Genomic DNA, 55673 nt, shown 5'->3' on the forward strand with positions numbered 1-55673 from the left:
CTAGCGTATTATTAGTTCTAATACTTCTTATTGCCAATCTGAGTTACGTGCGTGATTACGGGTGCTAACAATACTTACACATACGATTGCAGGTGGCAGGTGTTGACGTGTCTTTGCTAAATATAAAATAACATTATAGGCCAGTTTAATTGCAACATTGTAACGTATCCGCTGCAATAATTCAGCAATATTCAATATACAATGATAAAGATCACATACTTACTGTTATCATTTTAACTACAAGATTGCTAGTGCATTTATCAGGGCTTATTGCCACAATTGGACCCTATAGTATCATACCTCAACACTCCATGGTTACTATTTTATTTTTAACAACCCAGCAAAATGTGCCTGCTGTAAAATATTTACATATATGAAACAGAGACTCTTGATGGTACTTTATATATAAACCGCAGTGCCTTGTGTTTATTAATGATACAAGCATCACTATGCAATCTTAGCAATCATACTATTTGTATCTGGCAATTTATTTATGTGATTGAATCCATAACTTTTTACCATAAGCCTGTTGTTTGGCTAATTGCATACCGTGTTGCTGTAAATTGTGGTCCACATATATTTGCAAAGTATGCAGATTTAATAGACACTAAGGCCTAGATTTAGAGTTGGGCGGTAGCCGTCAAAACCAGCGTTAGAGGCTCCTAACGCTGGTTTTTACCGCCCGCTGGTATTTGGAGTCAGTCAGGAAAGGGTCTAACGCTCACTTTCCAGCCGCGACTTTTCCATACCGCAGATCCCCTTACGTCAATTGCGTATCCTATCTTTTCAATGGGATCTTCCTAATGCCGGTATTTAGAGTCGTGGCTGAAGTGAGCGTTAGAAATCTAACGACAAAACTCCAGCCGCAGAAAAAAGTCAGTAGTTAAGAGCTTTCTGGGCTAATGCCGGTTTATAAAGCTCTTAACTACTGTGCTCTAAAGTACACTAACACCCATAAACTACCTATGTAACCCTAAACGGAGGCCCCCCCCACATCGCCGCCACTCTATTAATTTTTTTTAACCCCTAATCTGCCGATCGCACGCCGATGCCACCTACGTTATCCCTATGAACCCCTAATCTGCTGCCCCTAACACCGCCGACCCCTATATTATATTTATTAACCCCTAATATGCCGCCCCCAACGTCGCCGCTACCTACCTATACTTATTAACCCCTAATCTGCCGACCGGACCGCGCCACTATTATAATAAAGTTATTAACCCCTAATCCGCCTCACTCCCGCCTCAATAACCCTATAATAAATAGTATTAACCCCTAACATCGCCGACACCTAACTTCAAGTATTAACCCCTAATCTGCCGATCGGAGCTCACCGCTACTCTAATAAATTTTTTAACCCCTAAAGCTAATTCTAACCCTAACCCTAACACCCCCCTAAGTTAAATATAATTTTATTCTAACAAAATAAATTAACTCTTATTAAATAACTTATTCCTATTTAAAGCTAAATACTTACCTGTAAAATAAACCCTAATATAGCTACAATATAAATTATAATTATATTGTAGCTATTTTAGGATTAATATTTATTTTACAGGCAACTTTGTATTTATTTTAACCAGGTACAATAGCTATTAAATAGTTAATAACTATTTAATAGTTACCTAGTTAAAATAATTACAAAATTACCTGTAAAATAAATCCTAACCTAAGTTACAATTAAACCTAACACTAAACTATCAATAAATTAATTAAATAAACTACCTACAATTATCTACAATTAAACCTAACACTACACTATCAATAAATTAATTAAATACAATACCTACAAATAAATACAATTAAATAAACTAACTAAAGTACAAAAAATAAAAAAGAACTAAGTTACAAAAAATAAAAAAATATTTACAAACATTAGAAAAAAATTACAACAATTTTAAACTAATTACACCTACTCTAAGCCCCCTAATAAAATAACAAAGACCCCCAAAATAAAAAAAAATGCGCTACCCTATTCTAAATTACAAAAGTTCTTTTACCTTGCCATTCCTTGCCCCAAAGAATTCAGCTCTTTTGCCTGGAAAAAAAAAACATACAATACCCCCCCCACATTACAACCCACCACCCACATACCCCTAATCTAACCCAAACCCCCCTTAAATAAACCTAACACTAAGCCCCTGAAGATCTCCCTACCTTGTCTTCACCATGCCAGGTTCACCGATCGGTCCAGAAGAGGGTCCGAAGTCTTGATCCAAACCAAGCGGGGGGCTGAAGAGTGACGTCCATCCTCGGGCTGAAGTCTGGATCCAAGCGGCGGCTGAAGAAATCCATCATCGGGATCAGCCAATCAGATTGAGCTCGCATTCTATTGGCTGATCGGAACAGCCAATAGAATGCGAGCTCAATCTGATTGGCTGATCGGATCAGCCAATCGGATTGAACTTGAATCTGATTGGCTGATTCCATCAGCCAATCAGAATTTTCCTATCTTAATTCCGATTGGCTGATAGAATCATATCAGCCAATCGGAATTCGACGGACGCCATCTTGGATGACGTCATTTAAAGGAACCGTCATTCGGCGAGTAGGCGTCGGTAGAAGAGGATGTTCCGCGTCGGCTGGAAGATGATGGCTCCGGAAGAAAGAAGATTGAAGATGCTGCTTCATAGAAGACTTCATCCCGATGATGGATTTCTTCAGCCGCCGCTTGGATCCAGACTTCAGCCCGAGGATGGACGTCACTCTTCAGCCCCCCGCTTGGGCTTGGATCAAGACTTCGGACCCTCTTCTGGACCGATCGGTGAACCTGGCATGGTGAAGACAAGGTAGGGAGATCTTCAGGGGCTTAGTGTTAGGTTTATTTAAGGGGGGTTTGGGTTAGATTAGGGGTATGTGGGTGGTGGGTTGTAATGTGGGGGGGGGGGGTATTGTATGTTTTTTTTTTACAGGCAAAAGAGCTGAATTCTTTGGGGCATGCCCCGCAAAGGGCCCTTTTAAGGGCTGGTAAGGTAAAAGAGCTTTGAACTTTTGTAATTTAGAATAGGGTAGGGCATTTTTTTATTTTGGGGGTCTTTGTTATTTTATTAGGGGGCTTAGAGTAGGTGTAATTAGTTTAAAATTGTTGTAATATTTTTCTAATGTTTGTAAATATTTTTTTTATTTTTTGTAACTTAGTTCTTTTTTATTTTTTGTACTTTAGTTAGTTTATTTAATTGTATTTATTTGTAGGAATTGTATTTAATTTATTTATTGATAGTGTAGTGTTAGGTTTAATTGTAGATAATTGTAGGTATTTTATTTAATTAATTTATTGATAGTGTAGTGTTAGGTTTAATTGTAACTTATGTTAGGATTTATTTTACAGGTCATTTTGTAATTATTTTAACTAGGTAACTATTAAATAGTTCTTAACTATTTAATAGCTATTGTACCTGGTTAAAATAATTACAAAGTTGCCTGTAAAATAAATATTAATCCTAAAATAGCTACAATATAATTATAATTTATATTGTAGCTATATTAGGGTTTATTTTACAGGTAAGTATTTAGATTTAAATAGGAATAATTTATTTAATAAGAGTTAATTTATTTTGTTAGATTTAAATTATATTTAATTTAGGGGGGTGTTAGGGTTAAAGTTAGACTTAGCTTTAGGGGTTAATACATTTATTAGAGTAGCGGTGAGCTCCTGTCGGCAGATTACGGGTTAATACTTGAAGTTAGGTGTCGGCAATGTTAGGGAGGGCAGATTAGGGGTTAATACTATTTATTATAGGGTTATTGAGGCGGGAGTGAGGCGGATTAGGGGTTAATACATTTATTATAGTAGCGCTCAGGTCCGGTCGGCAGATCAGGGGTTAATAAGTTCAGTTAGGTGGAGGCGACGTTGGGGGCGTCATATTAGGGGTTAATAAATATAATATAGGGGTCGGCGATGTTAGGGCAGCAGATTAGGGGTACATAGGGATAATGTAGGTGGCGGGGGTGTACGGAGCGGCAGATTAGGGGTTAAAAATAATATGCAGGGGTCAGCGATAGCGGGGGCGGCAGATTAGGGGTTAATAAGTGTAAGGTTAGGGGTGTTTAGACTCGGGGTACATGTTAGAGTGTTAGGTGCAGATGTAGGAAGTGTTTCCCCATAGGAAACAATGGGGCTGCGTTAGGAGCTGAACGAGGCTTTTTTGCAGGTGTTAGGTTTTTTTTCAGCTCAAACAGCTCCATTGTTTTCTATGGGGGAATCGTGCACGAGCACGTTTTTTAAGCTGGCCGCGTCCGTAAGCACCGCTGGTATCAAGAGTTGCAGTGGCGTTAAATTATGCTCTACGCTCCCTTTTTGGAGCCTAACGCACTGAAAACCCAGCCATTCTGTGAACTCTAACAGAATACTTACCACATTTAGCTAAATTGTGTCAACAACACTTGATATTTGACACCAAGGGGTCAATTTATCAAGCTCTGTACGGAGCTTGATGCCCCGTGTTTCTAAAGACCGCTGTTTCATAATCTGTCCGTCTCCTCTGAGGCTACATCATATCATGTCCGTCCGCACTTTAAAAAATTTACCCCATGATATTTATATCCGACTGCTATACTTTATATATGTGTTTATTGTCATAATTAACAGTGTCTAGAATCTTACACACAATCACACACATATTGCAAGCGTAGTTACAGCTATATTAGTCACCACTGCTGTATGCTTGATTACGGACTACTCATAGTCTGGTTTCTATCAGTAATATATCCTATATTATTGCTTTAGTAGTAGTGATTTTATTTTACTATTAGGACTGTGGTAATAGCTATCACAGAGGTCTCCAGTTTCAGATATTGGTTTTAATAATCCCCCATTTTAAATATTCCAATAAATTGAATAAACTTGCACCAAACACTTCTCAAACACATTTATTTGCTTTCTTGAGGAATAAGAGCATGCTATAAGTGTATTCCTTTTGCAATCAGTAGCCATTTAAATGAAACTGATTATGATCACATGACACACATATTACATACCCAGTATACATGTAGGTTATAGTAGCCATTTAAATGAAACTGATTATGATCACATGACACACATATTACATACCCAGTATACATGTAGGTTATAGTAGCCATTTAAATTAAACTGATTATGATCACATGACACACATATTACATACCCAGTATACATGTAGGTTATAGTAGCCATTTAAATGAAACTGATTATGATCACATGACACACATATTACGTACCCAGTATACATGTAGGTTATAGTAGCCATTTAAATTAAACTGATTATGATCACATGGCACACATATTACATACCCAGTATACATGTAGGCTATAGTAGCCATTTAAATTAAACTGATTATGATCACATGACATACATATTACATACCCATTATACATGTAGGTTATAGTAGCCATTTAAATGAAACTGATTATGATCACAAATGTACTAGTTACTGATATTAGGCCTGATTACAAATGGAGCGCAAAATGAGAGCGAGCTTCCGTATGCTCCAATGGGAGCCTCGTTCAAATGCCGTGAGACACAGCATGAGAGCGACGGCAGCAAATTTAATTTTTTTTTTTTAATAATTTTTTATTGAGATATTTATCCATTACAAATAATAGAAGAACAAATGTCCAACAACAGACAAGAAAAGAAGATAAAATAGTACATGTATTATATATGGTGAGCCTGTAAATAAAGTAGAGATCCATGCGACAGTCCATATTAGGATATATTACAGAACTTAAATGTATCCTGGACATTTATACTTAGTCAGCTGTCAGCTTTCTGAGTGCCGCAACAAGATCAGCACAAAGATAAAATATTACATAACCAAATGGATCACATGAATTAAGAGACATCTTTCAGGCGTAATAACAGCTTTGTAGAACTACACACAAGGACTAACTCAAAGGCTTCCTAATCAAGCTCACTGTAACAGTTATAATTATTCTATATAAAATTTCTACATTAAACTCTATGGACATATTTAGATATCTCTTTTTGGTGTAAAGAAATAACAAGATTATGTGGTAACTACTGAGGTGGCCTCTTGTGGACCAAATGAATCACTTAAAACCATAACTAATGGTAGCTACATGTAAGCCACTCTTGGGCTTCGTGGCATAATTTATTAATTGAGCGTAAAATGATGTTTATATTGCGGCTGCTTTTGTGAAGAATATACAGAGTAAAATTAAAAAACATTTGGCAACCATTACTATTATAAGGAGGGGGGAGGGGTAGTGCAGCGGGCAAGAGCCGCTCAAAATAGAGTGGGGAAAGGGAAGGGGGGGGGCCTAATAAACCAATATAGTAGCGCAGTGCCGTGAGTGATTATATATCATGATATAAGTATATGTGGGTGATTTCAAGAGAGGATAATCCTCTGTCTCCATGGTTATGGGAAAAACCTATACAGGATATTTATCAGATTAAAATTAATACAGGACCGCTAATACAAGCAAGTCTGATCATAAAGGCAGCCAGTTTATATAGGATATATGAAAGAGCAATGGGTACTAGCTGGGTGGTCCTGGATGACAAGTCTCTAGATGGGCTGGATTTCCTGACAACCAAAGGGTTAAGGAAAAGAAAAACTATCACCAAACCACATAGTTATTTATAGACAGTCTGAAGCTGTATATTCCAGGACTAGTATAGCAGACTGTAGTGTCATCATTATCATATGTATTGTAGAGTGATATAGGTGCACAAAACTTTTAAAGCAGGAATGATTTCTAATCCCTATATGAGTGACCTTGAACCAATAGCTGGTGTATCATGCATGGTGGTTATAATATCTAAGAAGAGGTTGGTATCAGCAGAAAACAATAAAAAAAAACTCCCATTAACCTATGCCATGGGTAAACACTGCTTGAAGTTAAAAATAGTGCTGCATTTAAGGAAATCTCCCCTGAGCTGTAGTATACATATACAAGGGATATTAGATTTAGCAGAAATGTAGAGAGAGAGTCCTCACATATACTTGAAGTAGAGAGATAGATGCAATGGGGAGCTGCACTATACTTGCTTGAAATTAACAAGTTGGTAACTATAGTGTTAGTTAGGGAAAACTCGCCATAGCTCATGTTATTGGACTTGAATGCGTGCCATTTACAACAAACACAAATGCGTGTATATATGGGACAAACATTTTAACATCACAGGATCAAAAAACATATGATAGTATGCACAGCTTGTTTGCTACTCAGAATATACCTATTATAACACATAGCATTAGCAGATCGTATTGATTAGATCTTGAGAATAAAGGGAGAAGGTATGCAAACTAAACATGTTAACTGAAAATATATAGAACACCAAGCCCCTATGTAATGTGTCTTTTGATAGCGCTCTAGCCAAAGGTACAGAGGTACCTCTCTATTCTGAATCTCGAAGACAAGTTTTTTAACTAGCCAATGCCATAGGGCAGCATAGTTAAAACAAATTTTGTATCTGCAGTCCATATAATGTCTCCTGTAGAAAATTGAAAGGACAATGAGCTGTGATCATCTTTTGAGGACTCCTTGTTAGCTTTTCTTAAGTTGCGGTCCAAACTGATAGACCATAAAGTAGGCAGTGAGCCGCAGTTAGCATCTTATACCAGATTGAAGGCTTTTCTTGATCTGTGCCCCGCACTGTCAGAGCATAGTGTAGAGCTGGTCTCCCTATTAAGCTTACCATCCGGAACATCTGAGTAGGAGCCAGAGATCGTGGGAGTTATATCAGATTTTGGGTTAGCATTCTGGTTTAGCTCGCAATTTGGTTTGGACCTGGTGTCCCTCAGTGATTGGCCACATCACCGGAGGGTCATATATCAGCTTCTCAGAGTCCATCGAACAACCCCGACCGGTTCCAGGCACTGATATACCTCCTGTGCGCCTCTCAGACAAGTTCCGTGCAGTGGCACTAACTCGCTGCTCTTCTGAAAGAGCTAGTTCCTCCAAATCTCCTGCTGGAAGCTCTTCTCCCTCAGAGACATCTCGCAATCTATAGGAGGTTTGTACATGTGGGCATTCAGTTTCTCCTGCAGAAGTAGGACTCCGCTCGTCTCTGAGGATTTTCGTGAGAGTATTAAAGTGACTCTCCATCTTGTTGGCCAGAAGTTGTAGCAAGGCTTCCATGGTAGTCTCCATCATGGGGTAGAATTAAATACGCTATTTGCGAAATAAATACTTTGCTCACTTGTAACTGAGCTCCACGCGGTCCTTAAGATGGCTGCTCTCTAGACAGGCAGCGTGTAAACAGCGGGTAGAAAAAGAATGTTCCGGGCATTAATTTGAAGTCCTCTCTTCTCCACTGGACCCTATGACACTGGTCTCCAGATCGCTAGTCACAATGTAGTAATAGTTTGGGCAATACTGAGCGGTCTAATTATTAATTATAAATAGCATAAGAGCAGAGCTCTTTCAGTGTACGACCGCTCAGACGCCCAGCTTGCTCCGCCCCCAAATATTTATATGTTTATATACATACAGTATATATTATTTGTTATAAGTGTATACACATATTGACACAAAACATATATGTATATAAGCATACACATATATTTACAGGGAACACACAGTTCCCATAGACCGCAGTGTACAGCCACTTTTCAGTGCCGTTTTTTCTAACACTTCACAGCCGCTGACTTTAGCCCCCAAACACTGCTAAGTGCAATTTTTTTAAAAGAAAACTAACGCTTAAATTTAGGGATATTTGATGGACATTTATAAAATTAGGGAGGGGAAAAAGGATTCGCAGTCTTCAAGATGAATAAAATACTTTATTTGAACAAAAGTTAAAAACATATAGGACGCATCCAAGAGAAACAAATAAGCGGGAATGCCTAGACTGACATGTTTCAGCAGTTATGTTGTAATCATAGTCTGGAGAGGCAGTGCAGGATGCATGTTTAAAAATCATACAAAAACTGCTGATAGGTTAATTGATTAAAACCAACAAAACCGCCCCCTATAATGTTATACCTAAACACAAGCTCTGATCTCTGTGCCCCATATAATAGCAGAATAAATGTTACTAAACTTAATGTGAATAAACAATATGTATATAAATATATATGAATACATAAAGAGATAAGTATGTACAGATGTATATATAGATGCAACAGCACAGAAGTACATTGGAGAAACATGAAGCACAAAATGAATTAATAAATAAATATATTGCAAGAAAACATACTTGCTAAGATTGATGTGCCTACAGACTTATATAGATACAGACTTCTATCAAATGTGTGCAAATGAAGATATATATAGTAATAAGTGGATCTCAGGTTATAGAATCTAAAGCTATTCATGTAATATAACTGAAAAACTAAAGCTAGATTATAGACGGAGCTCATTGCCAAAAGTTAATTAAATCATTTCTAGAGTTTAAACCTAGAGGTATTCTAGTCCTGAGCTGAAATATCCAGAACACCTCTCGCTTTGCTAGTAAAGCATAAATGTCCCCTCCTCTTTTGGGTACAGAGACTTTTTCAATAGCCACCCACCTAAAGGTATTAAGTTTTGATTTGTGTTGGGTAGCAAAATGCTGAACTAAGGGAGTAGCAGACCTACCCCTAGTAATGGTAGAGATGTGTTCCCTAATGCGTGAGTTGATGTCTCTTGACGCAAGGCCTATATACTGCAAATTTCACTCGACACAAGTGATAAGATAAATAACGTATGTACTAGTGCAGTTAAGTTTTTATATCGTAAGATAGGCCATTTACCGCAGAGGTAAAAGTATTGATAATCTGAACAAATTCACACGACTTTCATTTCCTATGTCCACACCTGTACATGCCCCTATGGGTAAGCCATGAACTTCCTGTACTATCCAGTGCTTTAAGCTGAGTAGGTGAAAGTAAAGATCCAAGAGTATGGCATCTCCCGTTGGAGCACCATACATCTTTTTGTAGTGTATCTTTTAAATGGTCATCTGTTACCAAAAGGGAAAATTGTTTCTTAACAATGCTACAAATTTTAGACTACTGGGCACTCTAAGTAGTGACAAAAATGACTCCTTCAAAGTTATTACTCTTAATCTTGTTATCTTGTAACAACCTACCTCTGGGGATTAATTATATATATATATATATATATATATACTTTCTCTCTTTTAGTCTCTGTTCCAAATTCAAGGCCTCACGCACATAGTCATCCTCTCTACTGCAGTTTCTTTTGGGATGACAACTATTAGCGTGAAGTAATCCATTGTCAGATATAGGTTTACGAAAGACCATGGTGTCTATGTTACCATTGTCATTACCCACCAGACATAAGTCTAGAAAACTAATACTCTCAGAATAACAATCGAAAGCGAACTTTAGGCCCACATCATTTCGATTAAGCCATTTAACAAATAGATTAATGGTTAATGTCATCAGATGAACCAGACCAGATGAACAAGAGGTCATCAATATAACGCTTGTAAAAGCGTATATGAGACCTATAAGGATTAATATCTCCAAAGATGTGGGTAAGCTCCCACCAGTCAAGATATAAATTGGCGTAGGAGGGGGCAAATGTAGCCCCCATAGCTGTCCCATATCTTTGGAGATAGTAAGTACCCTCAAAATAGAAAAAAATTGTGAGTAAGTAAAAAAATTCAAGACTCGAATAACAAATTCCTGAAACTCAACAGTGAAATCTGTGTAAAAAGCCAGAAAGAATCTAATAGCTTCAATTCCCTTATCATGAGGGATCGAAGAATATAAAGATACTGCGTCAATGGTGACCCATGTATAGGTTAAATCCCAGGTAACCTTCTTGATTAGATTAAGGATATGTTTAGTATCCCTGTTATAAGAGGGTAACATGGCACCAATAGGTTGCAACAATGAATCAAGCAATTGAGACAGTCTCTCTAGTAGAGAGTCCACTCCACTCACAATAGGTCTACCTTGAATGTTAGTTAACGACATATGGACTTTTGGGAACTAGTGGAACATGGGTATCTTGGGATATTTTACATCTAAGTACTGAACCGTATGTTCATCTAAATGCCCATGCTCCAAACCATTGTCCAAGATGTCAATCAGTTCTCTATTATATTGTAAGGTAGGATTATTATCTAGAATTTGATAATCATGTGTGTTATGGAGCTGTCGTAAAGCCTCAGAGACATAGTCCGTCCGATCTATAGCTACGTCTATAATCTGTACATTGCTTTCTGTTCCAAATATAAACTGAATTAGACAAATAATCCGTTTTAAATTTCATATGTTTATTCTCCATGATTAGCTGCTTGCCACGTGCAACTGAATCATAGAGGATGGTGTCAAATTTAGCAAATTCTGGATCATGACTACGTTTATTAAGTTCTAATTGTAAAATGTCAATTTTCTTTTTCATAGAATTTAGATGAAGTGTTCTATACTGTACAAGTAAAAGCATTAGCTTAGAAGCACATTCTGACAAGACTTCATTCCAGGAATTAATAAACTCAAGATCACCAGGATCAACTTCAAAAGTAGGACATTTGTAAATTCTTAATCCTCTAGGGATCATTTTCGCAGACATATAACGTTCAAAAGTCAAAATGTCCCATTGAGCTTTCCTTTCCTTGAATAATAAGTTCTCCTTAGAGTCAAAGAGATTACTTAATGATTAAAGTCCTTTATCATCAGAAAAAATCTTGTCACAGTCCATGGTGGGATTTATGCGTGCATCTGCAGGCATAAGGGAAAATAACTGTTTAGTAGGAGCATCCATGTTAGTATATATTACTATCCCCACAGTGAGCCAGGCAAATGATTGCAATGAGAATATAGGATATTACCAGCAGATATCCATAAATCAATAGAAAGTCAAGTATAGTATTCTCATGCAAATAAATTATGCAGACTGTATAAAGAGGCACTTTACTACATGTAACGAGTCTTAGAAGCGAATCACTCATATAACAACCCCAGAGTAAATATCACATCAAAAAAATAAATAAAAACAGCGTTATTGCTGTGTAGTACCTGATAAAGCCATAATAGTCCTGTCCTTAGTGAAAATGCGGGAGCTGCACACAGTACTTGCCAGTACAAAGACCCTCTTCGCTCCACAAGGGCTAAGAAAGAACTCAGCCAGCCTCCAGAAAGGTGTCTCGACTGTAGCCTCCTATCGCTCCACAGGAACTCCAATGGCCAGGAAGGATTACGTTACTCTTGACTCGTAGCAGCAGGGGAGGAGTGAATATGCTAGCCCGATGCCTGGCAAAACACCCAGGGGGATGAAGCGGTATCCAAACTGGTATTGAAATGCAGAGAGGGGAAAAAGGATCCGCAGTCTTCAAGATGAATAAAATACTTAAAAAGATATGTTGAAAAGATATAGGACGCATCCAAGAGAAACAAATAAGCGGGAATGCCTAGACTGACATGTTTCAGTGGTTACGTTGTAATCATAGTCTGGAGAGGCAGGGCAGGATGCATGTTTAAAAATCATACAAAAACTGCTGATAGGTTAATTGATTAAAACCAACAAAACCGCCCCCTATAATGTTATACCTAAACACAAGCTCTGATCTCTGTGCCCCATATAATAACAGAATAAATGTTACTAAACTTAATGTGAATAAACAATATGTATATAAATATATATATGAATACATAAAGAGATAAGTATGTACAGATATATATATATATATATAGATGCAACTGCACAGAAGTACATTGGAGAAACATGAAGCACAAAATGAATTAATAAATATAGTGCAAGAAAACATACTTGCTAAGATTGATGTGCCTACAGACTTATATAGATACAGACTTCTATCAAATGTGTGCAAATGAAGATATATATAGTAATAAGTGGATCTCAGGTTATAGAATCTAAAGCTATTGATGTAATATAACTGAAAAACTAAAGCTAGATTATAGACGGAGCTCATTGCTAAAAGTTAATTAAATAATTTCTAGAGTTTAAACCTAGAGGTATTCTAGTCCTGAGCTGAAATATCCAGAACACCTCTCGTTTAGCTAGTAAAGCATCAACGTCCCCTCCTCTTTTGGGTACAGAGACTTTTTCAATAGCCACCCACCTAAAGGTATTAAGTTTTGATTCGTGTTGGGTAGCAAAATGCTGAACTAAGGGAGTAGTAGACCTACCCCTAGTAATGGTAGAGATGTGTTCCCTAATGCGTGAGTTGATGTCTCTTGACGTTAAGCCTATATACTGCAAATTTCACTCAACACAAGTGATAAGATAAATAACGTATGTACTAGTGCAGTTAAGACAAGTGTTTATATCGTAGGACAGGCCATTTACCGCAGAGGTAAAAGTATTGATAATCTGAACAAATTCACACGGCTTACATTTCTGATGTCTATACCTGTACATGCCCCTATGGGTAAGCCATGAACTTCCTGTACTATCCAGTGCTTTAAGCTGAGTAGGTGAAAGTAAAGATCCAAGAGTATGGCATCTCCCATAGGAGCACCATGCATCTTTTTGTACTGTATCTTTTAAATGGTCATCTGCTACCAAAAGGGAAAAGTGTTTCTTAACAATGCTACAAATTTTAGACTACTGGGCACTCTAAGTAGTGACAAAATTGACTCCTTCAAAGTTATTACTCTTAATCTTGTTATCTTGTAACAACCTACCTCTGGGGATTAATTTAACTTTATTTTTCGCTTCATTAATGTGGCAAGAGGTATACTTTCTCTCTTTTAGTCTCTTCCCATAGGGGCATGTACAGGTGTGGACATAGGAAATGTAAGCCATGTGAATTTGTTCAGATTACCAATACTTTTACCTCTGCGGTAAATGGCCTGTCCTACGATATAAAAACTTGTCTTAATTGCACTAGTACATACGTTATTTATCTTATCTTTTGTGTCAAGTGTAATTTGCAGTATATAGGCCTTACGTCCAGAGACATTAACTCATGCATTAAGCAACCCATCTCTACCATTACTAGGGGTAGGTCTACTACTCCCTTAGTTCAGCATTTTGCTACCCAACACGATTCAAAACGTAATACCTTTAGGTGGGTGGCTATTGAAAAAGTCTCTGTACACAAAAGAGGAGGGGACATTGATGCTTTACTAGCTAAGCGAGAGGTGTTCTGGATATTTCAGCTCAGGACTAGAATACCTCTAGGTTTAAACTATAGAAATGATTTAATCAACTTTTGGGAATGAGCTCCGTCTATAATCTAGCTTTAGTTTTTTAGTTATATTACATCAATAGCTTTAGATTCTATAACCTGAGATCCACTTATTACTATATATATCTTCATTTGCACACATTTGATAGAAGTCTGTATCTATATAAGTCTGTAGGCACATCAATCTTAGCAAGTATGTTTTCTTGCAATATATTTATTAATTAATTTTGTGCTTCATGTTTCTCCAATGTACTTCTGTGCTGTTGCATCTATATATACACATCTGTACATACTTATCTCTTTATGTATTCATATATATATTTATATACTGTTATGGTATAACCCGGATATCAAGGGTTAATACCAGATGAAAGATGCCCTGAATACGGAATCAGCAACACACGACCCCAGTTAATTCCCCCCAAACATGAGAGCAAGCTCCATCTTGAGGGTAAAACAGAATGTGTTTTATTGAGGGCTATATGTCCAGTATTTATGCAGGTCTCCCACCTGGTTGACACTCCCCAGCAACAGCTGCACAGGAAGAAGATAGTACATTAGATAGAGGGAAGACGCCCTTTTACAGGATACAAAAGGATTGAATTACTTAACCAAATAAACAATTAAACACAAGAAAACAAGGGAGTCCTTCCTGACACCTGGCAGTCTGATTAAACAATGTGAACGCTTATAACTTAAACTTTATTACAGTAAACAATAGCTGATGCCAGGAAACCTGTTTTCAGAAAATAGTTTCTCAAAGCTGAACAAAGTTAACCCTTCAAGTCCTGACAGAGGGGTATGTCACATATACATATTGTTTATTCACATTAAGTTTAGTAACATTTAGTCTGTTATTATATGGGGCACAGAGATCAGAGCTTGTGTTTAGGTATAACATTATAGGGGGCGGTTTTGTTGGTTTTAATCAATTAACCTATCAGCAGTTTTTGTATGATTTTTAAACATGCATCCTGCCCTGCCTCTCCAGACTATGATTACAACGTAACCACTGAAACATGTCAGTCTAGGCATGCCCCTTATTTGTTTCTCTTGGATGCGTCCTATATCTTTTTAACGTACCTTTTAAGTATTTTATTCATCTTGAAGACTGCGGATCCTTTCCCCCCTCTCTGCATTTCAATACCAGTTTGGATACTGCTTCATCCCCCTGGGTGTTTTGCCAGGCATCGGGCTAGCATATTCACTCCTCCCCTGCTGCTACGAGTCAAGAATGACATCATCCTTCTGTGTACTGTGTGCAGCTCCCGCAGAAAAAAGTCAGCCACTTGTAATGGCTTATTATTTATTGCGCACCAGCAAACGGGCAAATTAGCACCCCCCTTGTAATCTAGCCCATTGTGTCTCGTTAAATAAAATCAGTTTCCCCTCAGTAATTCCTCTGGTATATAACATGTACAATGCTAAGCATCTATTGCTATAAGAAAAGGATTATCCACCTGATGTGCACATTAAATATATCTCCCAGATGTCAATCATTTGAGACAGATGTTCTAGTTTATACAATTCTCTAACACTCTATTAGATAAAGGCTCCTTTAGTCTCTAAATATAACATACAACTCCTAACACTGGCATATTAACAAACAACACTGGGGGTGCTTTGGTGGTGAATGTTTCTATAAACTGGCCAGTATGAGGGTAGAGTTGTATATTCCTGTGTGGTGTTTGGATTCTATCACATTGATATGAGAGAAACTGAGGTGCACATATATAGACACAAAGAACAGCAGCAGAGTACTTCCAATATGGAGATTTTGTAACTGGGATTTAGAAAGTATTATTAACAACAGGATCCTTTGTTGACTCTTCTGTTTAAAGAGTTTGTCTTCCTTAGGATAATTCTTAAAAGGTTTTCACACAGTGCATATAAAGTTTGTTTTGTGAGTAAATATTTGGTGTTTTGTGATACCTGACTGACATGGGATACCCTTTTCCACTTTATAAATATGTGAAAGGTTTTTCTCCTGTGTGAATCCTTTCATGAGTTTTCAGATTACTTTTTACTGTAAATTCTTTTCCACACTCTGTACATGTGAAAGGTTTTTCTCCTGTGTGAATCCTTTCATGAGTTTTTAGATCAGTCTTTTGTGTAAAACATTTCCCACACTCTGTACATGTGAAAGGCTTTTCTCCTGTGTGAATCCTTTCATGAGTTTTTAGATCACTCTTTTGTCTAAAACATTTTCCACACTCTGTACATGTGAAAGCTTTTTCTCCTGTGTGAATCCTTGCATGACTATTCAGATGACTCTTTTGTAGAAAACTTTTTCCACACTCTGTACATGTAAAAGGTTTTTCTCCTGTGTGAATCCTTTCATGAGTTTTCATATTACTTTTTACTGTAAATTCTTTTCCACACTCTGTACATGTGAAAGGTTTTTCTCCTGTGTGAATCCTTTCATGAGTTTTTAGATCAGTCTTTTGTGTAAAACATTTCCCACACTCTGTACATGTGAAAGGCTTTTCTCCTGTGTGAATCCTTTCATGAGTTTCTAGATCACTCTTTTGTCTAAAACTTTTTCCACACTCTGTACATGTTAAAGCTTTTTCTCCTGTGTGAATCCTTTCATGAGTTTTCAGATTACACTTTAGTGTAAAACATTTTCCACACTTTGTACATGTGAATGGCTTTTCTCCTGTGTGACTCCTTACATGAGTTTTCAGATTACGCGTGTTTGTAAAACGTTTTCCACATTTTGTACAGGTTAAAGGTTTCTCCACTGTGTGGGTCTTTTCCTGAGATATAAGCTTTGCCTTGGATGTGAAACATCTCCCACACTCATTACATGTGAAAGGTTTCTCCCCTGTGTGGGTCTTTCTGTGATACATAAGGCTTCCTTTAGATGTTAAACATCTCCCACATTCTGTAAATGTGTGAGGTTTCTCCTTTGTATTAATCATTTGGCTAAACATAAGACTTTTCTCTTCTTTAAACTCAGTAACTGTGTGTGGTTTATCCTCGGGGATAATAATTTCACTAGATAAGGCATCAATGTTGTCCTCTTGTTTGATGACTAAATTACTATCTGTACATAATGATTTCTGCCCAGTTCCTGGCAATTCACCATGTTCTTTAAATATCTGCTGTGATTTCCCCAATGTTTGTGAATAGTCATTTGTGTCTAAGACGTTTGGAGTTTGTGGTATCATTCTGATGCTTCCTTTAGTGAAGGATGGATATGAACTATTCAAGTGATTGTCTACATAAAAGGAAAAGGAATAAAGAAAATAAATAATGTTTATTCTTTATAATGGAATCTATCTTAATACAAGAATCATAGAAACATAGAATTTGACGGTAGATAAGAACCAAAAAGGCCCATCAAGTCTACCCATACTACTTTTTCCTTAGGATAGCCTTTTGCATGTCCCAGGCATTTTTAAATTCCTTTACAGTCTTTGTGTTTAACACCTCAAATGGAAGTTTATTCCATGAATCCACCACCCTTTCTGTAAAAAAATGCTTCTCCTGAATCTGCTACCCTCTAACTTTAGATTGTGAGCCCTTGTTTTGGCATTTATTTTTGTGTGAAGAATGCTTTCAGCTTCTATTTTATTAAGTCCCTTCATATATTTGAAGGTTTCTATCATGTCACCTCTTTCCTTTCTATCCTCTAACCTATACATATTTAGATCATAGAGTCTTTCTTTGTACGTTTTATATTTTAGACCATGTACCATTTTAGTAGCCCTCCTTTGGACAGCTTCTAGTTTATTTATATCTTTCTGAAGATATGGTCTCCAGAACTGTACACAGTATTCCATATTTGGTCTAACTAATGATCTGTAAAGTGGCATAAGAACCTTGCTATTTCTGCTACTAAAACCTCTTCCAATGTAACCAAGCATTTGACTGGCCTTGCTGGCTTCTTTAATTACAGTCAGTAATGTACCATTGAGACTATAATTGGCCTTTGGGTTTTTGGATCCTATATGCATACTTTTGTTCTTGGTAATATTAAATTTCAGATCCCATTTATTTGACCAGTCCTCTAGTTTATTAATATCACAGTTCATTTGATCAACTCCTCCTGGAACATCTACCCTGTTACAAATTTTTGTATCATCAGCAAACAAGCAAACCTTTCCCTTAAGCCCACTTCCAATATCACTTATGAACATGTTAAACAAAACAGGCCCGAGAACTGACCCTTGGGGAACACCACTAGTAACTGATGCCTCATTTGAATGTACTCCATTAATTGAAAATCTCTGTTGTCTATCTTTAAGCCAGCATTCTACCCACTTAACAATCTTAGCATCTATTCCAAGGCAATACATCATATTATTTATTTACAATCCATAAAAATGGCTTCTGTTTTGTGTTTATTTTTAAATTGATTATCCTGTAAATTACAAATAAAAACAACAAAAGACAAATAATGTAAATATTTCTATATCATAATAAACTAAACCACTGATTACTGCTGAAAACAAGTTATAGGGCCCCATTAAACAAGGTGCAGATGGATAATGTTCTCAGCCAGGGAACAAGTACATCTGTATTCTGGGCAAGAGAGGTGGCATCCACCATCCTCATTTAACATTACAAAAGTAACTGCAGATACAGCCCTGCCCGGCTCATGCTCAGCCAGTGGGGTAAGAATATGATAGGGCCAACTTATTAAATGTCGGACGGACATGATCCTCTGTAGCGGACATGTCCACCCGACATTACTAAATGCCGACAGCATACGCTATCTGTATTTATCATTGCACAACTATTTCTGGTGAAATGCTTGTGCAATGCTGTCCCTGCACGTCGCGGCCATTCGGCCGCTAGCGAGGGGGGTCTTATGACCGCTGCTTTTTAACTCCTGAATCCAGGAAGCCAGAAGGCTCGCATGGAATAAGCAGCATTGACTGATAATAAATCGGCCCAAGGTCTTAATCATCACAGACTAATAATTATTGTGAGATGTTTTGAAAGGCTAAGGAGCAGTGATCTTATGATGAATTTTAGCTTTGGGCTGTGGTTGTTTGATTTATATAATCAGTCAAAACGTTATTACTATTAATAATACTCACTGTTAAATTAAGCACATAAATTGGTTGCGGTTATGGGGTGGGGAACACTCACTGGAGGAGTTGTGGGTGTTCCACACATGGGAAAAAGGTAGGCAAAAGTGTAGTTAAGGGAGTTCCATGAGCTGGGTCAGGGCAGGGGGAGGTAGAGTTGCAGGTGTTTTGAGAGAAGGTGTTGACATGAATGTTTTTAAAAGATGCAGATACAAATATAATACATACAGAGAGAAGCGCACTCACAGGAATGAACAACTAGCTTCATACCATTGTTAGCCTGTTCTATGGCAATTTACCACCTGGGTGCAGCTTCTTTTAGCCCAGTAATGCTTTTCACAGAGTAAAATTTTCATGTAGTATATCAGTCCAGCAGCAACCCCAGACGATCTTTTCGGCCTTCATTGGGCCTCGTCAGTGAGGTGTAGCCATATTCCTCTAAGCACACTGAGCCAGGAGTCCATATCTGGTTTCCCCTTTTGCCCTTAGGGAGACTAAATACATACAGAGAGAAGCATTTCGGCCTTCATTGGACTTCGTCATTGAGGTGTAGCCAGATTCCTCTGAGCACACTGAGAAAAGAGTCCACATCTGGGGTTGCTGTGTTCCTTGGTTAGAGAGGAATTGCCTGGTATTTCGGAGCTGGACTGACCGTTAGGCCAGATCAGACTGATATACTACAGGAAAGTTCTACTTTGTGAAAATCAATACTGGTTTAATGTCACACCACTTTGTCTCAGCGGCGGCCCCGCACTCTCCACCCACGGCCGTTGCCATGGTTGCGGCAGTTGTTGTGGCATGCGGGCATGACATCATCGCCATTTACCTGTCTGCTATCCTTGGTGTGAACCTGCGCTTATGTAAGTACCTCTTTACTTATTATACCTTGCCCAAGTAAAGGTTGTCTTGTGCTCCCTGGGTGCTATGTTTTATTGCTCTGTTTGCTAATGCTGATTGCCTTACTGTTGCTGAACTCTGCCTGTCTGTGAACACCCTACTGATTAACCCCTGAACTGCTGATTGCCTTACAGTTGCTGAACTCTGCCTGTTTGTGGCCACTCTGATTAACCCCTGAACTGCTGATTGCCTTACTGTTGATAAACTCTGCCTGTCTGTGACCACTCTACTGATTAACCCCTGAACTGCTGATTGCCTTACTGTTTCTGAACTCGGCCTGTCTGTGACCACTCTACTGATTTAACCCCTGAACTGCTTATGTAAGTACCTCCTCACTTCCTATAACTTGCCCAAGTATAGGTTGTCTTATGCTCCCTGGGTGCTATGTTTTATTGCTTTGTTTGCTAATGCTAAATACCTTATTGTTGCTGAACTCTGCTTTTCTCTGACCACTATACTGATTAACCCCTGAACTGCTGGATTGCCTTATTGTTGCCGAACTCTGCTTGTCTCTGACCACTCTACTGATTAACCCCTGAATTGCTGATTCCTTGAATTGCCTGTCTGTTGCCGGACTTTGCCTTTGGTTCCCTGAAGGATTGGACTGTCTACTTGGTGCCTTCCTCAACCTTTCTGGGACCACTTACCTGCTTTCTCATCTCTACAGTGAGTATTGGATTGCATCCTCATTTATTTATTTCTTCTTATTTTCTGGGATATTTCCTTATCTTGCCACTGGGATAAGAAGACTACTGGCCAGGATGGGTCTGATAGGGAAATATCCCATGATCATTACAGCTAAAAGATGATTCCCCCAGGTGGTAAATTGCCATAGAACAGGCTAACAATGGTATTGAGTTAGTTGTTCATTCCTGTAAGTGCGCTTCTCTCTGTATGCATTTATTCTCCATAAGAAAAAAAGGGGAAAACAGACGTGGACTCCTTGCTCAGTGTGCTTAGAGGAATATGGCTGTACCTCACTGACGAGGCCCAATGAAGGCTGAAACGATTGCCTGGGGTTGATGTGTTCCTTGTTCAGAGAGGAATTGCCTGGTATTTTTTTTTTTTTTTAATTAATTTTTATTCGATTTTAGAATGGAAGGTAACACTTGGGGACACACAGGACCCCTGCTCAAACATACACAAACAAAAGGATCGGACACGCAGGTCCGGTTACAATAGCTGTCAAAACATTGATACACCATAAGTAAATTGCAAAGATTTGTGGTGAAAATAATTCACCAAGATTGAACCCTGGTGTGGGCTCTGAATATGGGAGGGGGGGCCCAGGTGGTACTTATAAATTAAATTTAATGCTCCAGAGATCAAGCCAGAATAAGTTGCAGTAATATATATTAATTGATTTGTCCATATAGGTTGAGGAGCAGATAACAAAAAATTTCAAGAGACAAGTGGGATGTACATTGTGCCTAGCACACACTGAATCCAGCACTAATTGCACCTAGCACTCTTTGCACCTGGCAAACGCTGTACGTAACACTCATTGTAATTGGCACACACCGTACCCAGCACCCGCGGTACCTAGCACCCATTGCACCTAGCGCACATTGCACCTGGCGCACATTGCACCTGGCGCACATTGCACCTGGCACACATTGTACCCGGCACACACTGTACCCGGCACACACTGTACCCGGCACACACTGTACCCGGCACACACTGTACCCGGCACACACTGTACCCGGCACACACTGTACCCAGCACACACTGTACCCAGCACACACTGTACCCAGCACACATTGCACCCAGCACACATTGTGCCCAGCTCACACTATACCTAGCACACGCCGTACCCAGCACCCCCCTTGCCTAGCACACGCGGTACCTAGCACACGTTGAACCTAGCACACATGGTACCTAGCACACATGGTACCTAGCACACATGGCACCTAGCACACACGAGACCTAGCACACACGAGACCTAGCACACATGATACCCAGCTCACGCTATTCTTGGCACATGCCGTACCCAGCACCCGCCTTACCGAGCACACGTGGTACCTTATGCACATTGAACCTAGCGCACTCTGTACCTAGCACACGCCGTACCTAGCACACGTCGTGTCCAGCACACACTGTACCTAGCAAGCATTGTACCTAGCACACATGGTACCTAGCACCCACTGTACCTAGCTTGCGCTATACCTGGCACACGCCGTACCCATTGCCTGGTATTTTGGTGCTGGACTGACCGTAATAGGCGAGATCAAACTGATATACTACAGGAAGGGTCTACTCTGTGAAAAGCATTACTGGGCTAAAAGAAACTGCACCCTGGTGGTAAATCACCATAGAACAGGCTAACAATGGTATTGAGCTGGTTGTTTATTCCTGTGAGTGTGCTTCTCTCTGTATGGATATAAATATAATAGTTTATATTTGTTTAATGAGTGATTTATTCTATATTCACAGTAATTAAAGTCAGCATAATATCTACTTTACTCACCTAACACATATGAGTTCATGCTGATAACAGGCTCCAATGTCTGTGCTCAGGAAGAAGGTTCCCTTATTCACTCCAGTTACATCAATACCTGATATCTCTCAGTGCTCTGGCCGTGTCTGTAAAAAGTATATTAAACGGTTTAGAGAGATAATAATAAATAATGGTTCTGATTAACTGTACGTATGGTATAATTAAAGGCACGCATAACAATTCATGTAATACAGATCAGCTGTTTAGGTTATTACATATGTGCTATTGATTCAGCACAAGCATTTAGTACAGTTAGCGCTGTGGGTGTTATAATTACATTGCATGTGATACAGATCAGCTGATTAGGTTATTACATATGTGCTATTGATTCAGCACAAGCATTTAGTACAGTTAGCTCTGTGAGTGTTATAATTACATTGCATGTGATACAGATCAGCTGATTAGGTTATTACATATGTGCTATTGATTCAGCACAAGCATTTAGTACAGTTAGCGCTGTGGGTGTTATAATTACATTGCATGTGATACAGATCAGCTGTTTAGGTTATTACATATGTGCTATTGACTCAGCACAAGCATTTAGTACAGTTAGCTCTGTGAGTGTTATAATTACATTGCATGTGATACAGATCAGCTGTTTAGGTTATTACATATGTGCTATTGATTCAGCACAAGCATTTAGTACAGTTAGCGCTGTGGGTGTTATAATTACATTGCATGTGATACAGATCAGCTGATTAGGTTATTACATATGTGCTATTGATTCAGCACAAGCATTTAGTACAGTTAGCTCTGTGAGTTATAATTACCCCTTAAATATTGATCTTTCCAGAACGTTACGCTATAAGCTCAGTTGTAGACAATCTATTTATGAGTGGGACAAAGCACAACCTTACAAATATATTATAATCATTTTCCCCCCATTATTTATATCAAAGAGCAGCACTTACACAAATGTTAAATAAGAGTTGTTTATATGTAAGTTAAATCTAATACTACAGTATTGATATTGTACTTCCTACAGATCCTCACTGTCAGACATTTTGTATTTACTAAAAATAAAATGTGTAACAAAAACCACACACAAATAGTGATAATAATACAGAGCAATATGCAGGAATATAACCAAAGTGACAAGAGTCTTTAATGGAGACAGAACCACAAATACAAATAGTTCATACGATGTTCCTCAGAAGGAAGAGAAAGAAACACATCATAGCATAATACTGTGTAATCTTCACTCCCCAGATGGAAGGCAGACCCAGAATACTCACATTAGTTAGAGCTTCAACAGCACAAGGTAATCAGCTCTATTGTGCAGACCCCAGGCAGACTGGATACAGACAAATGCTTAAAGCAAATGTACAATTTATTAAAAACAAAAGACAAACCTCTTGTAGATCACTAAGGGTAACAGGTACAAACATACACAGATACTATGTGTGTGATAGTCCGTTGTTACAGACCGCATGAAACCTCTTGTAGATCACTAAGGGTAACCGGTACAAACATACACAGATACTATGTGTGTGATAGTCCGTTGTTACAGACCGCATGAAACCTCTTGTAGATCACTAAGGGTAACCGGTACAGACATACACAGATACTATGTGTGTGATAGTCCGTTGTTACAGACCGCATGAAACCTCTTGTAGATCACTAAGGGTAACCGGTACAAACATACACAGATACTATGTGTGTGATAGTCCGTTGTTACAGACCGCATGAAACCTCTTGTAGATCACTAAGGGTAACCGGTACAGACATACACAGATACTATGTGTGTGATAGTCCGTTGTTACAGACCGCATGAAACCTCTTGTAGATCACTAAGGGTAACCGGTACAAACATACACAGATACTATGTGTGTGATAGTCCGTTGTTACAGACCGCATGAAACCTTTTGTAGATCACTAAGGGTAACCGGTACAAACATACACAGATACTATGTGTGTGATAGTCCGTTGTTACAGACCGCATGAAACCTCTTGTAGATCACTAAGGGTAACAGGTACAAACATACACAGATACTATGTGTGTGATAGTCCGTTGTTACAGACCGCATGAAACCTCTTGTAGATCACTAAGGGTAACCGGTACAAACATACACAGATAATATGTGTGTGACAGTCCGTTGTTACAGACCGCATGAAACCTCTTGTAGATCACTAAGGGTAACAGGTACAAACATACACAGATACTATGTGTGTGATAGTCTATTGTTACAGACCGCATGAAACCTCTTGTAGATCACTAAGGGTAACCGGTACAAACATACACAGATACTATGTGTGTGATAGTCCGTTGTTACAGACCGCATGAAACCTCTTGTAGATCACTAAGGGTAACCGGTACAAACATACACAGATACTATGTGTGTGATAGTCCGTTGTTACAGACCGCATGAAACCTCTTGTAGATCACTAAGGGTAACCGGTACAAACATACATAGATACTATGTGTGTGATAGTCCGTTGTTACAGACCGCATGAAACCTCTTGTAGATCACTAAGGGTAACAGGTACAAACATACACAGATACTATGTGTGTGATAGTCCGTTGTTACAGACCGCATGAAACCTCTTGTAGATCACTAAGGGTAACAGGTACAAACATACACAGATACTATGTGTGTGATAGTCCGTTGTTACAGACCGCATGAAACCTCTTGTAGATCACTAAGGGTAACAGGTACAAACATACACAGATACTATGTGTGTGATAGTCCGTTGTTACAGACCACATGAAACCTCTTGTAGATCACTAAGGGTAACAGGTACAAACATACACAGATACTATGTGTGTGATAGTCCGTTGTTACAGACCGCATGAAACCTCTTGTAGATCACTAAGGGTAACAGGTACAAACATACACAGATACTATGTGTGTGATAGTCCGTTGTTACAGACCGCATGAAACCTCTTGTAGATCACTAAGGGTAACAGGTACAGACATACACAGATACTATGTGTGTGATAGTCCGTTGTTACAGACCGCATGAAGCCTCTTGTAGATCACTAAGGGTAACCGGTACAAACATACACAGATACTATGTGTGTGATAGTCCGTTGTTACAGACCGCATGAAACCTCTTGTAGATCACTAAGGGTAACCGGTACAAACATACACCGATACTATGTGTGTGATAGTCCGTTGTTACAGACCGCATGAAACCTCTTGTAGATCACTAAGGGTAACAGGTACAGACATACACAGATACTATGTGTGTGATAGTCCGTTGTTACAGACCGCATGAAACCTCTTGTAGATCACTAAGGGTAACCGGTACAAACATACACAGATACTATGTGTGTGATAGTCCGTTGTTACAGACCGCATGAAACCTCTTGTAGATCACTAAGGGTAACCGGTACAAACATACACAGATACTATGCGTGTGATAGTCCGTTGTTACAGACCGCATGAAACCTCTTGTAGATCACTAAGGGTAACAGGTACAAACATACACAGATACTATGTGTGTGATAGTCCGTTGTTACAGACCGCATGAAGCCTCTTGTAGATCACTAAGGGTAACAGGTACAAACATACACAGATACTATGTGTGTGATAGTCCGTTGTTACAGACCGCATGAAACCTCTTGTAGATCACTAAGGGTAACAGGTACAAACATACACAGATACTATGTGTGTGATAGTCCGTTGTTACAGACTGCATGAAGCTACACACTGTATCTGTAGTCTTTCTGTACCGGATAGGTACCCCTCCTTGTGACCAATTTGTACAATGCTTAAAAGACTCTACATTTTGTATTTGTCATGCGCTCTACCAACAGTCCTTTAACTTCTCTTGGTCAGTAGTGAGTTGTCTTAAATCACACTGCAAGGGGGGGAGAGACAGGAGGTAAAATTTTAATTTTTAATTGTTATCTAGGACAGAGATATGAAAAGTAAGCTTTTGTGTTTACATAGATTGATAACACAATAAGATATGATCTCTCACCAAGCTTAGCCCATTTAAAATGTTCATAACGTATATAATAACAAAATAAAAAGATGCATACTAACAATACAGTGTAATAAAACTTACTATGAATTTTTAAAGAGCAATAGGTTTATTTCTGACATTTTGTTCTGCATCTGTATCATGTGACTATGATCAGCCAATAACAGACTCATATCTGTATATAATATAAACTCTTGCACATGCTAAGTAGCAGCTGGTACATGTGTTTTATAAACATTGTGTACATTTTGTTCTGCACCTGTATCATGTGACAGTGATCAGCCATAACAGACTCATATCTGTATATAATATAAAATCTTGCACATGCTAAGTAGCAGCTGGTGTCACATAACGTGTGTTTTATAAACATTGTGTACATTTTGTTCTGCACCTGTATCATGTGACAGTGATCAGCCAATAACAGACTCATATCTGTATATAATATAAACTCTTGCACATGCTAAGTAGCAGCTGGTGTCACATAACGTGTGTTTTATAAACATTGTGTACAATGTGTTCTGCACCTATATCATGTGACAGTGATCAGCCAATAACAGACTCATATCTGTATATAATATAAACTCTTGCACATGCTAAGTAGCAGCTGGTGTCACATGACGTGTGTTTTATAAACATTGTGTACAATTTGTTCTGCACCTGTATCATGTGACAGTGATCAGCCAATAACAGACTCATATCTGTATATAATACTCTTGCACATGCTAAGTAGCAGCTGGTGTCACATGACGTGTGTTTTATAAACATTGTGTACAATTTGTTCTGCACCTGTATCATGTGACAGTGATCAGCCAATAACAGACTCATATCTGTATATAATATAAACTCTTGCACATGCTAAGTAGCAGCTGGTGTCACATAACCTGTATCATGTGACAGTGATCAGCCAATAACAGACTCATATCTGTATATAATATAAACTCTTGCACATGCTAAGTAGCAGTTGGTGCCACATAACGTGTGTTTTATAAACATTGTGTACAATGTGTTCTGCACCTATATCATGTGACAGTGATCAGCCAATAACAGACTCATATCTGTATATAATATAAACTCTTGCACATGCTAAGTAGAAGCTGGTGTCACATAACGTGTGTTTTATAAACATTGTGTACAATTTGTTCTGCACCTGTATCATGTGACAGTGATCAGCCAATAACAGACTCATATCTGTATATAATATAAACTCTTGCACATGCTAAGTAGCAGCTGGTGTCACATGACGTGTGTTTTATAAACATTGTGTACAATTTGTTCTGCACCTGTATCATGTGACAGTGATCAGCCAATAACAGACTCATATCTGTATATAATATAAACTCTTGCACATGATAAGTAGCAGCTGGTGTCACATAACGTGTGTTTTATAAACATTGTGTACAATTTGTTCTGCACCTGTATCATGTGACACTGATCAGCCAATAACAGACTCATATCTGTATATAATATAAACTCTTGCACATGCTAAGTAGCAGCTGGTACATGTGTTTTATAAACATTGTGTACAATGTGTTCTGCACCTGTATCATGTGACAGTGATCAGCCAATAACAGACTCATATCTGTATATAATATAAACTCTTGCACATGCTAAGTAGCAGCTGGTGTCACATTACCTGTATCATGTGACAGTGATCAGCCAATAACAGACTCATATCTGTATATAATATAAACTCTTGCACATGCTAAGTAGCAGCTGGTGTCACATAACGTGTGTTTTATAAACATTGTGTAAAATTTGATAATGGAAATAAATTGAAACAGCTATTTTATATAAAAATAAACCTAAAGGTGAAATCTCCCATACATTTTATACTCTTTTATACACTGTTATAAAAAGTAATTAGAAACACATTACAAGGAACAGCAAAGTCACAATTTAACTTTCATGATTTAAATTTAATCAACTTTCTGTTTACTTCTATTATTGAATCTGATTTGTTCCATTGGAGACCTTTGTGACAAAGCATACAATGCACTATAGTGCGCTCTCTGCTGATTAGTGGCTGCACATACAAACCTCTTGTCATTGGCTCACCTGATATGTTCAGCTAGCTCCCAGTAGTGCATTGCTGCTTAAATAAAGGATACCAAAAGAATGAAGCAAATTTCATAATAGAAGTAAATTGGAAAGTTTATATCTTTAACTAAACAATGAAAAAACATTTTGGGTTTCTTGTCCCTTTAAGGGAAGCCAAATGTACAAGACACTGTCCCTTTAAGTGTGTGATCATGTGACATAAACAGCAGCAGCTGAAGGTGCAGAATACACTTACTAAGGTCTTTACTAACAACAAGAATCAGTCACAGATCAGTGGGATAAACGTTCTGATGATAAACAGGTGCAGCTAATAGAAATAAGAAATGTATTATAAAATAACCTCATTAGAAATAAAATAATATGCAGATCACAAGATATTTATCATTAGATCAGTAAATGTGATGAGACTGATACAACAGGGCCATAAGCTGAGTGATATTTATTACTGGAGCAAATAGCAGCTTCAGAATAATTTTAAACCCTTAACGACTGTGATGTGCCCTATTAAGGGATTGTTTGTCTGTAATAGAGTCTTGCCGCACTATTAGACCCTACTGCACTCTTGCTAAAATAGCGCAATCTCACAGCTGGCAGTGGGACCGCACCATTAAAGAAACACCCCCATATATAGACCAGTGATGTCATTAAAAAATTAAATGAAAAATGGTTAATCTAGGCTCTACAGGGAATTATAAACCTGGTTGGCTGATACTTATAAATCTGTTGCTCATTGGATAACAGGAACAACCCCCACAAATGTATTATTGGACAGACCCCTCAAGCTTGAAAACATGGTTTGGTTCTGCTGCAAACAATGAGAGAGAGCAATAGAGGGGGCAGAGAGAGCAATAGTGAGGGGGAGAGAGGGAGCCAAAGAGAGGGATGGAGGGAGAGCAAAAGAGAGGGGGAGAGAGAGAGCAAGAGAGAGGGGGAGAGAGAGCAAAAGAAAGGGATGGAGAGAAAGAGCAAAAGAGAGGGGAGAGAATCAGAGCAAAAGAGAGGGGAGAGAAACAGAACAAAAGAGAGGGGAGAGAGACATATCAAAAGAGGGTGGAGAGAGAGCACAAAAGAGAGGGGGAGAGAGTGCAAAAGAGAGGGGGAGAGAGGGCAAAAGAGAGGGGGAGAGAGGGCAAAAGAGAGGGGGAGAGAGGGCAAAAGAGAGGGGGAGAGAGGGCAAAAGAGAGGGGGGAGAGAGCGCAAAAGAGAGGGGGGAGAGAGCGCAAAAGAGAGGGGGGATAGAGAGCGCAAAAGAGAGGGGGGATAGAGAGAGTGCAAAAGAGAGGGGGGATAGAGAGAGTGCAAAAGAGAGAGGGGAGAGAGAGCAAAAGAGAGAGGGGATAGAGAGAGCGCAAAAGAGAGGGGGAGAGAGAGCAAAAGAAAGGGGGGAGAGAGAGCAAAAGAGAGAAAAGAGCAAAAGAGAGAGGAGAGAGAGCAAAAGAAAGGGGGAGAGAGCAAAAGAAAGGGAGGAGGGAGAGAGCAAAAGAGAGGTGGGAGAGAGAGAGCAAAAGAGAGGTGGGAGAGAGAGAGCAAAAGAGAGGTGGGAGAGAGAGAGCAAAAGAGAGGTGGGAGAGAGAGAGCAAAAGAGAGGGGGAAGAGAGGGGGGACAGAGGGGGAGAAAGAGAGAGAGCAAAAGAGAGTGGGGAGAGAGAGAGCAAAAGAGAGGGGGGAGAGAGAGAGCAAAAGAGAGGGGTGAGAGAGGGCAAAAGAGAGGGGAGGAGAGAGAGCAAAAGAGAGGGGGGAGAGAGCAAAAGAGAGGAGGGAGATAGAGAGCAAAAGAGAGGGGGGAGAGAGCAAAAGAGAGGGAGTGAGAGAGCAAAAGAGAGGAGGGAGTGAGAGAGCAAAAGAGGGGGGAGAGAGAGCAAAAGAGAGGGGGGAGAGAGATAGAAAAAGAGAGGGGGGAGAGAGTAAAAGAGAGGGGAGAGAGAGAGGGAGGATAGAGAGATATCAAGGGGTGGGACCGCTGTACTGCAAAAAATGGCCCGTGTAAACGGTCTTTAGGACTTGTGTATATATAGATAATATATATATATATATATATATATATATATATATATATACACACACCACTTGTCATTGGCTCACCCCATGTGTTCAGTTAGAAACCAGCAGTGTGTAGTATCTTCTACCTAAATCATGAATGAAAAATGTTTGTGTTTCAGGTCCCTTTAATGATACTATACCATCCGCTTATACTTCAGTGCATCACTAGCAGTGACATGCAGTCACTAGAGGCAGGGCTTCACCTCTCATATGGGCAAAATATATTTTTTTTTTATCGGTTTTAAATTTTTTTTAAAAAATATTGCAATCCCCCCCCCCCCCCCCCCAGCATTTTTTTTTCTTCACAGCTACATGTTGTGCAATGTAGAGGCACAGGCAGGTTTGCTGGCTGCTGCCCTCCATTACACAACATGCTGCGCCACCTACGGGATGAAAGTGGTTAGGCCTCATTGGGGCTGACCCAATCCAGGTGAGAGGCATCAGTCAGGGGAACTTAGGGTTGAGGCTGGATGTTAAATCATATAAAACAAAACAAAACTACTTTCATTTATTTTGTTGCTGCCCTGTGCAGCTGCCAGCTTTGCTTCAGTGAAAGAGAGTTCTGTACTTCCCCTCCAAGTGCAGTGGAATGTGCCACTGTCACTTCCTTACAGAGCAGGAAGAGATGCAGTGATCAGTGTTTTAGCCACATTTTATTTACTGTATATAAGTAAGTGCAGCAACCTTAAATTTTGCTGAAAGGGATTCTGTTAGTGAAAATGATAATTTAATGAATGTGGTTTAGTGTTAGTTTACTCTTTTACAGCAGTTTAAGGTTCGGTTTTGTATTTTGTTTACTCAAACTTTACACCCACTACCTAAGCAGCTTGCCTCTGTACTGCACTAGATATAACCTCTGTACTGCACACTAGTTTATAGTCTCATCACTCTGAACTTATGAACTCTCTGTAGCTCTGCAACTGTGTTTTCTCACAACATTATCTTACTATTGTGCTCTTTGTATGGATGAGTTGTTATTTGACCAGAGTAAGCTAGACCAATAGCATGGTAATGTAAAATGAAACCAAGCAGTTTAGAATGAGTTATAGCAAATATTCCCCATGTCTCCTGTAGCTATAGTATTTCATTTAAACCAGTGATTCCTTAGGTGTATGTTGGACAACAAATAATAATTTATTAATGCTCCCATTCATATGTGATGTTCTGTTTCAGACATTTAAAATAGATTGTAGACTCTTAGCATTTGATAGTCACTTAAAATATTACTTAGAAATTCAGCGGTGTCTCCTTCATTTCAGTGTTCCCTCTCTCCCCACTTATGTGTTTCTCTCCTCCCTTTGTCTCACTCCCCCCCTTCTGTCACTCTCTCTCTCTCCCCTCTGTCTCTCTCTTTCTCATGTAACTATAGTATTTCATTTAGACCAGTGATTTCTTAGGTGTATGTTGGACAACAAATAATAATTTATTAATGCTCCCATTCATGTGTGTTGTTCTGTTTCAGATATTAAAAATAGATTGTATACTATTAGTATTTGATAGTCACTTAAAATATTACTTAAAAATTCAGTGGTGTCTTTCTCGTTAACCCTCTGTGTCTCTATTTCTCTCTCTCTCCCCCTGTCTCTCTCTCCCTCTCTCCCCGTCTCTCTCTCCTTCTCCCCCCGAGTACTTTTCTGTGTTTCTGTCTACCTTTTATTTATTTAATTAATGAATTGGTAGTGCCATCTGATAGTGTGGCTTTATTTAAAGGGGTGGGGTCAAGCGCCCCACCATCTTTAAATTTCACCAGCCGCCACTGGATCAAGACATTTTTATATTTACTGAATAATGAAAGAATCTATAAGCATAATTTGCAGCATTAAAGTAAAAAGTATGTTTTAAACATATTTTAATGGGCATGGATTTCTAGATCTCATAATCAGAGCAAGCATTTTGTTATCTGGCAAGAGTTTCTGTTACAATCCTTTAGACTAAAATCAGATGTTTACTAAGTTGACCAGTTTTCCAAGACATCATTTAAAGGGACATGAAACCCATATGTTTTCTTTCATGATTTAGAAAGAGCATGCAAATTTAAATAGCTTTTCAATTTAAATCTAATATCAAATTTCTGTGTCAGAGTAAAATGCTTATTTGGGCTCTAGGTATTTATCTGAACCCTGGGAAATGATAAATTAATTTTATGCAATTTGTTTCCTCCAATGATAGCACTTAAAGCAATCTTGTTAGTTCTGATGGTTCTGTCTTCTAAAAAAAAAAAAAAAAAAATTTAAAGGGATAGGAAACCCAACTTTTTCTTTCAAGATATAGATCATGAAATTTTAAGTAACTTTCTAATTTTACTTTTATTATCATTTTTCTTCATTCTCTTTTTATCTTTTGATAAAAAGCAGGCTTATCTATATGGCAATAAAAAACATGGTGGGGGAAGGGTATATGAGGTGGGAGGGGCAGAGGAGGTAGGTAGGTGGAGAAAACAGGGGGTGGGAGGCCCTGTCACACTTTTTGCCAGAGGCCTTGGTTGGTCTCAGTCTGCCCCTGTATATACATTTATACAAACTAATGTTATTGTCATAAAGGGCTTTGTCAGCTGTAAAACACAAAGACCTAAATTCCATTGAGGAGGTAAATTGTGAAAACTATGTGATAAAACATTTATCGCCATTAAAGTCTATGGAGAATTTTTATGACACCAGCAGTTTCCAAACTTTACCACCGCAATGAAAACCCAGCCAAAGTATGATCTGTTGTAACCATATAGAAAAAGAACTTAAATCTATGCTTAAAGGGACAGTCTACTCCAGAATGTTTATATTTTTAAAAAGATAGATAATCCCTTTATAACCCATTCCCCAGTTTTGCATAACCAACACTGTTATATTACTACACTTTTTACCTCTGTGATTACCTTGTATCTAAGCTTCTGCAGACTGCTCCTTATCTCAGTTATATTAATATACTTTTTACCTCTGTGATTACCTTGTATCTAAGCCTCTGCAGACTGCTCCTTATCTCAGTTATGTTAATATACTTTTTACCTCTGTGATTACCTTGTATCTAAGCCTCTGCAGACTGCCCCTTATCTCAGTTATATTAATATACTTTTTACCTCTGTGATTACCTTGTATCTAAGCCTCTGCAGACTGTTCCTTATCTCAGTTATATTAATACACATTTTACCTCTGTGATTACCTTGTATCTAAGCCTTTGCAGACTGCCCCCATATCTCAGATCTTTTGACAGACTTGTATTTTACCCAATCAGTGCTAACTCAAAACTCCACAGGAGTGAGCACGTTATCTAAATATCACACATGAACCAGCAGTGTCTTGCTGTAAAAATCTATAAAATGCACTAATAGATAAAAGATAAGAGGCACGAAATTAGCATATAAGCCTATCTAGGTCTAGCTTTCAACAAAGAATACCAATAGAACAAATCATATTTGATGATAAAAGTAAATTTGAAAGTTGTAAAAAAACAAATTATGCTTACCTGATAATTTCATTTCCATCTGTGGGAGGAGAGTCCACGGCTTCATTCATTACTTGTGGGAAATAAGAACCTGGCCACCAGGAGGAGGCAAAGGCTTAAATACCTCCCCCACTCCCCTCATTCCCCAGTCATTCTGCCAAGGGAACAAGGAACAGTAGGAGAAATATTAGGGTATAAATGGTGCCAGAAGAACAACATCAAATTTAGGTCCACCCACCAGAGAATGGGCGGGAGCAGTGGACTCTCCTCCAACAGATGGAAATGAAATTATCAGGTAAGCATAATTTATGTTTTCTATATTAATGGAAGGAGAATCCACTGCTTCATTTATTACTTGTGGGAAACAAATACACAAGCTCTAAAGTACACTGAATGAAAAAAACAGGAGGGTAAAAGGAAGTGGACCCTATACTGAGGGCACCACAGTCTGCAAAACCTGTCTCCCAAAAACTACCTAAACAGAAGCAAAAACATAAAATTTGTAGAATTTAGTAAAAGTATGTAAGGAGGACCAAGTAGCCGCCTTACAAATCTGCTCCATAGAGGCCTCATTTTTAAAGACCTAAGAAGAGGCCACAGTCCTAGTTGAGTGAGCCGTAATCCTCTAAGGAGGCTGATGTCCCGCTGTCTTATAGGCCAAGAGAATCAAGCTCCTCAACCAGAAGGATAGGGAAGTAGAAGAGGCCCTCTGCCCCCTACGCTTCCCTGAATACACAACAAATAAGGATGAAGTCTGTCTGAAATCTTTCGTGGCCTGAAGATAGAACTTTAAGGCCCGAACCACATCCAAATTATAAAGCAAACTTTCCTTTTAAGAAGAAGGGTGAGGACACAAGGAAGGAACTACTATTTCCTGATTAATGTTACAAATTGACACCACCTTGGTAAAAAATCCCAAACCAGTGCGAAGAACAGCCTTATCGGCATGAAAAACCAGGTAAGGAGGCTCACATTGCAAGGCTGCCAGCTCAGAGACTCTGCGTGCCGATGCGATATCCAGTAAGAATAGAACCTTCCATGAAAGAATCTTAATGTCAAGCGAGTGCATAGACTAAAACAGAGGCCTCTGCAAAACCTTAAGTATCAAGTTTAAGCTCCAAGGGGGAGCAGAACTTCTAAAGACAGGTCTGATTCCAGACAGAGCCTGAACAAAGAACTGAATATCAGGAAGCTCTACCAGCTACTTGTGCAACAGTACCGATAAAGCCAAAATCTGTCCCTTTAGCAAACTGGCGGCAAGTCCCTTGTCCAACCCATCCTGGAGGAAGGACAAGATCCTGGATACCCTAACCTTGTGCCAGGGATATCCATGTTCCTCCCACCAGGACAAGTAGTTCCTCCACACCTTATGATAGATGCAACAAGTGACCGGTTTCCAGGCTTGAATGAGTGTATCAATCATTCTTTCAGAAAATCCTCTCTTGGCTAGGACTAAGCATTCAATCTCCATGCAGTCAGCCTCAGAGAATCAAGATTTTGATGCAGAAAAGGACCCTGAATCAACAGATCCCTGTGACAAGGTAACCTCCAAGGAGGAGACAATGACAGCCAAACCAGAACTGCAAACCCTATCCTCCACGGCCACGACGGAGCAATCAGATAGCCAAGGCTTGCTACTTCTTGATGTGGGCCACTACTTGAGGTAGAAGTGGTAACGGTGAAAAAATGTAGACTAGGTTGAACTCCCAAGGCATCGCTAAGGCATCTATCAGCTCCACCTGGGGATCCCTGGACCATGACCCGTATCTGGGAACTTCCCTCATGGCTAGGGAGCTTCTCGTTCCCCCCTGGTGGTTGACATAAGCCACTGAGGTAATGTTGTCCGACTGGAATCGGATGCATTGGGACGACCCCAAAAGGGGCCTGAGTGATCACCGTTCCATTGTCTCAAAATGCATAATTGAAGCAGTCCGAGATGGAACCTGGCGTATGGAATGACATCTATGCTGGATACCATGAGCCCAATCACCTCCATGCACCGGGCCACAGATGGCCTTGAGGAGGTTGTCAGGTAGTATTGCTTACCCACATGCACTCTCTCCAATTGTCAGGTACATTGCCACCTGCACTCTTTCATCACACACCACTCGTACATTACTGATATTAGGTGCTTTTCTGATATTAGGTGCTTTTCTAATATTAGGTGCTTTTCTGATATTATGTGCTTTACTGACATTATGCGGTGCTTCACTGACATAATGCGCGTCTCTGATATTATGTTTCACGGAATGCTTCTTATTTTTCTGGCACAATGCTCAGAACTAAGACACATGATCTATATACTGTGTATATCTTTTTTCTGTCACCACAAACGTACAGTTTCATTTTTTGTTCATTTTCCACAAACATGTTATGCAAAATATCAAATACCAAATAAGGCTATAATGTTATCTGCTATGCAAATAATATCTTGTTACGTATCGGATGCTGCGTACATCCATAAGCTATATAAGTTCCTGCCGTACCCATAATAAACGAGCAATTGCTAATGACAAACTGCCTAAGGTGTTATTTTCTGAGTGTTCCCGGAATTCCGAAGATCCCTGCTTTTGCCAAGACTCAGTATCCAAGAATTATCCCGGGATATTCCCTGTTCCTAACAATCTGGTGTCAGAACGTGGGATTGACCATGAGCCCCCGACTGGGTAAGTAATTTTGTCTATATATTGTGACTTAATTTTGTGCCCTGTAAGGGAGCCCATTAAGAATTAGTCTGTGGAGAAATATTCCAGTGACTTATACATAGAAGGGAAACTGGAGAAGTATCTCCAAAAATGGCTGGGTATAATGAAAACCTATCCCATCCCAACTCAACAACAATTTATATCTATTATCAAGAAAAAAAATTTTTGATACACTGATGCAGACAGGCAGATTACCCCTTGAATGGGCATAAACGTGTTATACCAGATAATTCCAGGGCATAGATCTCTTCGAGGGTGGGGACGCGAGGGAAAGGTTAGGATGTATGTAAAAGGGGTGTCGTGTTCCCTTTTTTTTTGTGTTGTTTTGTTGGGGTGAATGTGTTGAATTTAAAACTAAAAATCTGCCAACAATGGTCAAACAGCACTATAAAATTGGAGGTAAAAAAAAGAAAAGAGAATGCTCTACCTTGATAATGGGGTAAAGGTTTTTTTTTCTTTACTCTCTTCCGATATGATTTTGTATGATTTTACTTTAGCATAATGGGCTATAACTCATCTCTTTTCTGTGGTTGTAAATATTTAATTAACTTTTGCCTAGATAAATAATATAGTTTTTCTTTTTTCTTTCTCTCCTTACTTTTTTATATAAGTATATTTTACAACATAATATGCTACATTATTTGATATGTTCTGACTACCCTGTGTGGTGAGATAATTATGTGATTGTAATATTGCTTTGATTATGCCAAAATAATGCTGTGATAATATTGTTGGTTTATAAATAAATATTTAAAAAAAAAAAAAAGAATTAGTCTGTGGTAGACCTTGGGTGGGTAAAAGTGTCTGTGGGAGACCTCCAGAGTAAAGTGACAGTATAATTTGGCCCCCTGAAGTCTTGGTGAAATCAGTATCTTATTGCTGCTATTTGTGTTATATGTTTTTTTATTCTTCTCGTCTCATTGTTGCTGTTCTATTATAAGGACATATAGACACGGGTGCAAGACGCCCCATGTACCGTACTACATGGCGGTGATAGCCAGTGGTACCCGTGTCTTGTGTTCACTATCACCTATCGTTATTTGTGTTGTATATGTCTTGGAAGTTTTATTGCTGCTATCCTATTATAAGGACATAAGGACTTGGGTGCAAGACGCCCCATTCACTGTGTGGATGATAGCAAGTTGTATCCGAGTCCTGTGTCTGCTATTGTATGAGCTACTGGAGACAACGTGCAACTTTAGGTGTCACATTCGGTTCGTCCTATCTATCAGTTTTGTCGACTACAGTTAACCCTGTATGGTACAGCTGTTGCTTGTAATTGCCAGTGACATAGCTGCAACTTGTCTCCATTAGACGCTAAATCCTATTGACTCTGTGTGCAACAAATAATACTACTCGCCCAGTGAATCATGGGGACCAGTCAGTCTAAAAAGCAAATACCGGGAGAGACATGTAAAGAATATGTGGACAGACAGGAAGACTTAGGTTGGGTTATGGTGGACCCTTTTGTGGATAATCTTGCGGGGAGGACAGAATCATTAGACCCACATAATGCATTTCCAAGGAATGGAGATAACTGTACATTTCATAAAGACATGATAAAGGGTTTATGTTTAGGGGCTGAGAAAGCATTTCCATGGTATACGGGAGACCCCGATTGGGATATGAGGTACATGAATACGTCAGCCCGATATTGGTTAAAATATTGTGACGGATATAAATCCACCAGTGAAAAAAAAAAAAAAACAAATTAGACAAATCTAGACCCCCAATCTATTGTCCACATGTTCCAATGACTATGTCCACTGCCCCACCCCCGCCACCATACACAGGATTATATCCCAGTATGACTAAACATAAGGATGATGATATAATTGTGGCTTATACTATGACTAGAACAGCCCCCCTTAATCAAAATTTGCAAGGGGCTGAGGCACCTGAACCCGCAGACATTCAGGAAGAGCCTAAAAATGACCTAGACCCTGACCCCCAAGTATTAGCCCAAGTGACCGAAACACCAGAGTCTCTGGACGTATCTGTCCGTGATAGACCACCCCGACTAACACAACCTATACAGAGCTACAGTGACGTTAATTGGGGTGACCCCCGACAGGGTCTTGGTCCTAGTACCTCAACTACTATGCCATATTTAATTGCTGGGGACCAAATGATTATTAAACCCCTTACAGCAGGTGAACTAAGTGATATTACTAAGGACTGTCCCAACCCTTTGAGACAGTCTGCCGCCTGCATCCTTCACATTAAACGACATTTACAGGGAGCCATGTATACCCAGACTGACATTAGAATGATACTTGATAAATTGTACAATTATCATGAAAATTATGAATGGAATTGGTCTAACATTACTATGATTGACCAAAATGATGCCAGTACTTCGGTTAACTCATATGGTTTAGAAAATCCCGATACTAGAGCAACCATATGGCTCGAACTAGAACGAGAAATATTACGTTGTAGTAAGACCCGACAATCAATGAGTGCAGTTTTAGCATGTAAACAGAAGCCCAGTGAGTTAATTTTAGACTTTGTTAAGCAATCCTTTAAATGTTGGGCAGAGGAAGGAGGCTTATCCTCCGGGAATGAAATGGCCATAATAAAGAATCAGACTACGTAAGGATGTATGACCACTGCTGACAGCCTTTTGGTAAAACAACTTATACCCGACTAGCCAACAATGACCCCAAAACAATTATTATGAGCTATTGAATCCCGTCATGCTGCGGGATGTTTTGACAAAGGCGCATATGTCCAGTTTAATGACAATATATACCCACCACAACGTAACAGACAAGGTGGGCCAAAAGTAGTCAGGACAGACGTAACATTTGTTTTAATTGCGGAAGCACAGGACATTGGAAAAATGAATGTCCTCACCCGCCCCGTAAGGGCTGGGATAACCCCCACCCCATTGACAACAACAGGATCCAACAGGATAATCGACCACATCCCCCCCCCCCGACGTGACAATCAACCTCCACAACACAGAATACAATGGCCATAGGGAGGCCCAGAGGGAGGCACCCTGCTCCTACCCAAGGTTACATCACATTACTATTGAAAGCCCTATGTTACCCTTAACATAGAAGGCAACGAGTTACGATTCCTTGTGGATACAGGAGCAACTTGGTCCACTATAAAGGGTGAATCGTACGATGGACCCTTGCGGGAGTCTAGTCCCTCTGTGGGAATCACTGGTGTTCCCATTCCTACCTTCCGCACCCCACTCCTCAGAGTTCAAATACCGACTCTCCCGACACTCTGTCCCACTCGTTCCACGTCATCCATGGTGCCCCTGAAATCTCCTGGGTTGAGATTTGATGGGTAAACTGGGAATAATGATGACTATCTCCCGGAGTGGTGGTATGACTGTCGACTTTGACCTCAGTGAGTCAGGCAAATCGCCCCAGGACTCACTGTCGTCGGAGACGGCCCAGCTGGTCGATGAACTGCACCGATTCATCAACTATAACCTACCATCAACCATAAATTTCTCTTTGACCGCATTCCCCATACCCTATGGTCCACCGGCCCATATGACACGGGTACCATTGACTGTACCCCATAAAGGGCATCTTTGCATGAAGACTGCTCCCCAGTTTTCATCAAAAAATACCCTATTGGTGACGACAAACTGGAGGGCAAAGACCACATGATTAACACATTCCTAGAGAAGGGTATTCTCAAGTATACAGTCTCCGTACAACACTCCCATTAACCCCCTAAGCCGGCCGGTGGTTACCGTTTCATTCAAGACTTAAGGGCAGTGAATAAAATAATCATCCCTCTCCCTCCCCTAGTCCCAGACGTGACCGCACTACTCACGGCCATTCAACGCAATGCAGAATTCTTTTCTACCATTGATTTGGCTAATGCTTTCTTCTCTGTACCCATTCATGCGGACACACAACAGTTGTTTGCCTTTGTGTATAAAGGAGTCTAGATAATGTGGTCAAGATTGCCCCAAGGCTTCACGGACAGTCTGGCCGCATTCAACCTAGTCCTCAATACCATGCTCAAGGGCTGGACTAGCCCCTGTGGTTCCGTCCTTTTGCAATATGTCAATGACCTGTTATTGTGTAGCACTTCATAAATGGCAGGGCAACAGGACCTAGTGGACCTTTTGTTGTTCCTCACCCGAGAAGGGCTCAAAGTGTCTAAGCAGAAACTGCAAATCTGCCAGCCACAAGTTGAGTACTTAGGCTTTGTCGTGTCCAAAGGCAAATGAGAACTCAGGGCTAAAAAGGGTAAAAGCTCTCTCAAACCTGCCCAAGCCTGCCACCCCAAAGAAATGCTGGCCTTTCTTGGGATGATAAACTATTGTCGACAGTGGATATAAGACTGCTCCCACTACGACTCAATCCTATGCACCGTTTGCCACAATGACTCTGCCAGCCACAAGTTGAGTACTTAGGCTTTGTCGTGTCCAAAGGCAAATGAGAACTCAGGGCTAAAAAGGGTAAAAGCTCTCTCAAACCTGCCCAAGCCTGCCACCCCAAAGAAATGCTGGCCTTTCTTGGGATGATAAACTATTGTCGACAGTGGATACCAGACTGCTCCCACTACGACTCAATCCTATGCACCGTTTGCCACAATGACTCTGCACCCACAATGCATTGGACAGAGACTCTGACCCATGCATACAATGAACTTGCCAGGTCCATCACCATATCCCCTGCCCTCGGCCTCCCTGACTACACAAAACCTTTTCATTTGTACGCAAGGGAAAATTGTAAAACCATGGCAGCCGTTTGTGCCCAAGAGCATGGTAGTAATTCTTTCCGTCCCATAGCCTTCCTATCTAAAAAACTCCCCATGCCTTCATGCCTGCGATCCCTTGCGGCATGTGCCATGGCCGTTTAGATGTGCGAACCTATCACACTGGGACACCCCCTATCAGGTTCTGCACCTCCTTAATAACCTTCAGACGCAACACATGACCGCCCAAAGACTTAGTGGTTACGAAATACTGCTTACCAGTACCTCTGAGCTAACCATAAAGTACTGTGCAACCGATTCAGGCCCTGCATCCATCCTTAAGGCCCTGTTATCCTTTGATGTACCACGATCTGACCTCCCCCATCATGACTGTATTGCACTCATTCACATCAACACGACCAACCCGTCCTGACCTCCGGGACACTCCGCTCCCGGTGGTCCCTGATGTTTTTGTAGACGGGTCATGTAGCCGCCCAGACGACCACACGTACCTTTTAGGATATGCAGTGGTCCAACTCCCCGACATAATTCTTGAGTCCGGCCCTGTCATGCATAAATCCGCTCAGGCAGCTGAACTATACCGACTCTAGATATGCTTTTGGGGTGGTACATGATTTTGGCATGATATGGAAACAAAGAGGTTTCAAGTCCGCCGACGGTAAAGGTATTAGTCGCACCACTCTCATCACGGCCCTCTTACAAGCCATCCTCCTCCCAAAGGAAATAGCCATCATACACTGCCGTGCACACACTAACCTTAACAATCCCGTCGCTAGAGGTAATGCACTAGCTGACACAGTAGCCAAGCAAGCAGCCAGGGTATCCCCAATTCAAGACCATGTTTACCCCGTCCTCGTTGCACCATCCCTGGTCGACGATGTACTCACTTCCTCCCTCCAGCAATTTGCCACCACCTCCGATATCAAATATTGGGTCTCCTAGAAACTCGTATTAAACACCCAAGGGTTTTATTCGAAAGAGGGGAAAGGTGGGATGATTATTGGTATTCCTGAAGCTAGTGCACCCATTTTTATTTCCCAAGCCCACAGTGTCAGTCACCTGAGCATCCACAACACTCTAGCGTTAATCAAACCTTACTTCTGTATACAAAACCTACAGTTACATGTGCAATCTTACATTGATCATTGCATCACCTGTCTTCAAACCAAACACAACAACAAACCCACAAAACATGACCACCTAACACCACCAGCTGCACCCTTCACCAACCTGCAGATAGACTTCACACACATCCCTAAGACAGGAGCCAAACAGTTCTACCTATTGGTCATAGTTGACCAATTTTTTCGCTGGCCTGAAGCCTTCCCTACTACTAGGGAAGACACAAAAACAGTTGTTAAACACCTCTGCACTGACATCATTTCCCGATTTGGCTGTCCCCTGCAGATTAACTCAGACAATTGCCCTTCCTTTGTTAGCAAGGTATTACAGGAATTGGTATCTAGGAAAAATAATAAAATAATCCAAGAGCGCCAACTAGAGGCAAAGGAAGATTCTAACAGAAAAATAAATGACGGTCAAAAACATTTATTTAAACATATAGTAAAAAACATGGATCCATGTAACATATACTAAAATCAAATACAGTTAAAAAATACAATAATCAATAAGGTAAAAAATACAATAGTCAACAAATTAGTATCACCAATTGCGGGGATAAATAGAATAAGAGTCACATTAAATGATCTCTTAAGGAGAAAGAGTTCTGAAAAAAGTCCAAAGGAATAGTGATACAATTCCTAGGTATAAATGTCAAGTCCAGAAATCCAGTGAAAAATCCAGTGAAAAAAAGGGTCAGTGGTAAAAAAATCCAGTAAAAAAGTCTAATAAAATGGTCTATATAAAGAATCCAATGAAAAAAGTGTTATAATCCAAGTGTATATATATAAAAAAGTGTAATATGAACGGGGGATCCCCTAAAATTGGTGAAATGTGTAAAAGTGTGTGAAAAAATGGAAAAAATGGAAAAAAAAAGTAAAAAAAGTATATAAAAAAGTAAAATATATATATATGTGTATAAAATCCAATTTAAAGTCTTAATTAATAAATAAAATCCAAGTGAAACTTAGTGAATAAAAATAGTGGTTATTAGTGAATGATCCTCCTTATGAATGTCTCCATATGGGTGATAGTAATAGACTTTTGTGTGCTAGATGACTCTGCTTTGTCTTTTCAAGTAGTCTTGAGAAAGGCCTTTTATAGAGCATTATTTCATTATTTTTCACATGTTAAAACGTTATTGCACTATGTTATTTTTTTAAATTACAGGGATAACCGAAGTTTACATTGAAAAGACAAAGCAGAGTCATCTAGCACACAAAAGTCTATTACTATCACCCATATGGAGACATTCATAAGGAGGATCATTCACTAATAACCACTATTTTTATTCACTAAGTTTCACTTGGATTTTATTTATTAATTAAGACTTTAAATTGGATTTTATACACACATATATATATATATATATATATATTTTACTTTTTTATATACTTTTTTACTTTTTTTTTTTTTCTTCCATTTTTTCCATTTTTTTCAGACACTTTTACACATTTCACCAATTTTAGGGGATCCCCCGTTCATATTACACTTTTTTATATATATACACTTGGATTATAACACTTTTTTCATTGGATTCTTTATATACACCATTTTATTAGACTTTTTTACTGGATTTTTTACCACTGACCCTTTTTTTTCACTGGATTTTTCACTGGATTTCTGGACTTGACATTTATACCTAGGAATTGTATCACTATTCCTTTAGACTTTTTTCAGAACTCTTTCTCCTTAAGAGATCATTTAATGTGACTCTTATTCTATTTATCCCCGCAATTGGTGATACTAATTTGTTGACTATTGTATTTTTTACTGTATTGATTATTGTATTTCTTAACTGTATTTGATTTTAGTAAATGTTACATGGATCCATGTTTTTTACTATATGTTTAAATAAATGTTTTTCTGTTAGAATCTTCCTTTGCCTCTAGTTGGCGCTCTTCTTTTTCTGTAGTCTTATCAGGGTAAGCTAGATACCCTTTTATCCAGGAGCTGTGAGGAAGCAGGTTGAGCGCTGTCAGATTTTTTCTGTAAGGAATTGGTATCTCACCTACAGATAAAATGGAAGTTTCACATACCATATCACCCCCAGAGTTCAGGGGTGGTAGAAAGAATGAACCAGACCATTAAGGAAAAACTCCTTAAGGCCACGGGAGGGAATTGGGTCAAATGCCAGGATCATCTACCTGCAGTATTAGCTGAGGTACGGATGTCCCCAAGTAAAGCCACTCAGTTGTCCCCTTTTGAGATTTTTTAATGGGTCGACCGTTCCCCACCCCCTGGGCCAGGACCCCACGCATAGTCACTGGTGATTTAGATTTAATTAGAGAACGATATGTGCATGAATTGATCTCTGTTTTGAATGGCAACTATGGTGATGTGGCCTCTCTTTTCCCTCTTCCCTCACAGGAACCAACCCACAGCTTCAAGGTCAGAGACACTGTATGCATCAGACAGCTGAATAAAAAAAAAGAAATGAGGATTTCCATACGGCCCACCCACTGAAGTCATAGCCGTTACCCGAACTGCCGTCCTGACAGCCCAGGAGCCCATCTGGATCCACGCATCTAGGGTAAAGCTGTGTTCAAAGAAGGGTGAAGCTGGCTGTCTAGTCCCTTCTGAAACATCTATACCAACCATCCAGGATGACCCAGGACAAACACTGTGCTTAAAGAGGCGTGAAGTGTTCACAAAGTCCCTTCTGTAACACCTATATCATCCCCAGCAGTGAGTCCAAAGAGGGGTGAAACTGATCGCATAGTCCCTTCTGTAACATCTATATCTTCTGAAGTAGTGGAACCAGCACCATGATTGCCCTCACCGACCACAGTACCCCATGCCGGGTATATGCCACCCTGTGCATCATATGTGCCCTGTTTACTATACCAGCCTGGATTTTTGATACATTCCAGGATCCACCCTCTGAACATGGTCCTCTGGCCCCCTTATTCAAGGCCCTGACTGGGTCACTTCCGCAAAACTCAACAACCCCGCTAGCTCCGCCTGTCCCACCCCTCTGCAGGGCTCGGAGATCTTCCTCTGTTAAATCAGCCACTGTGTATAACAACATTTCGTACAAAATGGACAGACTCAGGTTGCGATCACCTGCTCAGGATCACTGGCTATTACCACATTATGGTTTAACTCATCAAACACACATGTGGCCACTTATACTTTTGACTATTGTGATATCGTTGGGTGCCCATACTCATGGGGACCAGAATTTCAATGTCACTGTTATAACAGTCATGTAAGATATATATATATATATATATATATATATATATATATATATATATATATATATATATATATATATATATATATATATATATATATATATGTGTGTGTGTGTGTGTGTGGTATATGATAATTGGGGAGATAAATGTGGTTCTTGGGGGGCTGTGGGTTGGAATACGCCACCTGCCCGGGAATGGGGGTATAAGCCTCAGTCAGCAATGAATAGAAAAGATAAGAATGGTAGATCACTACTCACTAGGATGACCCTATCCAAGCCTGGCACCTGTTCCTACACAGGTAAAGCTAGAACCAATATGAAGTTAACCCTTACTATAGAAAACCCCAACCCCCAATGATATTGGTACCTACATCCTCTCTGCCTGGTTAAAGGGAGAGTATACAAGTTTCAATCCCCATTCCCGATTTCACATTAAAGATATGTTCAATTCCCCTGAGTGGATTACAATTGTTTCAACCCTCAAAACCCAAAACTCACCACGTACCATGGTGGCCATGGCTGACCCCTCACCAAGGGACACTATGGCTGCCGAAACAGGCTACTCAGACAGAAATCTCTGGTTAGAGTGGATGAGGTTTTCATCCAAACAATATAATAAATCAAATTGTTATGTCTGTGGTAATGCCTGCCCTCACCTGGGTACCGTCCCCCTTAACATTCCCACTAGTGCCGAGCCTCTATACCAATACTTCAACTAACCATTCAGCCTGTGCCACCTGGAAACGGGAATACCCCATCCTTACCAAGACCCCACATCCTAGTGAGGGCATTACTATATACCCTGGTGATTACACCTGTTACAGAGACCAAGGTAAGGGCAGATTTTTGGGTAACTTTACATCTAACTACTGCTCTCAATATAGTACACTCACCATTCAACATCATACTCAGTCCTTAGGTGACATATATTGGATTTGCAGGGACATGAAAATTTGCACTAGACTAGAAGGACAGTGGTCTGGGGAATGTGCTCTAGCAAAAATTAGTATGCCTCTGTCTCCATATTTTAGGTGAAAATAATAATAACACAGACTCACACACTCACCCCACCTCCTCTCGCCGTAAACGGCGGGAGGCTATTCCAGGTAGCTTTGACCCCCATGTATATATAGATGCCATTGGTGTTCCTAGAGGGGTCCCAGATGAATTTAAGGCCCGAGACCAGTTGTTAACTTCACCACAGATGCACTTAAGGGCATAGCTGACCAACTTGGCCCAACCTCTTACATGACTTTCCAAAACCGTATGGCCCTAGATATGCTCTTAGCCGAAAAGGGGGGTGTTTGTAAAGTTCTTGACCCTCAAACTGGTGGGTCCTTTTGTACCTTCATCCCTGATAACACAGGCCCCACAGGGAAAGTCTTGCTATTAAGAAATTTGAAGAATTATCTGTTGAATTAAAGAAGAACTCTGGTATTGATAACCCATGGGACAAATACTTTTCTGGTTTAGGTCTTTTGGAGTGGCTTAAAAATATCCATTATACCTCCATGTATGTCCTTCCTCGCCTGCTTGCTCAACCTACCGCAATGTCCCTTTCACTTACAGACATTAGTCATAGTTATGACTAAAGAGGGGAATTGTCAGGTAGTATTGCTTACCCACATGCACTCTCTCCAATTGTCAGGTACATTGCCACCTGCACTCTTTCATCACACACCACTCGTACATTACTGATATTAGGTGCTATTCTGATATTACGTGCTCCAATGATATTATGTGCTTCATTCACTGCTTCACTGACATTATGCGCGTCTCTGATATTATGTTTCACGGAATGCTTCTTATTTTTCTGGCACAATGCTCAGAACTAAGACACATGATCTATATACTGTGTACATCTTTTTTCCATCACCACAAACAGACAGTTTCATTTTTTGCTCATTTTCCACAAACATGTTATGCAAAATACCAAATAAGGCTATAATGTTATCTGCTATGCAAATAATATCTTGTTACGTATCGGATGCTGCGTACATCCATAAGCTATATAAGTTACTGCCATACCCATAATAAACGAGCACTTGCTAATGACAAACTGCCTAAGGTGTTGTTATTTTCTGAGTGTTCCCAGAATTCCGAAGATCCAAACTTTTGCTAAGACTCAGTATCCAAAAATTATCCGGGGATATTCCCTGTTCATAACAGAGGTTTGAATAGCAACACAGCTGGATGCAATCTTGCAACGTCTCTGATCTGTCAGAAATATTTTCATTGATATGGAATCTATGATAGTGCCCAGAAATTCCACTCTTCTGCTGGGAACCAAAGCACTCTTTCCTACATTTATCTTCCACCCATGAGATTGAAGAAGAAGAAGGAGAGTCTTCAAATGGACCTCCATGAGACTGCGTGACACATCCTGGACCAGAATGTCATCTAAACAACATGCTACTGCAATACCTCTGGATCTCGCCACCGCGAGCAGAGCTCCCAGAACCTTCATAAAGACTCTTGGGGCAGTCACCAGACCAAACGGCAGAGCTACAAACTGGAAGTATTGATCCAGAAAGGCAAATCTTAGGAACTTGAAGTGATCCTTGCAAATTGGAACGTGAAGGTAAGCATCCTTTAAATCTATTGTGGTCATGAACTGTCCCTTTTTTACCTGGTGGCAGAGTAGACCTTATCGTCTCTATCTTGAACGATGGGACCGATAGAAACTTGTTGCACTTTAGGTCTAGAATCGGGCGAAACATGGCCTCCTTCTTTGGGACCAAGAAAAGGTTTGAATAATACCCCAGACCTCTTTCTGCTAGAGGTACTGGTATGATTACAACAGAGGGGTTTTTTGGTTACGCACACCACAAAAGGACTTTTTAAACTTAACACACATATTGTGGGAGTGCTACCAAAGTGACCAAAATAATTACAAAACAACAAAAGATATTTTGGTGCACATCCAACCACTTAAGTCCACTCTTTCATGGCATATTAGTATATGCTTCTGTCTGCCAAATATACTTACATAGCTTCTAATAAGATTGGGATAAACATCTCGCAATAATAGGAGCTTATATTTGTGCTGCAAAAACACATATACTTCTATCTGCTAAATATATTTACATAGTTCAAATAAAATTAACATTAACATTAACATCTTGCAATAGTATTGACTTATATTTATGCTGCAAATTTTTTTTATTTTTTTTTGCTTTTTAAAAAATGCCTTTAAATGAAATGGGATCTTAGTCACACAATATGATCATATTCTGCTAAGCCAGTCTACCACTTACAAGGTGTCCCACATCAGACTGGTCCTATACTAACCAGTTTCCACACTGCAGCAAGTCATGTCTACACAGTGTGAAGCTTTCTAGCTTATTGAGTATATTTATCAGGAACACACCTGGGCTGGGTGGCGTGCAGTAACCAAAGGGGAGGGATTTGGTCAGCTCCCTATTTAAGAAATACAACAGAGGGGTTTTTTGGTTACGCACACCACAAAAGGACTTTTTAAACTTAACACACATATTGTGGGAGTGCTACCAAAGTGACCAAAATAATTACAAAATTTTGCAGCATAAATATAAGTCAATACTATTGCAAGATGTTAATCTCAATTTTATTTGAACTATGTAAATATATTTAGCAGATAGAAGTATATGTGTTTTTGCAGCACAAATATAAGCTCATATTATTGCGAGATGTTTATCCCAATCTTATTAGAAGCTATGTAAGTATATTTGGCAGACAGAAGCATATACTAATATGCCATGAAAGAGTGAACTTAAGTGGTTGGATGTGCACCAAAATATCTTTTGTTGTTTTGTACTGGTATGATTACTCTGAGAGAGGAGAGATCCCTTACCATATTCTAAAAAGGCATCTTTCTTCTTTGGTCTTGATGATATGTTTGAAATGAGGAATCTGCCCCTGGGTGGATGAGTCTTGAACCCTATCCTGTGACCCTGGGTGATGACCTCCAGCACCCAAGGATCCTGAAGCCTCTGCGAAAAGAGATAGTCTGCCCCCTACATGATCCATAGATGAATCAGGGGCCGCCTCTTCATGCTTAGCTTTACAAGATTAAGCTGGCTTCCAAGCTCCCTTAGACTGCTCGGTTTTCACAGCAGGCTGCTGGTGTTGGAACTTGTCCAAAAAAAGGGATGAAAATTAGACCCCTTATTCTTATTCTTCTTATCCTGCGGTACGAAAAACACCCTTGCCCCCCCGTGACCGTACATATAATAGAGTCCAGGTCTGGACCAAAGAGAACCTTCCCTTGAAAAGGGAGGGATAGTAATTAAGACTTTGAAGTCATGTCAGCAGACCACAACTTTAACCACAGAGCCCTACGGACTAGAACAGAGTACCCTGATGCCTTGGCATGAAGGGGAATAATCTGCATATTTGCATCACAGATAAAAGAATTTGCTACCCTTAAGGTCTTAATTCTTTCCTGTATCTTCTCGAGGGGAGTCTCCACCTTGACCATATCTGATAGAGCGTCACACCAAAAGGTAGCAGCCCCAGCCACTGCATCGTCCGTCGCCGGTTGAAACACAAACCCTGTGAGTTAAAACATCTTTCTCAACATGGATTTAATTTTTTTATCCATGGACTCCTTGAACGAGGAACTATCCTCGAGTGGGATAGTTGTATGCTTAGAGTGCATAGAGATACCACCATCCACCTTAGGGACGGCCCCCCACAATGCAAGCTGGGAGTCCGGGACTGCGAATAGCTTTTTAAAAGAAGAAGAAGAGGGAGAGAAGGACATACCAAGCTTCTCCCATTCATTCTTAATAATATTACCCCTCTTCATGGGAACCTATCCTCGTAAACCCTATCTGGTTTTAGAATCGAAGGTTACTCCGGGAATTTCGGTTCTGGAACCTCTAATGTAGCAAGCACCTCTTTTAGCAGAAAACGCAAATGCTCCATTTTAAAATTTAAAATCTGGTTCCTCCGCAGCCAAAGGCCTAGATGACGCCGATTCCGACCCAGATGGAGTATCCTCCGAAGAGTTGGAGTCATCCTCACCCGCGGATAATCTATCAGAGACATCCAACGGAGTAGATGATCCCTGGGACAGATAGCTATGTTTCACCTTTCGCTTACGCATAGCAGGGTGCGGTAAGGCATTGAAGACTGCTGAGACCACCTTTTGCAACTGATCCACAAAATCTGATGGCCTAAGGGCTCCTCCCGCGGGAGGATTAGCAGTGCCCTGGGGAGCTGCATGTGTTATAGGAGATGAATGTAGGGAACGCACCTCATGGGACAGAGAACCCTCAGAGGTAGACAGCTCAGTAGTTCTAAAAGTCTTATTCTTTTTAGATATAGCAATCTTATCGAAGCACGGGGAACATAGTTGAGCAGGCGGATCTACCGGAACCTCCTCACAACACAGGTATTAGATTTGGATAAAGATGGAGTACCCTCTAACATATCTGAGTCCTCCATAGCTTGCGCCTTTATTATGGACTAGATAGAAAAATTAATGGCACCTTTATATCCCCAATGGCCGGGGCACTCACTACCTCCTATGACCCGGACCCACAGAGAAAACGCTTCTTCTCCTGCAACCGCCGGTCAAGAAAGAGGAAGTTGAAGAGGCCACATGGAGTGCCATGCTGGACCGCCCCTGCACTAAGGAGAAAAACGCGGCAAAAAAAAAAGAAGGGCCGCACCAATCTCTCCCAAGGAAACCTGACTATTTACACATTGACAGAGCCTTATCTCACACGTCACAGCATAAAAACACAATAAAGAATATCATGTATCAGACCCCCCTGTTCAATAACCCCCATTCTGGGGATATTAACCCTTGATTCTTTACAGATAAAAGGTGTCACACTGTGACCCTGTCTTCTTGCACTATCATATACTGTATGTATAAATGAAACGATCTTACCAGAATCTACGCTGTAGAACAGGAACACAGCCCTTCAAGTGTGGCAGGTTAGTAGCAGCGCTCCTGACATGGACTTGAGTGCATAAAGCAGGCAGCAAAACTAGTCAATGCTGATTGCTTATGGAGCTGTTAATCTGAGTCAGGATGATTTTTCAGAAGAAATTCTCCCTGCATCTCTGGACTCTAACTTTCATCCATGCCCTCACTGAGAGACTAACAGGACTACATAAAACTCCAGTCCCATTACGAAGAGTACTACCCTCCATAAGAGACAACTCTGAATCTTCTGACACTTCTCTGCCAACCTCCTGTGACGAAAGGCAAATAATGACTGGGGGATGGGGGGGAAGTATTTAATTCTTTGGCTGGGGTATCTTTGCCTCCTCCTGGTGGCCAGTTTCTTATTTCCCACAAGTAATGAATGAAGCAGTAGACTCTCCTCCCATTAAGATGTAAATTGCATGCCCTATCTGAATCATAAAAGTTTAATTTTAACTTTACTGTCCTTTAACCCCTTAGTGACCAGACCATTTTTCAATTTCCTTACCGTTAGGTACCAGGGTATTTTTACATTTCTCCTGTGTTTGTGTTTAGCTGTAATTTTCCTCTTACTAATTTACTGTACCCACACATATTATATACCGTTTTTCTCGCCATTTAATGGACTTTCTAAAGATACCATTATTTTCATCACATCATTTACTATAAAAAAATGTTTATAAAAATACAATGAAACCTTACTAAATAGTTTCTAAATTTTGTCCTGAGTTTAGAAATACCCAATGTTTACATGTTCTTTGCTTTTTTACAAGTTATAGGGCAATAAATACAAGTAGCTCTTTGCTATTTCCAAACCATTTTTTTTTTCTCCAAAATTAGCGACAGTTACATTGGCACCCTGATATCTGTCAGGAATCCCTGAATAACCCTTCACATGTATATATTTTTTAGTAGACAACCCAAAGTATTGATCTAGGCCCATTTTGGTATATTTCATGCCACCATTTCACCGCCAAATGTGATTAAATAAAAAAACTTTTTCGCTTTTTCACAAACTTTAGGTTTCTCACTGAAATTATTTAGAATCAGCTTTTAATGGCACAAATGCAATTATGGCACAAATGGTTGTAAATGCTTCTCTTGGGTCCCCTTTGTTCAGAAATAGCCGACATTTATGGCTTTGGCATTACTTTTTGGTAATTAGAAGGCTGCTAAATGCCGCTGCACACTACACTTGTATTATGCCCAGCAGTGAAGGGGTTAATTAGGGAGCTTGTAGGGTTAATTTTAGCTTTAGTGTAGAGATCAGCCTCCCACCTGACACATCCCATCCCCTGATCCCTCCCTGACTCCTCTCAAACAGCCCTCTTCCCTCCCCCACCTCACAATTGTCACAACCATCTTAAGTACTAGCAGAAAGTCTGCCAGTACTTAAATAAAAGGCTTTTTTTTATTTTTATATTTATTCTGCAGTGTTGGATCCCCCCTTACCCCCTAGCCTTCCCCTAACCCCCCAAACAGCTCTCTAACCACCCCCCCCCCCCTCTATCTATATACCACCATCTTGGGTACTGACAGCTGTCTGCCAGTACCCAGCTTGCTGAGAATTTTTTTTTTAAATTTATATAAAAAAATCATTTTCTGTATTACAGCTGCCCCCCTCAATTCACTACCCCCTCCCAGATCTCTTTCCCAACAATTATTTCCCCCTTCCTCTCCCTCCTTCCCATATATTTTACTGAATGTAGATGGCGCACGCCCCCGCACAATTGCGTGCACTTGAGGGACACAGGATCTGGAACTGACCAGCGATGGGCCGCCCACCAGCCTCCCTGCTATGACTCCCACCCACGGACGATCGGCACCATCGCTGGCCAATGCAGAGAGGGCCACAGAGTGGCTCTATCTGCATCAGTGGGTAAAAAAGGGTATTGTAGTGATGCCTCACTATCGACTCCTTACTGCAATACCCTGAAAGCGATCACGATTGCTTCCAGCACTTGAAACACCAGAGGACATGCCAGGCATGTCCTTGGTCATTAAGGGGTTAAACTCTGAAAATGCATTTTAAGTGCACACTACAGGCTTCATAAACATGACCCTGCTACATATCTGCCCCTAGTAAGTCTGAGCAGGAGTGATAATATCATGTTAAACAATACAAGTATTGATAATAAAATAGCAGTGACAACCCTTTGTCTACTCGGTAACAAGTTCACATTGGCTTCTACAAATAAGGCAAACTATGTGGGGAGGGGGTTTGGCAGCAGCATGTGTATTAACCCTTCACTAGCATAGAGAGCTGCACAGTGTGTATTAACCCTTCACTAGCATAGAGAGCTGCACAGTGTGTATTAACCCTTCACTAGCATAGAGAGCTGCGCAGTGTGTATTAACCCTTCACTAGCATAGAGAGCTGCACAGTGTGTATTAACCCTTCACTAGCATAGAGAGCTGCACAGTGTGTATTAACCCTTCACTAGCACAGAGAGCAGCACTGTGTATTAACCCTTCACTAGCATAGAGAGCTGCACAGTGTGTATTAACCCTTCACTAGCACAGAGAGCAGTACAGTGTGTATTAACCCTTCACTAGCACAGGGAGCAGCACAGTGTGTATTAACCCTTCACTGGCACAGAGAGCAGCACAGTGTGTATTAACCCTTCACTAGCACAGATAGCTGCACAGTGTGTATTAACCCTTCACTAGCACAGAGAGCAGCACAGTGAGTATTAACCCTTCACTAGCACAGAGAGCTGCACAGTGTGTATTAACCCTTCACTAGCACAGAGAGCTGCACAGTGTGTATTAACCCTTCACTAGCACAGAGAGCTGCACAGTGTGTATTAACCCTTCACTAGCACAGAGAGCTGCACAGTGTGTATTAACCCTTCACTGGCACAGAGAGCAGCAGTGTGTATTAACCCTTCACTAGCACAGAGAGCAGCACAGTGTGTATTAACCCTTCACTAGCACAGAGAGCTGCACAGTGTGTATTAACCCTTCACTAGCACAGAGAGCTGCACAGTGTGTATTAACCCTTCACTAGCACAGAGAGCTGCACAGTGTGTATTAACCCTTCACTAGCACAAAGAGCTGCACAGTGTGTATTAACCCTTCACTAGTACAGAGAGCAGCACAGTGTGTATTAACCCTTCACTAGCACAGAGAGCTGCACAGTGTGTATTAACCCTTCACTAGCACAGAGAGCTGCACAGTGTGTATTAACCCTTCACTAGCACAGAGTGCAGCACAGTGTGTATTAACCCTTCACTAGCACAAAGAGCTGCACAGTGTGTATTAACCCTTCACTAGCACAAAGAGCTGCACAGTGTGTATTAACCCTTCACTAGTACAGAGAGCAGCACAGTGTGTATTAACCCTTCACTAGCACAGAGAGCTGCACAGTGTGTATTAACCCTTCACTAGTACAGAGAGCAGCACAGTGTGTATTAACCCTTCACTAGAACAGAGAGCAGCACAGTGTGTATTAACCCTTCACTAGCACAGAGAGCAGCACTGTGTGTATTAACCCTTCACTAGCACAGAGAGCTGCACAGTGTGTATTAACCCTTCACTAGCACAGAGAGCTGCACAGTGTGTATTAACCCTTCACTAGCACAGAGAGCAGCACAGTGTGTATTAACCCTTCACTAACACAAAGAGTTGAACAGCACTTAGTATCCCATTGCCTGGCACAAGCAGATGAATAAGATGCATTAAAAGAACAAGATTTATAACAATTATAAAACTATTTAAGAAGAGCAGAAAGTGACTAACACATTTATCACACAATACACACAGCCTGACTCACTCACCCAGCAGCAGCTGCACAGGAAGTAAATGGGAGGGGAACAACAGAACACTGGAGCTCCACTCTAGACAGGAGACATGTGACCTCCACTCAAGGTTTTTTTTATTAAATAAACTTTAATGTAACAAACAAACAATAGACAATAATTCTGAACACTAAACATTTTGCAGCTATCTTGTTCTTAATGTTCACTCAGTGGTTTATGCTGATTGTCATTTATATGGTAACCACTGTGACTGTCATTTATAAGGTAATCACTGTGACTGTCATTTATAAGGTAACCACTGTGACTGTCATT

The 55673-nt window shown here is 40.0% G+C and overlaps 1 protein-coding gene across 1 annotated transcript; it reads right to left on the reverse strand.

The window, feature by feature from the left end:
• Positions 1–15245: 15245 nt before the first annotated feature.
• Positions 15246–22580, reverse strand: LOC128659750 (gastrula zinc finger protein XlCGF26.1-like). The gene is made up of 2 exons (XM_053713329.1): positions 22464–22580; positions 15246–17280 (listed from the first exon to the last, which is right to left on the reverse strand). The coding sequence occupies exons 1-2, from the start codon at positions 22480–22482 to the stop codon at positions 16019–16021; spliced, it is 1281 nt and encodes a 426-aa protein (XP_053569304.1). The 5' UTR covers positions 22483–22580; the 3' UTR covers positions 15246–16018.
• Positions 22581–55673: the final 33093 nt, after the last annotated feature.

Source organism: Bombina bombina, chromosome 5, assembly GCF_027579735.1.
Source record: "Bombina bombina isolate aBomBom1 chromosome 5, aBomBom1.pri, whole genome shotgun sequence".
Taxonomy (NCBI): domain Eukaryota; kingdom Metazoa; phylum Chordata; class Amphibia; order Anura; family Bombinatoridae; genus Bombina; species Bombina bombina.